Source organism: Cajanus cajan, chromosome 3 (genome assembly GCF_000230855.2).
Source record: "Cajanus cajan strain Asha chromosome 3, NIPB_CcT2T_4, whole genome shotgun sequence".
NCBI classification, from domain to species: domain Eukaryota; kingdom Viridiplantae; phylum Streptophyta; class Magnoliopsida; order Fabales; family Fabaceae; genus Cajanus; species Cajanus cajan.
In genome coordinates this window covers 54,788,316-54,860,404 of record NC_138519.1, presented here as the reverse complement: position 1 = coordinate 54,860,404, position 72,089 = coordinate 54,788,316, and the positions used below count along the sequence as shown (strand labels likewise).

General features: G+C 31.0%; 3 protein-coding genes and 1 long non-coding RNA gene across 12 annotated transcripts; all 4 read left to right on the top strand.

The window, feature by feature from the left end:
- The first annotated feature begins 14,321 nt into the window (after window positions 1-14,321).
- On the top strand, window positions 14,322-16,530 carry LOC145956569 (uncharacterized). Of its 2 annotated transcripts, XR_014432815.1 has the most exons (6): window positions 14,322-14,440; window positions 14,540-14,832; window positions 14,999-15,097; window positions 15,198-15,268; window positions 15,704-15,768; window positions 16,332-16,517. It is a non-coding gene; the product is annotated as an uncharacterized LOC145956569 (long non-coding RNA). The 2 variants fall into 2 exon arrangements; XR_014432814.1 differs by having other exon boundaries at window positions 14,540-15,097; window positions 16,332-16,530.
- A 3,057-nt stretch (window positions 16,531-19,587) lies between these two features.
- On the top strand, window positions 19,588-26,532 carry LOC109788154 (uncharacterized). Of its 3 annotated transcripts, XR_014432484.1 has the most exons (6): window positions 19,588-19,808; window positions 19,900-19,987; window positions 20,273-20,748; window positions 21,038-21,275; window positions 23,018-25,371; window positions 26,304-26,532. XR_014432484.1 is itself a non-coding variant. In XM_029269190.2 (5 exons), exons 1-5 carry the CDS (start codon window positions 19,791-19,793, stop codon window positions 21,425-21,427), a joined length of 840 nt encoding a protein of 279 aa, XP_029125023.1. In that variant the 5' UTR covers window positions 19,588-19,790; the 3' UTR covers window positions 21,428-21,957. The 3 variants fall into 3 exon arrangements, 2 of the variants coding, with proteins under 2 accessions (XP_029125023.1, XP_020202409.1); XM_029269190.2 differs by lacking the exons at window positions 23,018-25,371; window positions 26,304-26,532 and adding an exon at window positions 21,408-21,957; XM_020346820.3 differs by lacking the exon at window positions 23,018-25,371 and having other exon boundaries at window positions 19,589-19,808.
- A 2,153-nt stretch (window positions 26,533-28,685) lies between these two features.
- Window positions 28,686-40,077, top strand: LOC109788155 (vesicle-associated membrane protein 722). Of its 6 annotated transcripts, none has more exons than XM_083070969.1 (7): window positions 28,686-28,985; window positions 33,242-33,356; window positions 36,080-36,225; window positions 37,497-37,638; window positions 38,022-38,142; window positions 38,574-38,636; window positions 39,772-40,077. In XM_083070969.1, the coding sequence occupies exons 3-7, from the start codon at window positions 36,219-36,221 to the stop codon at window positions 39,919-39,921; spliced, it is 483 nt and encodes a 160-aa protein (XP_082927095.1). In that variant the 5' UTR covers window positions 28,686-28,985; window positions 33,242-33,356; window positions 36,080-36,218; the 3' UTR covers window positions 39,922-40,077. The 6 variants fall into 6 exon arrangements, with proteins under 6 accessions (XP_082927095.1, XP_082927093.1, XP_082927092.1 ...); XM_083070967.1 differs by having other exon boundaries at window positions 33,214-33,356; XM_083070966.1 differs by having other exon boundaries at window positions 32,522-33,356.
- Window positions 40,078-59,396: 19,319 nt separating this feature from the next.
- LOC109788160 (BSD domain-containing protein) lies at window positions 59,397-65,700 on the top strand. The gene is made up of 4 exons (XM_020346826.3): window positions 59,397-59,638; window positions 59,923-60,035; window positions 64,883-64,980; window positions 65,269-65,700. The coding sequence occupies exons 1-4, from the start codon at window positions 59,458-59,460 to the stop codon at window positions 65,411-65,413; spliced, it is 537 nt and encodes a 178-aa protein (XP_020202415.1). The 5' UTR covers window positions 59,397-59,457; the 3' UTR covers window positions 65,414-65,700.
- The last annotated feature ends 6,389 nt before the right edge of the window (window positions 65,701-72,089 follow it).

Below are 72,089 nucleotides of genomic sequence, written 5' to 3'. Positions count from 1 at the left end.
CATAAATTTTCGCTTTTGCTGAAGTGTATAGAGAGGGAGGTATGTACAATTATAAAGGTGTATCTATACATAGGCGCAGATGACCTTGTTGCTTAGTCTGACGCTGAGAGTGAGCGATATTGACTTATATGTACAGGAAGGAATTGAGTCTGAGAATTGAATAGCTCCACCTTTGGTAGAGGGGATGGAGGCTTATTTGGTCAGCTTGAGGATAATGGTTGTTGATGAAGAGGACGGATGAGTTGAGGAGTTCCTTGTGGTGGAGTCCAGGCAGATTTGGACTTAGTTACCCCTCCTGGGTAGATTTTCCTCTTAAAGGTAGGTGGAGGAAGGGCAGTTATGGTACCTGGTGGAAGAGCTAGATAGGCCTTAGACGGAGAGAAGGGTACGTCTAGGCAATAAGGTGTGCACTTGTACACCCCTTCATCATATTCATACACCAACACAAGTAGAACATGTTGGCCCAATGGAATGAAATTTTCAACTGTTTGACCGTGTGGGTCAGTGATAGTAAGTGCAAGGAAGTACTTCAACAGAGAGCACATAGATGGAGAATGTTTGGGCTGATCTTCTACTGGTTGAGAAGAGGACAAAGAGGATGGAGGAGATTCTTGTTTAAGTCCAAAAGCGGGTGGACGAACAAGAATGAAGAATGAAGTCGGAGGAGGAGGCTGCTCCAGGTAGTAGTACTTTGGTCCATATGTTGGCTTGTTGGGAACGATGGCTTCATACTTGTGAGTGTTTCCTCGCGAGTCGGGCAGAGGATTCCCTGAAGCGTCTAGTATGGTTGAGCCTTCCTCAAGCCAAGAGTACACTGGTTTGTAGTACCTTAGGGCGTGTGTGGAGGGCTTCTGCAAGACGTAGCGCCCAGGCCAGTTGATGGGATAGCGTCCACAAAGCACACTAAACGTCCAATCCTATTTCTTTTCCTAATGTCCTTATCAATGGTGAGATGGTCAGTTTTGAGCAATTCTGCTTTTTCATCAGGGTTAGCTGTTCTAGGGAAGATGATGGAGTATACGTTTGTCCCTGGATCCATTCCTTTTGGTATTAGCGAGGTTGTTGGTTCCTTGAGGGAAAATGATGGAAAAGAAGGAGGTCTTGGAGGTAAGATCATAAGATCAGCTTTGATTGTCATCTTTCTATTTCTTAATGCTACTGTATTTACAGTGACAACCTTTAGGGAGATTCAGGATCAGATAAGGATTACAAAAGATTGACAAGGAGAAAGGTATAAGAATGTCACTTACGAATGGCGAATATACAGTGACGGGAGGAGAGGGAACATTTGCAGGTATTTTCATCTGAGTTGAAGTAGTGAGAACTTCAGACGCAGGTTTAGCCACCATTTTTTATCCAAGCTTTATAATCCTTCTCTTTGTGGATTGAGGTGGTGCAGGAGGTGGTAACAAGGCTTTTCTTTTTACAATCTTCCCGATGGGTTGGTTGTCCTCATCATCAGACATGGATTCTTCCTCTAATTGAAGAACCATTTTTCGTCTAGTTGTTGGTGCTGTAGCAGCCAGAGGTTCTACCTTCATGGGAGATGTCAATGATTAACGCTTCCTTGTTGAATGCGTCGCACGCTTCCCTTCTCCAATTTCCTTCTTTATTTTTATTGCTTTGGTGAGATCAGGAATGGTGTAGTTCACATGCATTTTCTCCAGATTAGCCTTTCCGAAGATGATAGGCTGTAGTCGTTTGTTTGACCCCATATCCATGATCTTCTGCTTCTCTTCCTTGTTTTTAACCAAGTGGAACGTGTGATAGACGTTTTGATCCCAGAGGATTTTATTCAGAAGCATGGTATGAACTATGAAGTTCTTGTAGTCTTTCAAACACCTTTTCCAATGCTGAAATAGTGTTTGAGGTAGGTCAAAGGCAGATCCTGTCGTCATATGGTATAAACAGAATTTGTGCATATTTGATATGTTGTCTTTGCCACCTATCTTGTGGAGGATTGATTTGTTCATAATTTGTTGATAAATCTTGGCCTTGTCATCATGCTTGTTGTAAACTATTGGTCCTTTTTCACCTTCTTTGTGAAGGGCTTTAGTGATTTTTGTCAGCCCATCGACATCGGAAATCCACTTTTCCTAGTAGATGTTTCTAGATTTCTCGCATCCAATGGCTTGAGCGATGGTGGGGGAGCAGACCCTGACTTTTACCCCGAGCACCTCTCCTTCAAAGGATCCTTGATGGATTATTAGGGATTCGTAAAACATCTTTATCAGACCAGGGTAGACTACTTCCTTAATGTTGAAATACCCAAGAATTCAACAGTTGGCCAGATCCTCATAGATAGGTATACCCCATCCCTGCATTTTGTTAATGTCGAAGCGATGCTCTAAGTACATGAATGGCTTTTCTTCTATAGAGAAGGTATGAGCGCAGTCAATAGTTTCATGCGTTTCTGCGGGGATATCCATTTTGGCGATGTTTTTAGTTTGAGCGGCCATTTTAGTGGAAGAGAAGAGTTTCTGAGATGAGAGATTAGGGTTTAGAGTTCTTGTAATAGTGATGAAGAGTTTTAGGTTTCAAAGATATGAGGCGTGAGAAGTACGTTTTTCAAATATGAGGGAAGATATAAGATTTTGAAATAGAAGGATATTCTCTGTTTCTATTCCCTTATGATTCGCATGACGTGGCGCCCTTTAGCCTTCCTCGTGTAGAATCTCATATGACACGCATTAATATTAGGAAGGGAATTTTCCTTTTCAAGAGGTGATCCCAAACGATGGTTTTTTCATTTAATTACTTAATCGTTTTATTCTTTTAAAAAATGGAGGATGTTTGTTTTTGGCTGTTCTTAACAAGGTCCATATTTAATAATAAAGATCATTAAATAGGGGTATCTCAGACATAAAATTTTAGACGCAAGAGAGATTCCTTAGACGCAAGAGAGGTTATCCCATTGTGTTTTAGTCAAACTTGGATGACAAACATATATATGTATAACATCCTAGCCCATGAGATATGATCTATTCTTATAACATAAGGAACCTGTGTTAACGAGGTGTATGACTTGATACCAGGTTTTCATGTGCGGGTTGTTCGTATTCCTTGCTCTTCAGTTTCCATTTTTCCTTTGTTCTTCCATGGATCGTTGTGTTTCCCTACATTGTTAGACGCTCAACCCTAGGGGTCAAGCTTTGATACCAATATTGAAGTTAGCGAAAAAACACATAGAAGGAGGGGTTGAATATGTGTGTGTGAACTATTTGAAACTCCGTAGTTTACAGAGACGAATACATTAAGGTACATTTGACTCTATACGCTCTATCTCTTTTTCTTGCTTGAACCATTTCGGGCCAAACAGCCAACATTTTAAGGTTTGATGTTGAGACCTATATATAGTCTTGTGAAATCTTTCCATTGCAAGTGTCCATTGAAGCAGATATATTCGTTCACGACTAGTTTGATCTTCTCATTTAATGCTCAGATTCTTGCATTAAATGTTGCTTCTTATGATAGACCTTGCGTGAAGTATTCTTTGTCTTGGTAGTAGCAGTGTCTAAGTTTAGTAGAGACCTAGGAACCTTTTTGTCCTTTTTTGGTCTCATAGTTGTGGTATTTTGTCCTTGTCTGAAAAAATAATATACTTTTTTTGACACATGCATGCTTTTAGTTTTGCGCTTGATTTTCTCCTTTCTTATTTTCTTCTCACAATTCCAATGACTTCATGTGTTCTCTTGTGAGTGTGGACGATATTCAAATTGTCCTATGAAACTTGATTTCTCAGGTGGTTGCGTGACCATTTTTGTTTGCGTCTGGTAGTCTATGTGTAGCTCAAGCCTTGACCTTTGTCTGAGCTTTTATCATTAACGCATTGACTTTTCCTTTCGTCTGGTCAACTTGTATATGGTTAGACTTTCAAATTATCTATGACCACCTTTCGTCTGAGTCTTTATGTCTCACTTTAGGTTGTGCTTGACACATTTTCGTCTTGTTCTTGATTTGGCTTGTTGGATGATTGTGTTGGCCTTTCGTCTGTCTGCTTGTATCATTTGATGCATATGTTTGTTCTTCATTTTCCCTGTACTTATGTTCTTCTGAAACACTAACACACTTGCTAGAGATAATCACGTGCATTATATTTGTCATACTCAAAACCTTTTTGGGAAATGTTTTGTTTGGCTTAACAACTGAAAATGAGTCATGATGAGTCAAGATCAGTTTAATTTTACTCGGCTCGACTCGATAATAATTAGGTCAACTCACAGTTCACATCGAATTCAACAAAGACTTTTTTTTTTCAACTTGAAATCAACTCGCGTGGTTCATACTTGCTAGTAACTCAGTTCAACTCGTTAGTTCAAATCACATTAACCAGAAGTCAATATTTTTAATTTTAATTTTTTATATTTCAAAATTTCAATTTAATAATAGATTAGATAAAATTATTGTTTAATTGTGTTTAAGACAAAATATAACTTATTATATTATTTTTGAAAGGTTACAAGGTATGACTCAAAAGAAACATAATTACAATCAAAGTCTATATAAATAAAAACTATCCCACCTTACATAAAATAATAGAAAACTCAATACATAACCGTGAAATTCAAAAGTTTTCACTTTTATTATTATTACTATTATTATTATTATTATTATTATTATTATTATTATTATTATTATTATTATTATTATTATTAACTTATAACTAACTTTTGAATAATTTTTTTAAATTTTAATAAGGTAAAATTAAATACAAAATTAATTATATAAATTATATATTTATATGTCGAATTAATTCATATATCAATAGAATTGAATTATACGTAATTCAAGTTTCACTCATTTATTTTTGGAGCTCAATTTTTAGTTTAAGTTAAACTCATTTAATTCATGAACCAAAAACTAAATTTAATAAATTAATTATTAAATTAAATTTTAAATTTCTTTTAGTTGAGTTTGTTCAATTTCATAATGCAACTCACGATGAGATACTTTCGTGCTCCATAAAAAGAAGAAAAAAAATTAAACAGCACAAGTGCATCACATATGTAAAAGGGACTATCTTCATATTATATCCGAAGCAGGATCATGAGCGAAATATATTTCATTATAGGCTAAAAACCTATTTTGGTCCCTTATAATCTTTTTTTGTTTCAATGTAGTCAAGATTTTAATTGGGTAATTTTTTTATCCTTCAAGTATTACAATTATGCAGTTTTGATCTCAAGATTTTAATTGGGTAATTTTAATCCTTAAAGAACTGCAATTGCGCGATTTTGATCCTTCAGTTTTAAATTGAACAATTTTAGTCCCTCGAATATCATAATAGTATGATTTTAGTTTCTCCCATTAAAAATTAATAATTTTAATATATATATATATATATAGTTTTAAAATTAAATAATTATTTATGTATTCAAATTAAATAATTATTTATCTATTCAAATTAACTAATAATTTGATAAATATAACTTGTTATATATTAATATACTTTTACAAAAATATAAGTATATAAATTACAAATATATATCTGATCTTATATATTTATATTTTTGTAAAAGTATATTAAGTTATATTTATCAAATTATTAGTTTATTTATAAATATAGTAAAATTATTATTGAAACTAATTATTAGTTAATTAATTTGGGACTAAATTAAAACCAATTAATTAGTTTAGGACCAAATTGAAACCATTAATTAGTTTGGGATTAAATTGAGACCAAAAATAAAAGTGGGACTACATTGAAACAAAAAAAGATTATAAGGGACCAAAATAGGTTTTTAGCCTAAAAAATTCTCATCTACGTGGCATTCACGTATGCATTTACGTGACATCTACGTCCTCAAGAGTTAACACCGTTAAAGAAATTTGGACGGAAGTCCCACATTGAAACTAATTAATTAAATTATGACTAAATTGAAACCAATTAATTAGTTTGGGACTAAATTGAGACCAAAAATAAAAATGTGACTACATTGAAACAAAAAAAAGATTATAAGGGACCAAAATAGGTTTTTAGCCTTGATTATATTGTTTTGTTTTCTTCTTAAACAATAATGATATTAAAATGTCTACCAAAATTTACGGCACTAGGTTTTGAGAAGTATTGAACAAGATTTTGTTTGTATTTTCTTTTTTTGACGGAAAAATATTGTGTTTGTAGATCATTAATTGTTAGACATGATTGAGTAACGTCCTTCTTACTTTTCTTCTGCATTGTAGAGAAATGTCAATGCTTTAAACTCAAGTAACAGGGATCAACGCCTTATTAAGAGACAAAATAGCTAGTAGTTGATTCGTTTGGATTCGAACATTTGCTTAAATGATAAATATATGATCACGAGACTAGCTAGGAAAGAAGGCAATTGTCATATATATAAACAAAAGGTTTAATATATTTCCATATTTAATCTTGATTTATTTCTATTCTAACTATTATTTTCATATTTTTGAATGCATTACTAATTTACGACGTGTTAAGCCCAAATGATTGATTCCACCATTTTTATTATATATATATATAATTGATTCAACCTAGTGATTATTCACTTGCACGTTTACACTGTGTTTATGAGCGCAAATTAACGTGGATTTGAGAGGAGGGACAAGGAAGTAAGCTAATTTTAAAAAATAAAATAAAAAATGTGTAATTGATAGAGTAAATTTGCAGAGAATTGATTAGATTTTAAGATGAATCCCACGTGTAAATTCATACCCTTTCATATTTGCGAGCAAATTTGATACTTGAAAATTGAATGACCAATATAACCTCCTTATAAAGCACTATGTAGGACCCCAATGCATTATGCAACATGATATTTGTGTACAGAAGTTCATTATATTTGACTATGATTGACGAATAATCTATTGATTATCTTGTTACTAAACGAAGGTGAACCAAATAAAGATAACAAAATAAATTATGCAGTACAACTAATTTTTTTTAGTTAAAATATAATTTTAGTACTTATAGTTTAAATTATTTTATATTTTAGTTCATATAATTTAAAATAGATCTTTTTAATCTTTTATATTTATTTATTTTTAATTTTTTTAGTACTTACTGTATAAGATAGACTTTTTTTAGTCTTTATATTTATCTTTGAAAATCTTTTTTAATCTTTTCTTTTAATTTCTTTGTAAAGTCATTTATTTGTTTTGACATGATAGGTATTTTTAAATTTGTGTTTTTTATATCAAATTTATTTTTATTAAAATTATTCTAAAATAAGTCTCTTGATATATGTTTTGTACTTCTTTTTTATGCTCACCATAACTATTGAGGCACTTATTATCTGGTTTTTTCACTAACAACATTTTCATATTTTATTGACTAGTACTCATATTAATCAAACTCTAATAATGTTCTTCATAAAAAAAACTAGATAATGAGTATCTCAACATTGGAGGTCACAAGTGAATCTGAAAAGAGGCACTAAGCATAATGGAGAAAAAAAAATTAGGATAATTTTGATAAAACAAATTCAACATAAAAAAAATACAAAATTAAAAACTTATTATATAACATATCAACGCAAAAAAGACATTATACAAGAAAAATAAATGCAATGTCTAAAAAGGATTTAAAATATAAGGATAAGGACTAAAATTTATCTTAAACTATAAGAACTAAAATCGATTACAAAAAATAAATATAGAAACAAAAAATTTATTTTAAACTATATAGGGACTAAAAGGTAAAGTAAGTAAATTTATATGATTAAAATTATATTTTAGCCTATTTTGTTTTTATTACGTGGAACGAATAACATAACAAATTATGCAACTAAATTATATTAAAATAAATTAAAAATCAATTAGTTTAGGTTAACAGAGAGAAAAGGGTAAGTTAGTAATTAGTTAAAATATTCATTTTTACATAAAACTTTCACTATATAAAATATAATTTTAAAATATCAGTTTCTCTATTTATAATATATACCTATTTTTTTCAAATCATTTCTATCGTGTTCTCTCTTAGTCTCTTTAATTCCTTTTTCATAAGGATGATAATAAGTTATGTCTTAAATAGGGGATTTATGACCTAACCTGACCTAATTTATTTAGTAAAAATGTCATGTTTAGATTTTAAAAAAGTCTATTTATTTAAAAAAGGGTGTGCTTAAATTTATGAAAAAATCTGTTAGGTATGATAAATCAACCTATTTATCTATATAATATAATAATAATAAATAATATAATTATTACATTATTAATAATATAAATAAATAAATAAATGTAAAATAAAAAATCAAATTATTAATAACTTTGGTAGTTTTACTAACTTATTTAAATGTTTTTCATTCTTTGTTCATACGAAATCAAGAAATAGAAAATAGAAAATCTAACGGTTGCATCTTTGCTTACTTTTTTTTTTCATCATCATGATTTTTTATTTAGAATATATTTCAAATGGGATATATAAAATAGTTAGAAAGATTTTTTTTATATATAATATTATCTTCTTCCGTTACACATCTGCGTGAGTGTTTGTTAGTGTGTATGGTGTGCATGACTTATTCCTTGATAATTTTTTTGTTTTAATAAACTCTAGATTTTAATAATAATAAAATAAATTATTTCTTTATCTTGAAAACTAAAAAATACTCATACACTGAAAATAAATTTGTTGACTTATTTCAAATTAAATTTATTGATTTATTTAACACTGTTAACGTAAAATAGACTTTTAAATAAAATAGTAGGCCAAATTAGACTTTTAAGAAGGTTGGATCATACCTAAAAAAATTCTATAATTGAAACGGGCCGTTCTGGCCACTTCAGACTTCTATAAATAGAGGTTGTGCAGTTGAGGAGAAGGAGAGGTTTTTAGAGAGAAGTTTTAGAGAGAAGGACTCTGGACTAGGAAGCTTGCTTTGGGTGGATTGAAGTTTCAGGTTGAGCTTCGGAAAGGAAATTCTACTTCTTCTTAGTTCTTGGCTATTTTGAGTCAATCTTCAAGTAAGGGAATCTAGATTATATGTTATTTGGTTGTATGTGAGTTTAGGAACTCATATGGAATTGTATAATTACATTGAGATGTATGATGAGTAGAAAGTGAAATGAAGAGATGCATGTTGAGTGTATAGTATTGTAAACTAAACGAGTAGTTGTGCCAAATAGAAAATGCGTTGAATACATGGTATGTTGCTAAAGTTGCTATATTTATGTGTGGATTATTTATATGTTGTAAAATATGATGAAATGATAATGTTGTGAGTTGTGAGAAACATGATGTGAAATGTGTAGACGTGTTGAGATTTATACAAAATTTATTAGTAGACCATGTTGTTAAGTTGTTATAGAAGAGTTGTATGTTGCTATAAAGTTGTATGTTGTGCCATGTGTTGAAAAGATATTATTTTATGATGATTGAGTTGTAAATTATGAGTTGAGCTAATAAGCTGTTGAGTTGATTATGTTGTTTAAAGTTGAAATGAGATGTTGTGTTGTTAAAATGTGTTGTTAAACAACGTTGATGAGTTGCTGTGCTAATATACCATGTTGTTTAAGTTGAAAGTTGTTTGAGATGATGAGTTGAAAAGTTGTAGGTTGTTTAAGTTATTGAGTTGAGCTGTGTTGTTGAGTTGTAAGCTGATTAAGCTGTGATGATGAGTTGTTGATCACTAGGACTAGGGGAGATGTTTTCGAATTTGCTCATCCCATTGTGTGGATTGAGATAGTTGTGGTGCTCTGAGAGCCCAACTTGTTGAGAAACCCTCCTTAGAAAGTTGTCCCTTGGAGTGGACGTTGTGTTGTTCTCCTCTAGGACTTAGTTGATCATGTGTGGGGGCAAGGTCGAGGTACACGTGTACAAAGTGACCATAGTATAAGGGCAAGGTCGAGCTATACCTATTATAAAGCGACCACGGTATAGGGGCAAGGTCGAGCTATACCAATTACAAAGCGACCACGGTATAGGGGAAAGGTCGAGCTATACCGATTACAAAGCGACCACGGTATATAGGGGCCAGGTCGAGCTATACCGATTACAAAGCGACCACGGTATAGGGGCCAGGTCGAGCTATACCGATTACAAGCGGCCAATTTGAGTAAAGTACGAAGTCGGGAACTTAGTTCCTAACTGAGTACTATACTTTCTTGTTTAAGTGGAAAAGTCTGAGAAATCGTTATCGTGTTGTGAATTTCTATCCAAATTTGTTGTTTACCTAGCAAGCCCACAAAGGTTCTGTGTTGTCAGTTCGGTAGGACCTAGCCACTTAGACTACTCACCACGTTGTAGGAGATCTCCGAGTTGAAATGTGTGACGACGCATAAGTTGTTGATGAGTTGATTTGTTGTTGATATGAGTTGTACATATGTTGTTGTGTTGTTAAGTTGTGATTGTGTTGTATGTTGATCCTGTTGAGGATGATGATAGTGTTGTTATGTTGTAAGTTGCTTTTAAACATGTGTTGTTGAGAGATGTGTCATACATGTGTTGGTTGTTGTTATGATGAATATGGTAACTATTTCAAATGGTTTGTACAGTAGTTGTGTTGAAGTATTGATCAGCGTCGATATGTTGAATATAAGTTGAACTGATGTTAAGGTATATAGTCACTACAAGAAAAATGCTAAATAGCGACCGAAATTAGCGACCGAAATTTTTCGGTCTCTATTTTGCGACCGAATTAGCGACAGAAATTTTTCGGTCGCTATTTTGCGACCGAATTAGCGACTGATTAAAATAGCGATCGATTTAGCGACCGAAAATTTTCGGTCGCTATTTTGCGACTGAATTAGCGACGGATTTGGGTGGTAGCGAGAAAATCGGTTGCTAAATCGGTCGCTATTTAATTGTGTTTTATGAAAGCATGATCTGCGACGGAATTAGCGACCGATTTTGAATAAATATAAAAAAAAATTGCGACCGATTTTATTTCGGTCGCTAATCCTAAACTTTTGAATATTTTAGCGACCGAATTAAAATCAGTAGCTAAAACATTTTTTTTTTTTTATCATTCAAATGTCAATTGATGTGGCAATTTTTATTAAAATGTCAAAGTTAGGATTCGAACTATGGACATGGAGATTATGGGCCACGCATGGTACCGCTGTGCCACTTTAATTTCTTTGTAAAATATTAAAAGTAATATATATACATAATATAATATCTTTTCTAAACTTTGAAAAATCCTCAACATTATATTAGATATCTTTTAATTTAATATTAAATATCTCTTAATTATAAAATATAATAAATGAAATCTAAAATCTGTAATAATTTATTTGATACAAATATTTAATATGAAATTAGTTATTTTAAATTTAGTTATGATTTTTATAATCTTTTAATTTAATACTGGATTTCTTTTGATTATAATATTTTAATATATTTTATTTGAAATATCAATTAAAATATTTTATTACCTTTTCATTTTAATTTATTGTAAAAGAATAAGAATATTTAATTTAGCAGTAATAAAAAATAACTATTATAAGATTTAATTTGTTTCATTTTATTATTTATTATAATATTTTTAGTCGCTATATTGATAAAAAAAATATTTTTAATTAAAATATATTTTAAAATTTTAATTAATTTATTTCATTCACTCTCTTTATTAAAAAGTGATAAAATATAATTTATATTCAATTAATTTAATAAAATTAAAAATTAAAAATATGTATTTAAAATCTATAACAATTTCTTAAATACAAATATTTAAAATTTTAAAATAAATGTTTATTTATTTATTTATTTTAAATAAATTAAGCACAAATTAAATGTTGTGATTTTTTTTAGAGTATTCATCCTTAAAGTTGCAAGCTCAGTTACTTGCTGTAGAGAAGGAGAAACATAAATATTGAATAATTCATCTTTTGAGAACCATGAAGGATCTCAGATCAAAGTTAGAGCAAGTGAGTATAGCTGATTTGTTTTTAAATTTTTATTGAAATAAATGATCAAAATATATTACCTCTTTTAATGTGTTGCTTCAAGTCAAAATTAGCCAATCTGATTACAAAATAAATTAAAGGCAAAAAAATCACGTATCAATTCATATCATAATCAAATTTGATTATAAAAGAAAAATGAAAGATCATATCTGGTTCCGTGAAACATCAGTGTTTTAGCGACCGAAATAGCGACCGATTTTATTCGTAGCTACATCAGTGTTTTAGGAGTATTTTTTTTTCAACAGGGAAAAATTTATAAGAAATCTTTTAACTTCCTATTTAATTTGATTTCTACTTGTCATAATTATTTATGAACTAGATTTTAATATTTTAAAATAAATTATCATCAAATGAAAATAATTTTATACCAACTTGATTTCTTTGGGAAAGTAATATATATATATATATATATAAAATACAGAAGCTTATAATTTTTATTATCTTATAATTTAATATTGGATTTCTTTTGATTATAAAACATAGTAAATAAAATCTAAAATCTGTATTAGTTTCTTTGATAAAAATATTTAATTAATTTTAATATATAATAAATTTAATATCAAAATATTTATCTGGATTTGAGTTATAATTATTATAATCTTTTTGATTTAACATTAGATATCTTTTGATTATAAAATATAATAAATAAAATCTAAAATCTGTAGCAATATCTTTATACAAATATTTAATATCAAAATATTTATTATAATTTTAATTATGATTTTTATAATCTTTGGATTTAATACTGGATTTCTTTTGATTATAATATTTTAATGTGTTTTATTTGAAATACCAGTTAAAATATTTTATTATCTTTTTATTTTAATTTATTATAAAATAATTAGAATATTTAATTTAGTATTATTAAAAAATAATCATTATAAGATTTAATTTATTTAATTTCATTATTTATTATAATACTTTTAGTCATTGTATTGATAAAAAAATATTTTTAATTAAAATATATTTAAAAATTTTAGTTAATTTATTATCATTCACTTACTTTATTAAAAAATGATAAAATATAATTTATTTTCAATTAATTTAATAAAATAAAAACTTTAAAATATATATTTAAAATCTGTAACAATTTCTTAAATATAGATATTGAATTAATTTTAATATATACTAAATTTAATATTAGAAAATTTATTATGATTTTAGTTATATTTTTTTATTATCTTTTAATTTAATATTGAATTTCTTTTGATTATAAAATATAGTAAATAAAATATAAAATCTGTATCAGTTTCTTTGATAAAAATATTTAATTAATTTTAATATATAATAAATTTAATATCAAATTATTTATTATGATTTGAGTTATAATTATTATAATTTTTTGAATTAATATTAGATATCTTTTGATTATAAAACATAATAAATAAAATTTAAAATCTGTAATAATTTCTTTAATACAAATATTTAATATCAGAATATTTATTATAATTTTAGTTATGATTTTTATACTCTTTTGATTTAATACTAGATTTCTTTTAATTATAATATTTTAATGTATTTAATACTTTTGATTTCTTTTGATTTGAATTATAATTTTTATAATATTTTAATTTATTATAATTAATTAATTTCCATTTTGTTATTTTTTAGGTTAGTAGTAAGTAGTTTTGCCCGGAGAAAAGCAAAAAAGAAGGGGGAAAGAGTGAGTGAGTGAGCTAGTATTCCTTTTCCCTCCAATTCTAGGGTTTTTCTCACCGCTAGGGTTCCCAATTCTCTGGTCCCCCCTCCCCCATCCATGGCCACCGAAATCCTAGAAGACTCCAAGCTTCCGCTCCACGAAGCCAAATCGCCACCGGCCTCCAAGATTCCGGAGAAGGATGCTTCCGCGGAGGCCGCTAAATCCGAGGACAATCAAGCGCCCTGTTCCGCCGTCGCCCTGTTTCGCCGTCGCCCCCATCAAGCGCCGCTCCCCCTCTTCCTCCGCCCAGCCCAGCGCCAAGAAGCTCTTCTGCGACCACGAGGACCTCTCCCTCCACGGCTTCTCCGCCGTCCACGTCCCCCTCAACCTCCACTCCCTCCTCACCAAGGGCCGTTCCTCCCCTGTCCTCCGCCGCTGCGTCTCCGACCCCTGCTGCCCGCCCAGACCCTCCGCCCTCCCGCCCCTCCCGCCCACCTTCCGGAGGAGCGTGTCCGACCTCTCTCCCTTGCCTCTGCCTTGTATCAACTGCGAAGAAAATACTGCACCCGACTCCCTGGTATGGACGGTTCTTGAAAAAGTTTTGATCTTTCTTGGATTTGGAATCGTGGGTTTTGTTTCTTTTTTGATGGGTGTGTGTGTGCAGAGGCTGAGAAGGATGAAAGATTTGCTTATTGGTCAAAGGTTTGCTTATTATGAAAAGTGGTTCACTACTTCTACAGGGATACTGCTAAAGATCCTACTTATTGGTCAAAGGTTTGCTTGTATAATATGGCCAAATTGGCAAAGGAAGCTTCAACTGTGTGGCATGTCCTTGAACCACTTTTCATAATTTTGATATTGATAACCACTGGTCTTCTGAAAAGGGAGTTGCTTCTTGTGTTTTGATTTATTTGCAATCCCTTCTAGCAGAATCAGGTAGCCTTGTAAAAAATTCACTATTATAAATTTTCTTTAAGTATGCAGTTTTATCTAATTTTCTATATAATTAATTGATTATCACTTTTTGAACACCAGGAGATAACTCCCATCTTCTACTATCCATTTTGGTCAAGCACTTGGATCACAAGAATGTTGCCAAGCAGCCTATCCGTCAGATTGATATTATTAACACCACCACGCAGCTTGCACAAAATGTGAAGCAGCATACTTCAGTTGCAATCGTTGGTGCAATATCTGACCTCATTAAGCATTTAAGGAGATGCCTCCAAAATTTAACTGAAGCATCCAGCATTGGAAATGATGCAGATAGGTTGAATTCTGAACTTCAGTCTGCCTTAGAAATGTGTATATTACAACTTTAAAGCAAGGTATTTGTGCTAACATCATGTCTCACTTTTTTGTTTGGCTTTCAAACTTTATATTATGCGACACTTGATATCATTCTGAGGCCTCAGCTTTGATTTTTGAATAAAGTTTCTTGTATTCATCATAATTTATAGATCCAATTTGTTATCTATTATGTTTTTTTACCAGATGTTAGCTAGTGTTTATAATAATACTCAGGAAACCAATACACAACCATAGAGCATAACTACCAAAACAGAGGAAGGCAATGCAGACAAAATGCTTAAGGTACTTTTGCTTCAATTTTGATGAAAAATATGTACTTTTAAATTTGGTTCCTTTGACTGATCATATACTTTTTACTATACATCGGCAAATGTTGATAAAGTTCTGGAAACCAATATAAAACCGCAGTCCGTGGCTACTGTAAAGGAAGATGAAGCTGACAAAATGCAGAAGGTACTTTTGCTTCAATTTTGATTATAAATATGCACTTTTATGAATTTGGTTGCTTTGACTGATTATTATATATTATTTTACTAGGTGTCAGCAATTGTTGATGATAAAGTTTTGGAAACCAATATAAAGTTTTGCACTTAAAACCTTTTGTTTTAAATATAAATCGGATTTTCTTTTTATAGCTGAATCGTTAATTTCAATTTCTAAAATTAATGAGCTTGAAAAGGTAATCCACAAAACACACATTTGTCCTTTTTTATTCTTTTTTACCTTAGTTGTGAGCCTTTTTTTTGCCAATAATTAGTAAAGTATAGTATAACACTATAGCTTTTGTTTACTGGTTGTTTTGGTTTAAGTACTCCACAAGTAAAAACTTGTAAAAATGGTTAATTTTATTTTATATAATTAATTATTAATATAAACCTATCCTTGCAGGTGGTAGCCATCAGTTTGTAACCATTAAAAACTTTCCACGGAAAGAAAATAACTTACAAGAAAAGGTGAAATAACTTTTGTTTTCATTTTATTGTTAAGTCACCTTTATCCAACTCTTTTGTTTTTTAAAAAATTTCAGAAACACCTAAACCATAATATACAGCCATATCAATGAAATTATTTTTGACTACCTTTCTTCATTTTTCATTTAGTTAATAATCCATTAATAATAAATTAAAAATTTTGTTTAGCAATGTTTTTGTTGATGTGAACAGGTGGGTATAAATAAATTCCTTTTACTAATTATTTACCCTTGCACTGCCATCATGAACAGGTACAGAGCAACTTGTAAGAATGTCACATGAGTTCTCAAGTTAAGCAAAAAAACCAGCAGAGCATAGAATATGTGCCCTCTTGCATCTTGAATTTCACCCTTAATTTCATTGTTATGCTTTCTTGAGGATATAAATTGAAGAATATAATTCAATTCCTTGATTTCTTAGTTATAAGTGAGATTTATTTTTGTTGTTGTTTTTGTTAAATTCTTGGTCTAATTTTATGGACAAACATTGGTATGTGTTAAGAGTTGTGTGATTGATACCTTTACTACTATGTTTTTGGGTTACAGATAACACTTTATATGGAGGTGCATATTATGGCTCTCACGTGATGCAGTACGGTGATGTAGGGTTCCACAATGATATTTTTTTCCTATATATGGCTACATCTTATTTTGTATTGTTATTGAAACTTGAGAGGTTGCTAGTAAACCTTTTTTCCCCTTGAATGTTTGGCCCTGAATGTTAAAACTATAAGAAAATAAAGCTTGTAATTTGATGGCGCATTTTATTTTGATTGACAATATTTGTCCATTATATATACAAAAAAAAAATCCAAAAACAAGCATATTTTTTTTATAAAAAAAATGCAATCTACATCGGTTTTCCAGAACCGATGTAAAAATATATACACTTTTTACGTCGCTCTATTCTACATCAGTTTTAGAACCAATGTAAATGACTTTAAAGAACCGATGTAAAATATGCTTCTTGTAGTAGTGTCATATTCGTTAACAGGTATAAATTTATAATTAAAAAAGAATTTAAAAATATTGGTATATTTTAGTGACTGAATTAGCGACCGAAATTATTTGTAGCTAATTCAAGTTATTAGCGACGGAAATAGTGACCAAAATAATTGGTTTTCAAATTTTTAGCGACCGAAATAGCGACCGATTTTATTCGAATTTATTTTAGATTTTTAGCGACCGAAATAGCGACCGATTTTATTCGTATCTATTTTAGTTTTTTTAGCGACCGAAATAGCGACCGATTTTATTCGTACCTATTTTAGTTTTTTAGCGACCGATTTAGCGACTGATTTATAAAATGTTTTTATTAAATAAATATAAAAATTAGCGACGGAAATTGCTACCAAAAAATTCGGTCGCAAAATTGGTCTCAGAAGTTAGGAGACCAAAATTTTAGCGACGGATTTTTATTGGCTAGCGACTGATTTTTCGGTCGCTAAATTGCGACGGAAAAAAATAGCGACCAGGGTTTTAGCGACGGATTTTTTCGGTCGCTATTTCAGTCGCTGAATGAAATAGCGACTGAATTTACCTAAATAGCGACCGATTTTGGTGGTCGCTAAAACTTGATTTTTTTGTAGTGAGTATATGTGTTGTTTATCTTTTGTGTCGGATGTGAAGATGATTATATAGTTGTTGTGTTTCATATTTGATATTTATGAGTTATTTATTATCTCTAGCTTACCCTTGCATGTTTCCATGTGGTTTGGACTGCGATGATCATATGTTGTATGGAAGCAGGGCAGGGATAGGCTGGGAGATAGCTGCTAGAGGCCACAGGAGGTGCCTGGAGATGGATATTTTTTTTGTAGGCTACCTTATAGTAACATATTTTGTTATATATAACTAGTTGTTGTTGGTTGCTTGATTAGCAACATTGTGTTGTAAATATTTTATTATACTATTTTAGTATATATATTCCAGTAGTATGTAGGGTTGTTTCGTAGTGTGACGGCTACGGCGAGTCGTTACAATAATAAATAATAAGTTAGATTTAAATTTAAATTTTATAAAATTAGCCCAACCTATTTATTTAAAGTCTAGTTTGATATGACTTATTCTCATTCCTCACCTCCAAATAGAGCATTAGTCCCTATAGTATCTAATTCGTAATTTTAGTCTCCTAAATTTAATTTTCCAAATTGTATCTCTTAATTTTATAAAAAATAAATCTATAATTTTGATCTTCTTGTTGAATATCTATCTTTTAATTACTATACCTGTAGCATTGTTTAACATATCTTATGATAATTATTTAATAATATTTAGACTAAATTATACTTTTAATTTTAAATATTAATTATCATATCCGCTTAATATCAGATCATTAATTTCATTATAATTGATAAAGTGAATAACATTTAATCATAAAAAATAATTATAGATTTTATAAGGTTAAAGTAAAAATGCAAAATCAAAAATTAGGACAACTAAAATAATTGTGAATGATGAAACCAAAAATATAATTTAACTTAATCTTTCTATTTAATGGGTCCATTTTCAATTGTGTAATATGATTTTTATTTAGGAATTTGACTTTTTTAAAATTACACTTTAAAAGATTTATAAAGTATAATAATAACTATACATTGAAATATTAACAATTAATATGATAAATAAATAGGAACTAGATCGATGTTTCCTCAATTTATCAGCGGAGTCAAACCCTTTATCCGAAAATCAAAGCCTTTTTTTTTCACCTAAGTGGGTAGAGTTTGAGGAAAATAGAGAACTTAAATTTGATACATACCCATCTTTCTTAATAATAATCAACTATTAAGTATTACGTATATACATAACAAATCATAAAATATATTTTCTTTACTTAATTATAAAATATATTAGAATATTACACTACTAGAAAAGTGTCATTTTCCTGTGAATTTTCTTGCAAAAAAATATTCGCAGAAATTTTTTGCGAATTTATTTGCGAAAAATAATTTACAGATATTTCTTAATATTTTAAAAACACTTCAAGTCCCACATCGATTGAAAAAGAGTATATAAGTTGGGACAACACTTACCTTATAAGTTGATTTGTATGGTTGAATGTTAGGCTTATAATCTACAATCTTAGAATTTAAAAGATTATATATCGCATGTTGGAGGCATGGAAACAAATACTTTGAATGATTTATAGTAATTTCTTTAATTTTTTTCGTAAAAAATATTCCTACAGAATTTCTTGCGAAAAAATTTGTAGGAAACTTTCTTGCGAATTTACCGACGAATTTTATTTTGCAGGAAACTTTCCTGCAATTTTTTTTTATTTTGCAAGAAATTTCGCAGGAAAATTTCTTGCAAATTTTAAAATTGTCAAAAATATATTATCCACGAAGGTATTACCTGCAAATAAAATTTCATAGAAAAATTTGCAGGAACAACGTTTCCTACAAATTTTTCATAAAACTCGTAGAAAAATCGCATGTGATAAGAAAAATTCTAGTCACTAATTAATTTCCTTAGATCACGATTAGATTATTACTTTACCCTTAATATATTGAGGTACCAAATCTTAATGCCTACCTAATAAGAATAGCAAGACTATTCAAAATTATAAAATTATGTACCCTTGAAATAGATATAAATATAAATTTTAGGAAAAATACAAATATGATTTCCACGTCTTCAATTGACGGCCTATATTGTTTGTGGTTGTAATCACGTCACCTACATACAAGTGTATGCATAGCTATGAACCACGCGTCATAAGCAGGAACATCATAATTATTATATCAAGTACTCTTTGCATTAACCCACACCCCTCGATCGTGCTATATATATAAGCTCCATGTGTTACTCAAAATCATCAAGCAAACAATCCTCACTCACCTGCTTTGTCTCACCATATTCCTTAAAATCATAGCAATTTAACTTTTGTCTCATCCAAGGCTTCAAAGACTAGACAGGAACTTAGGCATTCTGACAAGATCTGCAAAACGAGTTTATCTCTCAACACCGTCATAGACAAGACCCTCACTCAAAAATTATAATATTATGCCCGTAGCAATGCAGGTATGCTTTGTTGTTTATTGATATATATATATATATATGATGGTGGAATGAATCTGAAGCATGCATGCATTATTTATATGTACTGTAACAGATACTTCAATGGGTCTCTAAAGGGTCAAATGATCATGAAATAGGGAGGAGCAACAATAGTTCTCCCACTAACCAGAACGCAATCAGAGGTCACAATTCTTACAACTCTTAATTATTCATGATTTAGCATCACATAGATCTTAACATGTATTTTTGCATCGATGCAAATTAGTATTTGATTAACAGGTTTTAACCACGTCCATAAAAGAAAGAAAAAAAATGTAACTTGTAAACATTATTTAATATACAAAATGAACAATTATCATTTGGTACTGATTTTATACGCTTGTATCACCCCTCATTTTCTATCACATGACTCACTACCCATTTATATGAGTGTAAACACTCATTATCCTTTTATGACGTTATTTCAGATGAAAAAGGTAAAGGAAAAGATCTAGTTACACTGAGGCATCATAGGGCGTATCGAAGAACAAAGAGAATCGAAGGGAGGAAGCTTGGCAGCAAGAACTTGAAGATGTTTATTTTTATATGTGGAAAAGACATTCCAAAGGCTTGTTTTTTCAGAACCCTCAACTTAAACAGAAAAGGATACTTGAATAGAAGAAGGCATTTTATTCACTCAGTGAATATGAAGAGAGAAGAATTATCCGGAGGAGTAGGAATTACTGAAAGGGCAGATTTTGCTGCCCATGTAGGAAAAAAGGTTTTCCCCATAACTGAAGCGTCATTTTCCAAAACAACTAAAATAAATAACCAACGTGTCACCGCTGAAACAAAGGATCGAACTAAAGGTGATAGAAAGAAGCCTATTTCAAGAATGAAAGAGCTGCTTAGAAGGGTTGCTGCAACAAAATCAGAGAAAAGAGAAAATTTCTATGAACAAAAGGTAAATCTTTTGAACCCCTTTAGTGACACGTAACTAAAAAAAAAGAATGATTTTAATGGTAATACAATGCTATTCTAAACATCTAATCATAATTCACATAAATTATAAATTTATTAATTTTTATAATAGTTAACTTAAAAGTTATACAGACTGTAATTTTTGTTGGAAGTGTTGTATCAGCTAAACGTTTGTGTCTTTTCTAACATGTAATCATCAGCTATGTAATTTCTCAGGTGAATTCACTCCAAAAAATCTTAATTAATTGTTGGCATCATCAAATTTCTTACAGGTTTTACAATTTAGAAGACAAGGAAACATAGAAGCAATTCCAGATGATGATCAACTTAGCAGTGAATCACCCAAGATCAGTTTCACGTGGGATGTGGAAACTTCTTCTGTCCACCCAGTAGCTACTTGGTCTGAAAATGTTGAAACCAATATTTCGCATTCACAGATTTACATCCCTTATAAAGAGAGTGGTTGCATCCCTTGTAGGAAAGAAAACTGGATCACCACAGATTCTGAATGTAAGCTTTCTTGTATTCCTTTCTCTCTCTCTTTATATTTTAGATACTTCTCTTCTTGTTGTCCTAGTACCTATGCCATCAACTAAATACTTGACTAACCCTTACTTTATCACATTTGCGTTGGATTTGCAGTTGTGGTGCTGGAACTATGAAGAGAAAGTATCTAAGTAAAATATTCTATGATTTTATGGATGGTAGAACTGTTCTTTAAGCAAATTAGCGGTCAACTTCAGAAGTCTTCTTTGTTTGGTGGAAATCAACTTCAGAAGTTAATGCTCTATGTACCTAATTTGATATTCCCAGAAATTTTACTTTGATATTCCCAGAAATTCTACTGCTATACTGAAAATAGCGAAGTTGATGCAAAAAATATTTGGTAGTTCCAATCGCCAAGTGTATCTCAACCTATGAAAAAATAATAACTACAGTTGATTATGTCATATAGAGACTAGTTAGGAACTATGTGATCTAGGATTATTTCCTACTAATTTGTAGATGAATAAAAAAAATCATCAACATTTAGAAGGCGTTTGGTAAGGAAGAAGTTTTTTCATACCCACTAATCTTGAATCTAAGGAATTACAAATGCTGAGATCCTATGAATAATTAAAATCTATTTGATTACTCATAAAAATTCTTAAGAATATTCATACAGGGTTCCAGAAATAAAAAAATTTCATATTTGATTCCGATTTTTGGGTATATAATATTTTTTACAAAAATATCCTTAATTAAAATAATTTCATTACTCAAATCTTATTACAAATATGACATTAAACTATTTTTAAAAGTTGAAAACTTATAGTTAAAATAATTTAAATACAAAATTCAACAAAAGAAATAAACAAAGAAAAATGTTACATAACAAATAAGAAAGATAAACATATATTATTTCATTTCATTTCAAATAAATAAATAAATAAAGTATTAACAAATACTATTAAACTATAGAAATAAAATAGACTTTAATAATATTATTAAAATTGACAAGGTTAAGAAATAATGAGATATAAGAAAGAGAGAGAAAGAGAAACAGAGATATGGGAGGGAGAAGGGAAGTGAGAGTGAGAGTGACAAAGAGAGGGGGAGAAAGAGAAATAGAAGGAGAGAGGAAGAGATAGAGAGAGAGGGAGAAAGAGAAATAGAAGGAGAGAGAGAGAGCGAGAGAGAGAGAGAGAGGAGAGGGAGGGAGAAAGAGAAAGGGGGAGAGGGAGGGGGAGAGAGAGAGAAAGAGAGACAGAGAGAGAGAGAGAGAGAGAAAGAGAGGGAGGGAGGGAGGGAGGGAGGGAGGGAGGGAGGGAGAGAGAGAGAGAGAGAAAAGAAGGGGGAGGGAGAGAGAAAGGTAGAGAAGGGGGATGAGAAGGAGAGAGACAGAGGGAAAGAGAGAAAGGGAGAAAGAGAGACCTTAAAAGAGATCGTACTATAATATTTTTATGTACATAAAACTTTTTCCCTAAGACCCTAACTCGAAAACATTGGATTCTCACCCTTATCATAAAATTATTTTTTATAGGAAAATGAGATAAAAATAATTTATGGAAAATAATATTCTTGGAAATCTTTTTTTTAAATAACTACCAAATATGAAAAATCAAAATTTTCAATTTAAGATTCTTAGAAAAATAAAAATATTATATGTATTAAACGCCCTTTTAGTAATTTGCACATAATAATGTTTCTCGAACTTAGTTTCCTTATGTTTATGTATGACTTCATTTTTTTTTTTTGGTTCGTTCCTGGAGTATCCACCGCCGATAGCAGTGACTAATCTCCTCGCTACGTTGGAGGCATCTCAAAGGGTGGGGGTGTATAAATAAATTACATTTTAATTGGCTTAATTAATACATATATAAAAAGAGTTTGTTGAATTTATTTATGTAGGCAATTACTGATAAAAATTAATCATGGCAGAAAAAATCACCACAACAAAATGGACTTTTAGTGACACTTAATATGATTTTTATTGGCAATAAAAATTGCTGCAAAATCTTTTACCAGCGTTTCCACATTAGTCATTATATGCAGTATTACTAAAACATTTACTGACAATTATTTTGCATGCTGGTAAAGACCCTTATAATGATCAGGAAAAGTGTATAAGTTTTTGTGGCATTTAAGATGAGGGTTGTCCTCTACTTATATATTCTTTAATTTTCTTATTTTTTTAAATGTCTTATCTCCTAATTAATTATTTTATCTATATATAGTCGATGTGAGATTTGGATTTTTCTCAATACACCCCCTCAAGTTTAGTAGTATTTAGTTTGGTAATGGTGACTAATCTAATACCAACTTAGAATAGTAAGTTATAGGTCTAACTCAACCCTACAAAACAAACTTGTAAAGTGAGAGTTATCATCCACTTATATACTTTTTAATTATCTTATTTCTAGTCGAGACGCAATGACTTTGTGTTAACCAAATTCTGCCTAACTGTCTGATATTCAAAAGTGCATTGGACGAAGTATATTATTATTGCGAAAATGATTTCAAAATTCCTTCGTACACACACACACATATTTAACCCCCTTCTATGTGTTTTTCATGTCTAACTTCACTCAACACTAAGTATTCTTTTGCACAAGCCTCTCCAAGCTTAACACTGAGTATTCTTTTACACAAGCCTCTCCAGGCTCAACCCTACAAATAAATTTGACAAGAGTTACAATTATATGAAGTTAGCGAAAAACACACAGAAGGGAGGTTGAATGTGTGTGAACGAAGGATTTTAAAAACGTTTTCGCAAAGGGACTTCTTTTCGTCTGAAAATCTATCGTCTACTCGAAAATAGTTTCTTAAGTCGAACAACTGCAATTTCGTTTGAATATCGTTTAGAAAATAAGTAGTGGACGAAAATTTTCAATGTGATATACCAATATAAATAAACTTTCGATTGTAAAATAAATAAATAACGCACAGAGTTTTATACTAGTTCACTTGTCCTGAGTTACTTCCAGTCTCCTTCCACTGAAGGGTTCCACTAATCACAAATAAGGATTATAAGTATTCTCAACCACTTCTGGTTTGTCAACTTCACTCCCTAACGCTAGTATTCTTAAACCATTTCTGGTTCCCCTAGTATTCTCAACCACTCCTAGTTCGTCAACTTCACTCACTGACGCTAGTATTCTTAAACCACTTCTAGTTCTCCAAGTATTCTTTCAAATAGCCTCTTCAGGCTTTATAGTAGATGAATGGTTTGAGTGTGTATAACTTTCACAGAGAGGATAGGATAGTTTTTACACTCACTAAAGTATTCAACCTTAGTTTTACAAGGGTGTCCATTCTGAGTGTGTGTGTTACTCTGATAGAGAGGATGGGGTAGTTTCTACACTCACTAAGATAAACTATCTTAGTTTTACACAGGTATTCAAATCTGAACAAGAAGAGATGTAAGTTTGTTTTGACTCTTGCTTTTGCTTATTGCTTGTTGCTTCTCTTCTCTCTTTTTGCTCTTTTCTGGTCTTGATATTTATAGCCTTGTGATAAATCTGGCCATTGTTTGAATTTGAATGTGTCTGTTGAAGCGGAGCTTCCCGTTGGTGCAGATATTCGTTTGTTCATGGCTACACAGATCTTTTTCATTTAATGCGTTTGATCTTGCATTAAATGTTTGCTTTCCAAATCTGTGTTACGTGAAGTCCTTTGCGTAATTTGTTTCTTTTTATTTCTAACTTCAATCATGACCTAGGTACATCTGTCCTTTTTCCGTCATTTTAGCTGCGAAGGCGTTGTCTTTTCCTGAAAAGTAGATGTACTTTGTAATATTCATTTTTTTAAAGGGGGTATTTTTGTAATTTCTATTAATGGCATTTTCGCAATTTTATTAAAGTTTGAGGGGTAAATGGGTAACTTGGAGGAATCCAGTAGAGGAGAGAGAAAGAGGAATCCAGTAGAGGAAAGAGGAGAGAGAAAGAGGAATCCAGTAGAGGAGGTTCTGCCAGGGGAGAGAAAAGAGGAGGGAGAGGAGGAGATTCTGCCCGAGTTTCGGTCCTTGTTTAAGGAGAGAGGTGGAGATTCTGCCCGAGTTTCAGTTCTTATCTAAGGAAAAAGAGAGGAGGAGGTTCTGCCCGAATTTCAGTTCAGGTTTATCCAAGTAAGGGTAGTGCTTATAAAATTAATCTAGTACATATGAACATGATAGGAATAGTATAATTTTAATATGCTACTTTATGTGGAGATTTTCATTTCACATAGTATAATTTGGATCAATTGATGGTTTTTTTAAATATTTAATTATTTATATTATTATTATATTGACAAATTGGCATGGTTATGGTTATGTTTAATTATGGAATATGCTATGTGTATGTGGTTTGGAAAAGTAAATAGGACTTAAAGGAGTAAGGTTATGGTATGGATTGGGAGATCTCTTGGTGAGATCAGGATATAATCTTTGGAAAAATATGGAATTTGGGAATCCCATGGTGAGGATTCCAATATGGAACTTTTCCAAATATTATATGATAAACCACTTTAGATGTTAGGTGGATTCTGAAGTACTCCTCTAAGTATTCTATTTGCTACCGGTATGGGTCTAGGCCGAGTCATACCGATGGTTGAGGTGGCCTCGCCAGGGTTACGTGACGACGTAATCCAACTGTATATTTTCCATGAGAGGTTAGGTGTGGGACATGGGTTGATGACATGTTTCACCGTATCAACACTTGGTTTGGATGGTGTTGAGGCCAACATTTGGTTTGGATGTGTTGGTTACATCATGGATTATACAGTGGTGTGACTTTGTTTTGGATGTGGAATATGTATACATATGGTATGGATTGTATACATTGGTTATGGATTATTTTATTATCATAAAATATGTATACATTGGCATGGACGTGTATACATTATATTTTGGGTTGGTCTATATTTAGCTTGAAAATGACTTGTTGGTCTGGATAAATACTGTAGATAAATATCTGTTTAATGATATTTTATTATGATGTACTATGGTTGGTTTTATATGTGCTAACCCTTATATTTTCATGATGTGGACTGTGATGATCTCACTATGTGGGGGAGCAGATCAGGTATGAGGCTTTGGGATAGCAAGGAGTCTTTTGGATAGCTGCTTTGAGAAGTGGCTAGGTTTAGAGCTTGACCAACACCTAGGGTGTCTTATTTTGATGTTTTCATGACGTTGTAATTATATTATCTTTTTGGATTACTGTATAACTTTACTGAGGATGATGACTCTGTTATAAAAGATTATGTTATATATTTTGGAAACAATTTATATGTTATTGTATATTTACACTCTAGCGTAGCTGGCTTTTTCTCTATTTTCTTTATTTTATATTATTTTATTTTGGTTGGTTATTGATGTGACGGCCTAGGGTGGGTCGTTACATACTTGTCCTGATATACGCAGCTTTGACTTTTGGATTCGCACTCTTCTACTTTTCTTCTTTCATATCACATTCTTGATGACTTCGTGTATACTTCTTGTAAATGTGGACGATATGTGATATTCCTCATTGTGAATAGTGGATCTTAAACGCTTTTCAACATTCCTAGTTTGTGTCTAGAATTTGAGTCTCCGTCTAAGAGTTAGACTTTGACTTTTCCTTTTGTCTGATCAATCGTGAAGATGGATGACTTTAATTTTGTCTGGAACATTTCTTCGTCTTGTGTTATCCATCGATTGATATTTGTTTTGTTGACCTTTGTGTAGTTGACCATTGAGCTTCATCTGATGTTTATTTGGTGCCAAGCCAACTTTTGTCTTGGTCTAGTTTTGCTCCTGTTTGATATTTGTTTAGGCCATGCGTCTGATTTCTTGTGTTGCGCTCTAGGTTGTTCTTGACATATCTTCGTCTGATGTTCGTTATCGTCTGGCGCACATTTCATGATCCTTCTATCATTTGGCTTGGTTTGATTGATCTTTGTTTTGTTCGACCATGCTTCATGCTTTGGTTTTGCCTGTTTTTATATTTATCTGAAACACTACCACACAGGTTAGTAATAACATTTGTATTATATTTGTCATATTCAAAACTCACTGGGAATTGCTTCGTCTGACTTAACATTATAGCTTCGTCTCTTCTAGACGTGATGCTATGAAAATATAGCACAAATAGACTACAAAGAATTGTATACAAAAATTACAATGAAGATCTTCTTTGTAGTGTTTCATCTTTGTTCTTTAGGGCGTTTGATCAATTTTGAGTTGCTTAATGGATATTGATCTTTTATGTATGACGTACGCTTTTTCTTTGTATCAATGTATTCTGAAAAATTATCACATCTCTCTATATTTTGTTTATAGTATGAAGACTTGATCTTTATATAGTAGCTTTGAAGGAGATGACCATTGCAATAACACTTAAATTTAAATGCTCATATTTCTTCATATGTTGCTTTGTCTATCTTCATGACTAATCTTGAAGAGTATTGTTGATGCATTTAATGTGAGCTTTAAATGCTTATCAAAGATGTGTCTCTCTTATCTAATCGAGACAACTATTTATCAACATTTCTTTCCATTTTGAGTGTAGTATAGAAGTGTCAGCGTAGAGCAGTTGGGGCTGGAGCAGAATAGTCCTTTATAGTCTTTTTTCTATGGTATTTGGGATTGTACATTTTGGCTTTTCACGAAGATTTTGCCTTTTTGCTCATTAATGTTCTTCGAGACTTTAAGAAGCTCTTTTCGTTTAATCTATTGAAGAATATCACATTAAATGAAATGTAATGTCAATAATATATAACAGTGTTCATTTAATGTCAATCAAATAGACTATGTGTTTCGTTTAAATTCTTTCAACTTAGAGATGATATGTATTATCTTCACCTTTCAGAAAATCTGTATTATCTTCGAAGAATGTTAATTTTTGTTTGCTTACGAAAAATCTTTTTGTTTGTCATCATTAAAAATTAAGAGATCATCTGTAGTCTTAAAATAAGATTTTTTGATTTAACATTAATGTATCATGGCTATTGATTTAGTCCCTTTATAAATTTAATTTTTTTAATATTATTTAAGATGTGTTACAGATGATTGATAGGCCTTGGGATGTCACTCTTGTTGGAATGCCTTGATTTTATAGTGATGCTTAACACTCCTAACTTTTTATTAAAAATATACACACAAAAATTTGTCAAATATGTCAATAAAATTTTTAATTTTGATAATTAGATTAGTTTTAAATTCAAAATTTATGTGATTAAAGTAATAATATTTATATACATTCAGGAAACACAATGACAGTAAATAATCAAATATAAAAACTTATTTAATATTTTATAAACTTTTTAAATAATTTTTTAATCTAAAATAACCTAATATCACATTATCCTCTAAACCTCTAAATTCAAGCACTAAAGAGAGTCTAATTACTCTAACACCCTCTCTAGAATTAGACAGCCTGTTATTTTATTACATCCTCATTGAGTCTCCAAGGTTGTCCTCTGATGTGTCCATTTAATATTTAAGCCCCCAAAGTTGACAACTTCGTCCCCTCTCTCTCTCTCTCTATCTCTTTTGTTGGTCAACTCAACGAATCTCTTGTTCTGTGTGGATGGGGCAGCAATCGTTGATCTACAGCTTCGTGGCGCGTGGGACGGTGATATTGGCAGAGCACAGTGACTTCAGCGGCAACTTCACCACCATAGCCCTCCAGTGCCTTCACAAGCTTCCTGCTTCCAACAACAACTTCACTTACAACTGCGACGCCCACACCTTCAACTACCTCCTCCATAATGGATTTAGTTCAGTATTCACTCTTCTCTTAACCTCCTTTTATTCCCTCTAATGAAAACTAAAAATTAATTTGTTACTTATAATAAATAAATAAAAAATCTAATTTGTTACTTATCAGTAAAATCAGTATAGTAGTAGATAGAGAATGATCATTGGAGTGGTTGACTTTATCCATAGTTGGCTTCTTATTGGATTTAAGTTTTTTCTTTCTTTCTTTATATTTTATTGAATAATCATGTATGAAGCATGGGCTAAATTTGTGTGAATATCTAATCTTTTCTATACACAGCCACTTTTTTTGGGGGTGGGGGAGGGGGTGACATATATAGAGAGGTTGTAGTCATTTTTATGTGGGAGAGCAAGTTAGAAAAATAAATATTTATCATTAGATTTGAATGTTATTGTGAATAGTTAAGATTAAAATACCAGTTTTTTCTTTATATAAAAAGGTCACTTCATTTTTTTAGAGCATCATGTACATTCAAATACAAGAAGGGATTGTGTATATTTAAATAAAAATAGTCTTATTTGACTGAAGTACAATTATAAAAGTTACATATAATCTATAAAAAAAAAATGTAACGTTTAATCTATATTATTCTTATATTATTATGACTCACCTTTACCTTGTATTTAGTTTTACATAGAGGAATACATGTGAATTATAGAGAATTATGCTTCCTCTATTTTTTATTATAAGAAAAAAGAAACATAATTTTTATTCTTGAATATAAATAAATTTTAACTATCTTTATCTTATTTAATGATATTTTTTCTGTAATATCTCTTCTTTAATGCATGATTTTTCAATTGCACTACTTATTTTAATATTTATAACAATGACGGTTTAAGAAGAATATTATAAAAGTAGTAAATTTTGATGTAGATAACTACTCTTTAGATTCAAATTACTATTGTCTCATCATTGTGTATCAAATGGTATCTCACCAATAAAAAATTAACATGTCATTTAAAATATCTACCTATATTTGTATCCCTCTTTACATTATTTTACTTATTCTTATTCTTATCTCAAATTAGGGGGAATAAAGGGATTCTGTTTATGTCTCGATTGGTGTCCCACCAATAAAAAATTGACATGTCATTTAAAATATTTACCTATATTTTATCCCTTTTTTACATTATTCTATTTATCTTTATTTTCATCTCAAATTAGGAGAAAAAAGGAATGTTAATAATTACATTTAAAATAATTACATTACTCTAACTCAGAATTTCACCAAAAAAGATGTCTCATCTTTTTGCATACAACTCCCCATTAATATCTTTTTTGACGAGATTTTGAATCTCAAATTATTTGTTTTTTGTTCTTTCAAATTAGATTGTGTGCTAATTATTTTCTATCTTTTCACTGCTATTACAAATATACCAACTACTTATTTGCATACAACTCTCCATTAACATTCACTAGTACAAAAGAGGTGTATTACGTTGGACATTTTCAGCTTTTTACGTCAGAAAACGTACCGACGTAGAAGCGGGAGACGTAAATTTTACGTCGGATCTTCAAAACCGACGTAAATTTACGTCGGACATTAAGACAACCGACGTAAAAAAGTAGGGAAAAAAATATATAAAAAAACATAAAAATGCCAGCAGAACGGCGGCCGTTCTGCTTGCAGAACAGGCCGTTCTACTTGTAGAACAAGCCATTCAGCTTCGTATAACAATCCAAAAGAAAACGCCCACTACCTACACAAATAGAACAACCAAAAAATCAAATAAAACAGATAGCGAGAGTAGCAATGCGAAGTAGAAAAGTGCTAACGAAACCTTGATTCATACCTAAGAAGCAACAACAATGTGCAAATGAGTAACAAAGAGTTCATTCCTCTGCAAAAGACAAAAAAACGATTCAGTAACAAAGGAGAGGGAGAGGGTTTAGAGAGAAAAAAATGAAAAGTGATGGAGTGAATGGGCGCGGTGTGCCTCGCGCTCTCTTATTCAAATTTGCGTTCTTTTTTACGTCGGACCTGGTAGGGTCCGACGTAAAAAGTTCGCAAAAATTACAAAAATGTCACCGCGTTTTTTTTACGTCGAATTTTCGTATTTCTGACGTAAAAGGGGTAACGTAATATGCTAATTTTCCACTAGTGATTTTTTTTATGAGATTCTGAATCTCAACTTATTTATTTTTTGTTCTTTCAAATCAGATTGTGTACTAGTTATTTTTTATCTTTTCACCACTATTACAAATATATACCAACTACTTAACCAACAACCATAATAGGTAGTACATGTGTTAATGAACAAAAACTCAGTGACACAAATAAAAGAGTGATTAACCACAATTTCATCTTGATAGACAAAAAAACGAAGTAATACATTCTATATGAACAATTAAAAAGAGAGCTAATTTTTTCTTGTTAATTGATTTGATCTACTTAAATTATTCTTGATAATATTTTCAGAAAGATCAACAGTGACTCAAAATCAAGTTGAAGAAAGTTTTCATGAAATTCATGCATTTTAGACGAAAAAGAAATTCTCCTAATCTAAGATAAAAAGAAGGATGAATAGAATAATGTGAAAAAAGATTAAAAAAAATTGTGATATAATATTTTAAATGACGTGTCAATTTTTTATTGGTGGAACACCAATTGAGACATAATGATGAGACAGATGATTGAAATCTCTAACTTTCCTAATATGCCTAAAATCAAATTTTTTTTTATAATAAAGAATAAAGGGAGTAAATGTTATACAAAACTTTGATATTATTACTTATCGGTAATAAAAATATTAGAAGATAAAACAACGATTTAACAAAACTATTTTGTTAACATTGTATTATTAATTTTAATTGTAATAAAATTTGTTTTTATTGATGCACAGCGACTAAACTGCTAGAATTAAGTTGTGTTCATACTTTAATTTTAGAGAGGACAACACTAATATTTAAATTTCAAGTTTGGTTTGATATTATTCTATTTATCTTTATTTTTATCTTAAATTAGGAGAAAAAAGAATGTTAATAATTACATTACTCTAGCTTGAAATCTCATCAAAAAAGATGTCCCATCTTTTTTTATAAAACTCTTCATTAGCATCTTTTTTTGACGAAATTCTGAATCTTAACTTATTTATTTTTTGTTCTTTCAAATTAAATTATGTGTTAGTTATTTTCTATCTTTTCACCGCTATTATAAATATACTAACTACTTAACCACAACCAATTCACAACCATAATAGGTAGTACATTGAATTTATATATATGATTTTAATGCATTCTCATCATTTACCACTACAAAAAATTATGTAGTTAGTGGGGTTTTTTTCTGGCGGTTTCTAAAAACCGCCACAAAATATTATATTTCTGGCAGTCATTTTAACCGCCGCAAAAGAACAATATTTTCAGCGGTTTGAAACCGCCACAATATTTAAATACCTATTCCACATGCAACTAACTTAATTACAATATTTATTATTATTATTTAAATAAATACAATCTAAACGGACGCTTCTCTTTACTCTCAAACTTAATTACAATATTTATTATTATTATTATTTGGCGTTGAAGCAGCAAAGTCGCCTCTCTCTCTTCTACCACCAACCCCTTCTTCCTCTTTCTCTAATCGGAAGCTGAATCACTTGAATCTCCAAACAACTTCCTCTTCTAACCATCGTGGTGTTCTCTATCACTACTTCGACTCGTGGTAATGTGATTAGGGTTAGGGTAACTCTTTGCGGCTGTTGATTGATCCTGTTGGTGTGTTCATGTCGGAAGCTTTTGCTCAATTGATAATTTAGGGTTTCGGTTATCGACATGTCCAATCCTTCGAGGGCTCGCGTTACCATTACTCTTGGGCGTAGCGGTCAGGTAGTTTGCAATTTCGTCTAATTCGAAATCTGTATCGTTCTTGTTTCGCCTAGATTGTTGTTAATGCTCTCTATACAAGGAGCTTCTTTGTGTGTGTTTTCGCTACTTCGATTATGATCACTATTTTTTGGATTTGACTTGTTTCTACTTGCTTCGTCAAATGGTTTTCTTGAAAGATATCAATGAAAATGATGTTTACCCTTTTTTGAAGTTTTTTGTTTGTTTTCCGATAAGTATGTTGATACAGAATGCTTTTGTTTGTTGTTGACATCTAGTTCTACATTCGGCATGACTTTGTGCTTATACTAAGTTTTTTTGTTGAATTTATTTATTTGGAATAAAGGAATGCAGTTCAATTTTCAATTTCCCATCTTCTATTTAACACTTGAGTTTAGGTTGTGAAGAGGGATATATCTACTGTAGATTCTTCTTTCTCTTCTCTTCCGTTGACTGGTACTAAGCGGTCTGTGAGAGACAAAATTGGAAACAATGTGGATAGTTCTGGGTGGCATGGAAATGGACATGGCAGCAATAAACGGTATATCTGTGGTTCCTTTGTTATCTATTTAACACTTGATTCTGTAATATCGTTTTGGATATACCACAAGTTTAATGGAAATTTAACTTATTGGCATGAGTGTTCCTATAGTCAGAAAGATAAATGAATACATAAATTGAAAATTCTTTCAGCATTCAATTTTATAGCAACAGCAATAACAGACAAATTATAATTTTCTTTGGGAGATTTAATACAATTACAAATTCATGATATTCCATTTTTGGATATGTTTTTGGGGGCTTGATATTTATAAATTCTGGGTGCTTATTGGTTAATCAGATCCTATATTTCAATACGTATGTGTGAACCATGGAAACTGCTTATTGTGGTAGGTTAGAAGCTCTCTTTTTGATGGTAATCCCAGTTTCTTATTAAAGACAAGTGCTTGAGTACCTGGTTTAGCTAGATTTGTAGATTTGGTGATGTTAGTTTGCTTGGTATAGTATGATAAATGTATAATTTGCACTGTCAATAATCAGAAAAACTCGAGTTTTTCCTGTGTTTGACTTAGAGTATAGTTCTACTATTGGGCTGTGGTGGAGACCTGCTATTGGGAACTTAACAAGGCTTGGGTAGTAGCCAAAATTGTGGCTGAAATGTAGAGGATATGGTTTCTATGCCAACTAGAAATAGAAAGTCCATATTGTTCCTGTCATTTCTTTGATAAGCCATTTTTTTAGCTTACATCTATGATTCCACATCATATTTCAGAACCATTTTATGATGAGAAATTCTTAATTGCCATCAACAACTTTCTTGTGTCACACTTCCAGCCAGCTGCACATTTTCTAGCATTTTCCAGCTAAGGTCAGCCCTTCAGTGAACAGCCTCTGTTCTGACCTTCCTTTGTTGGCCTCTATGTGCACTGTGAAGGCCAGTTTCCTCGCTCTACTGTCTTTCTGTCTTCCACCCCCTTGTTCACGTACATTGTGAGCTTGTGTGATAATTAGCATTGTTAGCTTAGGATTTTTTTTACAGAAGTATGAAATTTAAAATGATGATGACTCTTATTTTTCACAAACTTGTTAGTTATGCCTTAGACTAACAACACACACATACACATATAGTTTCTATTATATAACAATATAAGTACTTATTTAATTAAATAGTACTTTATATTCTTTTTACTTGTTATTATATTAAATTTTGATTATATATATGTTGTATGAATATGATATTATATATTTGTCACTATTAAATAATATATAATTATGTATTAAATTAATATGTTTCTACATTTTAAAAATCTTTTAAAAACAATTCGCCAGCACCCAGCACTCCCACTCTCATGCGCTGCAAATTCGTTCCTTTAATAACAAAGAAACTGTGCTTTGTGAAATTAGTTCAATTTCAAGCATGAGCACCATGACTCCAAAGAATATGGGGATTACTATAGGAATTATCCTTCCTTTAACCTTTCAAAAAATAATTGAAGTAAAAAGAGTAAATGATATTCTAATGAAATCTACCCATCCCATAAAAAGAATATCACAAACATGGAAACATCCTTACCTCAAAAAATCTTAAAACTATGTCAGAACATATTTGCTGGAACGTTCCCGTGTCTGTCAAGTTTCTCATGCTAAGAGAAATTACCATTGCTTTTATATGCTTTGTGCTGCACCAAAAGAGGTACATCATTCTTCTTTTTCAGATAATATATTTAGGCCTAAAAATAATCCAAGAAAGTAACGATTTTTTCCTCTTTCAAGAATCGTGGTATAATTACAAAAGTTCATGAACATTCTTACATGCATATTAGCTTCTAAAGTTGGGGTTTGAATTTATCTTGTTGGTTGATCTTCTTGAACTTATCCTGAGATAATGAGCCTTCGATGTGAATTTATTTTTATTTGAGCTTCTTCCATGTACAGGATGTTGGTAAGTACAAATTGGGAAATCCAAGAAAATTTCATTACCTTAATCAATCAAATTGTATTGAGTTGGATGGGGTGGATGATTCTAAAGAGTACATTGCTACTAAGAGAGCTATGGAGGTTGTTGGGATCAGCTCTGATGAGCAGATGCCCCTCAGTAACATCCCTGTTGGAGAGTGTTTTCTTTTTCTCTTTATTATTTTCATTAGAAAATTTTTCCATCCCTCTTCTCAGGATGCTATATTTCGAATAGTAGCAGCAGTGCTTCATTTAGGAAACATTGAGTTTGTGAGTACCCATTTTCCAAAGTCTTTCTCTTTCTCTCGCAAAGACTTGACGCACTAGTTTGAACTGGAAAAATGACCTATATTGTTTGTACTAGAATATAATTAAAGGGAATGTTTCTTCTTTTTTATTTATTTTTTATTTTTCACTTCAAACACAGGTATATGGAGAAAGAAATTCTGTTTTTCCAGAAGACCCGGTGAAATTCTGTTTCCAAAGCCCTTGTCCTGTTTTGTTAGAATTTATAGATTTTCCAATTAAATTTTCAGTTAATATCTTTTCACTAGTAATTATAAAAATATCACATTTTTTTGTTTCCTGTTTTCAAGATTTTGTGAAGGAAATGGTGAAACTGAAATCAACATAAGGAAAAGAGGAAACTAAATGAAAACGGGGTGACAACTTTAAATTATAAGTGAAAACATTTCACCTGAAAATGAAAATAGAAAATAAGCCAAAACACCTCTTATATATTAAGCCTGAAATAACATTGGTCACCTATCATTCTAATGTAACTCTTGGTTTATCATGATTTTGCAGTCCAAAACGACAAGATTCAAGGAACATTCCTTAAAAAGGATGACCTAAAGATAAACGCATTGATGCAACAAGCAGAGTTACTAAGTTCACTAGCTCTTAAAGTTGATGCAGAGAACGTGGACCAAAGTCTTGAAAATGCATGGAAGGTGAGGCTTGATAGTAAACTTGCTTTTGTTTTGATTTTTTGAACAGCTTACAGGCTTCTTTATAAATGAGCTCCAGTTGATGTCATCAAGCAAAGACCAATTTATAGATTAAATGTCATGAAGTTCAACATTAACAAAATTAAATCATTTTTTAACATGTCAAGCCTATTTACACAAAAGTCATGAAAGTTATTTTTCAGCCGGATAGTATACATTTATTATTGGAGAGATTACCTTGATTCTGCTAATGCTTGTATGGATTTGTATACTAGCTGATTTTTCATAGCCTAGTTCTTCAGCACCCTGGTTGTTGCTAATCACAAAGAATTAGGCATTATATAATAGTATAATTATAGGTAGAATTTACGAAAATAAATGGTCTTAGAATTCAATAAGTAAAATTATTATTTAAGAGTTACTTGAATTAAATAACAATATAATATAATCATTAATTTTATATAATTAATATAATTAGTGATAATTTTAAGCAATTATTTGATAAATACATAAAATATATAGATTATTATTTCTCAGTTTATAATATGAATGTGCTTTTAAAATAATTTTAAATCTATTTTTTAAAATAATAAAAATGCATTGATATAATGTAGAATGAAGTGCATTAGTTGATGATTTAAAACTATCAGAAAATGTGAGATTTGACGATTTAAAACTGCTAGAAAGTGTAAATAAGAAAAAAAAAGTAATTTTCTGGCGGTTTAAAACCGCGAGAAATGATGAATACACAAAAATTTAGATGAATTTTATGGCGCTTTTAAACCGCCAGAAACTGTAAAATAGGTAACATTGAAACCAATTTTGTGGCGGTCCTAAACCGCCACAAAGAGATTGAATTTTCTTGCGCTCAAAACCAGCGTTTACAACATATACGCTGCAAACGGTTTTTGGCGACCGTAGATCCGGCGGTTATTAACGACGCCGGTAATTCAATTGGTGGCGGTTTTTAACCGCCAGAAACTGCCAAAATAATCGCCACAAATCACACATTTTTTTGTAGTGTACTTTGATCAAGATTATATAATTGACATGAGTGACATAGTTTAATCAACTTGTTTAGAGTTTAAAATTTTAATATTAAATATGGAATAAATTATGTTCCACAAAAATATTTATATTTATATGAATATCCACAGTCCCTTAAAAAAGTAGATATTGCTTTCGATCATAAATATTTCGATGATTAAAATAAATTTTAGGTTTCCTTGTTGTTGATCTTAGTTAATTTCACTGACATGATCTATATTTTGCAGCTTACTGTGTTGTGGCAGTGGAGTCTGTTGGTAGACAGATTACAATGGCCTTTCTTGAACGTATCAAGGAGGATTTTACTAAAAGATATGGGGGAGGAAAGGCTACAATAGCAGTTGCTAAAAGTCTTAACAAAGAATTTGGGTACTCGTGCTTACCTTGTTATATAAAATAGGATTTAATGCTTACACTTATGGATAAATAGATTCGTGTGATTTAATAAAAAGACGAAAACAAATAGTGAAAAATCAGTTAAGGATATCTATTAAAAAATTGAATTTCAATTATTTATAGAAATATATCAGTTATTAGAACTTGATAAATGAAAAATCAATAAAAAAATTTGATTTGTATAATTTTTAAAATAAATATTATAAAAGTCAACAAACTTATTTATTTATTTTTTTGAATTATAATTAGATTAAGGTATATAATTGTTTTACATTACCAGTGAATTACCATTAACCATGAAACCCTATAAAATAAAGTTCCCCTTTACTAGTATGAAATTTCATTTTGTATATTAGACCAAAGCTGAAAGAGCATATGCAGTACTGTGTGGAACATCCAGAGGAGGTTAGCAAACTTGCAAAAGTGAAAGCTCAAGTTTCTGAAGTAAAAGAAGTTATGATGGAAAACATTGAGAAGGTATAGTACCACTATATTTATGGAAAAATGTTAACTTCTTTTTTACACAGTCTTCTCACATTGTTAATTACCTAGAAAAACGTACTAATTGGAATTAATTCATTGATAATATAAAATTAAGGAAATTTCCAGATACTGGATTCTTTTGTTTTAAATAATTGTGTGCGTGAGAAATGTGTGACAAAAAAGTTCTTGAGAAATAACACTACGTTTTCCATGAAGTTGTGGTTTTTTTAATAATTATCTCCTGCATTTTCTATTTTTCTTTTTAACGTCCGAGACTCCTCTGTCTTTAATTTTTGGGGGAAATTTGAGGGTGTCAAAGGAAAAGTTAATTGGTTTATCTCCCTCTTTCTTCACAAAACAATTGAATGAGGTTACTGAAATTTCATATGAATGTGGCCAATCACTGTATTATATCTTATGTGCAGGTTCTTGACAGGGGAGAGAAGATTGAGGTTTTAGTGGACAAAACAGAGAATCTTCGCTATCAGGTTAGATCATTTTTATTGTATTCACATAAATTGTTAGGGAAATTGAACTAGGAGAATGATGGAGCAGATGTTGCAGAGTATTTGGCTTATTAATATTAAATGAGAATCATTGTTGAAAAAAAAAACTTTTTTTATACATAGTGAAACGCATTAAAACAATACTATGATAGATCGAAAATAATCACATAATTTACTAAAGTAATTCGATTCTTCACGCTTACATCCACAAAGATCTTTATTATATATTTCAAAATGTATTACATATATCTTGAAGAAAAAAAATTTAAGTTTTGTGGGTTAAATTTTAAAATCTTTCCTCACAAGTTGTCTAGATGCAACTTGGAAACCATCAACATAAGTTTTGTGGGTGAAGTTTGGTAAACCCTCCTCATATGGTCTTTTCTTTCATTTAAGATAGTGACCTCCTTTATAGTTTATATAATTCTTCTCATCTCAAAAGTCTTTATTTATTGACTTAACATTTTAATCTTAAAAGGAGAAACAGATCTCTAAAATAAATACAACATATTTTAATTCTACAAAATATATTTTAAAATCTAAATATTATCTTAGAGATTTGAATTTGAAAATTTGAATTATCTTTCTAACAAAATGAGATGATGCTTAAATTTAGACTTATTATATTTCAGTAGTATTCTAAAATTGGGATATATATATATATATATAAGGAGAGATCCAGCTACTCAATAATTCATATTCAATATAAAATTTATTGATCCAATTATTAAATTAAAAATTCTCAATGCATAAATCAAGTTGACAAATTTTTAAAAAAAAATTTAAAAATCGTATGATACTTCATTATATAAATTCAAATCGAAGTAAAAAATATTTTTATAATTATCTATCAATTTGAATTAATAAAATAAAGTATTTAATAATTTTTAAAATTTTTTAAAAATTTATAAACTTAATCTATGTATTATAACTTGATTACATCAATTAATAATATAAGCAAACTAGTATATATGTGAAGACAACCTTCACCTCACAAAGTTAGGTTAAGCCCAAGTCTAAATCACCTTCCAAGTCTTTTTTGTCACTTATCAAGCATATTGATGTTGAAACTCCAATGAGGATTGTAATAAGATTTTTAGTTTGCATGGTTTTATAGGCACAAGATTTCAGGCAGCAAGGAACCCAGTTGAGGAGAAAGATGTGGTATCAGAACATGAAAATCAAGCTAATAGTTTTTGCTATCATAATTGCCTTGATTCTCATTATTGTTCTTTCTGTGTGTCACGGCTTCAATTGTGGTGGATGATTCTCCTTTATCAAGAACTGTAGCTTCATGGGATTGTTTTTCTTTTTGTTCTTTTTTTTTTTTTTTTTTGTAATTTAACACTGCGTTTGCATAAAACGAACATCAAATATTTGTTTATTCTCAAAGAAAAATGCAAGAATGGAAAATTGGTGCATACTACAGTACTTTAGCCATTTTTCATTTCTCTAGCATCTATATGGATTTTGGATAATTGTATAAATTTGGTAATTCTTTACTATAATAAATCAATTCAACCTAGAACAATGTCATAATTGGCAGTTTTATTTTTCCCTCCCTTTCGACATTTTTTTTCTACAAATGATAGTCATTTTCAATGATGTTTGTCCCGTTATAATTAGCATGTTGATTTTAATTATTTTTTTTATTTTGTTTCAAAATTAATTGGCACTCTCTCTCTAATATTAAAATAATTTTGTTGTGCATCGAGGGCTGGTTTATGATTCGGTATATTAACATCTAATAATTGTCTTATAAATCATGATAAAAAATCAATTCGAACAACCAAATGGATAAAACAAAATGCTCAGCTGATGTCTTTCAAAAGAAAATTGTTAAGGATGGCTTTTCAATGGGGATTAGTCTTTTAACATCCCAGTTTTTCTAAATTAAATAATATGCTATATAGTTTTAATTAAATAATTATAAAAATATGTGGGCTTTAAAACAAATGAATTTTCATAATTAAAGAGATTTTAGAAAATAAAAAGGGTTTAAGTAAAATATTGTTTTAAGAAGCTTGAGTTTTTTTCCTAGTAAACCAAGAAGCACTCTTTTTAAGAAACCTTTAGATTCTAAACCTAATTTAGTTGTTTTCTTTCTTGGTTCTGGAAACTTTTGTGTCATTAAAGTTGTTGCGTCGGAGAACAAAGAACTCTAAAAACATGGTTGCGTCTCTCCAAATCTCTTGTCAAGTTTTTCGTTTTTCAAGTAAAGAGAGAGTGAGATTGTTTCACTCACAAGTGTGACTTGGGTTTCAGCTATAGGTGATTACCTTAGACACCAATTGGTTTCTATCGCATGATTGAGTATGAGGGGAATGTGACGTTTCCCAAGTCCTTTATTTTGTATGATGGTTAATTTATTGATTGAATTGTATGTTAGCGTATTCCTTTGAAATTTGGTGTGTTGCGATGTTTCTTGTATGTTAGTGTATTCCTTTGAAAATTGGTATGTTAGATTATTGGATATTTTAGTGTTGTTGAATATGTCTTAGTGATGAAATAGGCATTGCCAAGGGTCCTACTACTACAGTTATGGCTAAGAGGATCTAGGTAGGGGTGTGCAAAAAATCCAAATTGATCCGAACCGATCCATAACCGAACCGATCCATATTGAAAAATCCGATCCATTTTGAAAAAAAATCCGAACGAACCACTTTATAAAACCGCTTCAGTTATCCGATCCATTTTTACAAAGTGGATCGGTTCGGTTCGGTTTGGTTTTCTAAAAAAACCGATCCATATGTGAGTAAAAAAGTGGATAACTGCACCGCACCGAACCGATCCAATTTCAAAAAAACCGATCCATATTTTAGAAAAACCAAACCGATCCACTTTATAAAAAATGGATCAGTTAACCGATCCACTTTTATAAAACGATTCGGTTCGGTTTGGATCGGTTTTTTCAAAAAACCGATCCATGAACACCCCTAGATCTAGGAGGATCGGTCTTGTGGTGAGGTTAAAAGGCCTAAGCTCATCTCAAGTTATAGGCTACTAGACATTTAAGTCCAATACCTCCCATTTAGTTGTAAATACTTGCTTTAGTTTGGGTCTTGTATTCTGAGCCATGTAGTATAGTTGTTTTGGGCCTTGTATTGTGGGTCAAGTAGTGTAGGAACCTTTTTTTTTTTTTCCTCTTGTATTTTCTTAGACCTAAAAGGTGCAATTTATATTTAGGCCTAGGAGTAACATTTGAATTGATTAGATCAATCCATGTGACCAACCATGTGGAGGGCACACATGGATATGTTTAAATCAAATTCAAATGCAACTCACATGACATGCAAATTAAGTCTTAACCTCCTTAGATCTAAAAGCAAATGGGTGCACATGGAGTGATTAGTGACATATTGTCTACCACACGACCTATCACAAGGGCAATGTCAAGAAGAATATAAAAGGAGTGGACTCAAGGTGAAGGTAGAAGGCCTAAGCTTCTGTTGAGATATAAGCTTATTTCATAGTTCATTCTTCTTTTTATGTATATTTTTCTTGTAAATATTGTCCTTTATTTTGACCTTGTATTTTGGTTCAAGTAGTGTAGGTAATTTTGTCTTTCTATTATTTTTACTCAAGGGTGTAATTAGTAAATTAGAAGAGGTGTAACTAGCTAAGTGTTGTTAGACTTATTTGAGCTTGGATAACCCAAACATCTTTTGATGCATTTGGATTGGACGTCTACTTGCTTATGCAAGTGGTTTGAACGTCAAAACCAAGCTAAGCTTGTCATCCAAGTTACAAATTAAGTTACATGGCTTTAATAGTGTCATCTCAATAACTTGTTAAATGTAATCATTAGTTTGATAGTTGTGATGATTAGGCAAGGTAGTTAGAGTTAACTGGTAGGTTATATTTTACTAGGATTAACTTAGCTTGCTCCATAAGCTTCTAAAAAATTAACTAGGGTTGGTTAGCTTAAGTAGAAGATAGCTAACCATAGTTACACTTAACCATTTTTATTCTACCTTGCACTATAAGCCAACTAAACTCGATATATTTGTATCCTTGTACCTTGGCCGAATCACTTTTGGATGTAAATGAGAATAAACCTTTGATTTTCTCTTCTAAAAATTTTAGTTCTCTTCCTTGGAGAAATCTTTCCTTAAGATTTTTTATCAAGAAATTCCTCCTTGTGGCAAGATTAACACTTCTTGCTTATCTTTCTCCATAGAAAGTGGCACACCATATTCTCCCTTTTTTCACCATTTTTGGTTTTTCCTAAAGCTTGTTCAGTCATGGAAGAAGACTGGACACAACATGGAGACTAGTGGAGGGACTCACCAACCATCTCTCCAATGGTTTTCATTAGTGATGAAACTAGTTTGGAGATGGTTGATGTGTCTCTTCAACTAGCTTTTAATTTGCTCTCAATCTTCTTCCATGGATCTTAAAACTCAAAAGAAATCTACAAATGGTGGAGAAGAGTAGAAGAGAGGCGCCTCACATCAAGGAAGATAAGCAAGAAATGTGAAGAACTTGCAACAAGGAAGAATTCCTTGATAAAAGTTCATAAGGAGGTAATTTTTCCCAAGAGAGAGAACTAGAATTTTGGAAAATAAAACTCAATGTTATTTCTCATAAAATGCTCAGAAATGGCATGTACATATGATAGAAAGGTATATATAGAGTTTGGTTGGCTTATGGTGCAAGCTAGACTCTAACCTTGGTTAAGTATAACCAATGTTAGTTAACTTGTACTTGTTGGTCTCAGTTTACTAGAATCTAGAATAGGGGGTTGAATAGATTCTATCCTAAGATGACTCACTTTTCGATAATTCTTGATAAAGACCTACCAAGATATCTAAAATTCAACCTTCACTCAATTTGAATTAACAAAGAACAATAGATTACAAGGTTTATTACCAACGTATCAGAATATCAAAGTTAATGCAGCGAAACAATCACTTGTAACCAAGGTTGATTTTAATATTACCTTCTTTTTAATCAATTTCAATTACAAGAATAATGATCAGAGTTAGTACTACAATTGAAATTTCATATCTCAGAAATCTTTAAAATCTTTAAAACCTTTAAACAAGAAATTAACAAGATTCTTTAAAGATAAGGGTAAAAAGATAAAGAACACAGAAATTTATACTGGTTCAGCCATCCACTTGGCCTACATCCAGTTTTCCCTGATTTAGCACCCCACTAAATCAAAAATAATTTACTATAATATTGTTTACAAACACCTTGCATACACAATATTACAAGAATTCAAACAAACATCAATCTTGACACCACAAGATTGAAAACAAACAAAATTTTTGTACCCCATAGAAATTACTTGAGAAACGCTACTCAAGATTTCAACATCTCTTGTTGAGACACCCTATCTCAAGAGATACACCAATCAAAACGAAAATACAAGTTTAAAGATCAAAAAGATATCACCTAATTTCGTGTAAATATTGACCTTTCACTCTTGAATACATTTCTTGAATTCCTTCTTTCAATAACTCATGTTCTATCTTTGCACTTCTTGAAATTTCAGAAAAATTCTTTGATAAGCCTTGAATCTTGTTTCTGAAAGAAATCTTTTTTCTCAAATGTTTTTCTTTCAAAAGATTTTCAAAAATTCTTAAAAAAGTTCTCTTTTTAATTTCAAAAGGATAGATTTTATAAAGTGAAAGATGTGATTCAGTTATAAAGAGTAATAACAGAGGTAATTTATTACCTGATATGGTAATCTATTACCATCTCTTTAAAATGAACCAGAAACACAAATATCTCTAGGGTAATCGATTACGGGATATGGTAATCGATTATCCCGAGCTTTCTAAGATCCAGGATTACCTTTCATTATGTGATAATCGATTATCTCTTGTGGTAATCGATTAATACGATGAAAATTTTGATTCTTCAGCCTTGTTTCAAGCAAGAGAATTTGTTTTAATCTATTACCAACTTTGGTAATCTGTTACCTTAGAGAGTACTTGAAAAACATTTTCTAGTAACAGACATGGTAATCTATTAACACAAAGGACATTTAAATATTCTTTTATAGTAACAGATTTGGTAATCTATTACCCTGAATGGTAATTGATTAACAAAATTACCTTGAAAACTCTTGTTTGAATCAAGTCATATTTCTATGTTTAAACACTTGGTAGTAAATTATCCTTTTCAAGATAATCTATTACTTTATGTTTACTCATGGAAATACTAAAAAAACAAATTCTTGGTTTTTTAAAAAACTTGATTAGTTCTTGAATTATGCATTCATTATCATCATCAATCATAAACAAACACACACAAGTATATATCTATTACAATCAATACAATATCCTTTTGCATAGGCTCAAACACCTTCTATACATAAACATCATCAAAACTAAAATTTCTTGAGGAGTCTTCAAGTCATCTAAATGATCTCCATCATCTCAACAATACTCAAGCTAACCAACTATAGTTACATGTTTGGAATGTCACTATCCTAAGACTAAAAGAACCAATGAGAGCTTGTCACATGTCAAGATATCAAAGGTGTAACTAGATAAGGTCATGTGATTTGTTAGAGTGTTGAATGAACCATGAGACATCTTGTTCCCCCCTCCCTTTGATGTTGACATCTAACCAATTGGTTTCCTCTCAAGTGCACGTCCACCACTTGTTCTTCACCAAGTGGATGTCAACTTTAAAGGCTATGCATCCAAGAAATGTTCTCATGGGTCAATCAAGCTCAATAAGTCCAAAATACCTTTTTCTAGTTACACCTCTCCCAAAATACTAATTGTACTCTAAAAATACTAATTATAAGGAAATAAATTCCCGCACTACTTAGCCTAAAATACAAGGTCAAAAATCAAGAAAATATAATAAAGAAGAGAAAGTTACTAAAAATAATCCAAAGTTCAATAAGAGCTTAAACCTTATTTCTTTTAAGCCTACCACACTTCTCTTGACTCCTTTAGGACTTGGCATGATGTCATCATGGAGTGAGTTTTAGGACCAGCCAAATTTGAATTTCAAATTCAAATTGGCACCGAGCTCACCCAAGGTTAAGCTACCTTGGTTAAGTCTTAACCTAGGTTAACTTAGCTTGCTCCGTAAGTTTCCAAGATCCATTTAAGGTCTTACTCCATTGTATTCTGCCACTTTTGATTGCAATGAGAATTGATTTTCTGAAATTCTCTCCCAAATATCTCTCAAAAGTCTCTTAGGAGAATTTCTCTCCTTAAGCACTTTCATCAAAAAAAAAAAAAACTTTCCTTATGGCAAGTGCATCAATCTTGCTCATCCTCCCTTGGAAGGTGGCATGCCTCCTTTCATAACTTCTCCATCATTTTCTAATTTCTTCAGGTGATTTGGATCTTTGGAAGGGAACCTAAGGAGCATGGAATGATCTTAAAGGAATTCAACCATGACTTCTCCAAGAGAATTCCATCACTTAGGAAGCCATAATTGACTAAAATTGTGGTCAAATGTTCTTAAGAAACTATAGGATTATTATGTATAAAGAATGGATATATAGGAACATTATTACGTAGAAAAACCTATTTCATAAAGATTTTTGTATCATCGACATTAAGTGTAGAGAACCTATGGTAAGAAAGAAAGCTTGAGTGAGATCTTGTGGGTTTTACAGTAAGCAAGAGTAAGTCCTTGCTAATAGTGATAACAAGATGGAGATATGAGAGATTGATGTTAAGCAAGGTTGAACTACTTGTAACATCCAATTTTTTTAAAATAAAGATAAAATAATTTTTTAATATTATTTACAATATAAGTTTAAATAATTAATTTGAGTTTATAATATAAATAAAGGATTTTTTCAATAAATAGAATAAAATAAAAATAAGCTGAGTTTGAGATGAGTCTTTGAGTTTGGACTCTTGAGCCCAACATAAGTCTTATTAGAAAGAGAGATAAAGATTAAGTTAAATTATGCATTAGTTTTCTAACAAGGTAAGAGTGCTTTTAGAAAAAAACCAAGAGAAGAACCCCAAGAACACATATAACAATAGCCTTAGAATGGCAGTAATCCTTCATACACATTGAAGATTGCCATCTAAGATAAGAGGAAAGTGAGATTACTTCATCATGTAGACGCATATGAGAGATATGGATAGTGAGACAACCTCTAAACTAAATTCGTTTGTTGGGTTGAAAAGTAAACATAAAAGACTATAGTTTAGATTAAAGAATCACATATAAGGACACATCATAGTGCCACATTAAAGCTATTATAGTCTCTTCACAGCCGAATGAGAACATATATTACTTTTAACAACTATTACTTCACAGCAAAATCAGCACATTAACTTTTATGTAACTGTTGGGTCGGAAATCGCTTTAAGTAACAGAATCTAGTTCGAAAAACTGTTTTGAAAAAATTGTCGGTCCAAGCCAAGAATAAGTGCATGTTCGGTACTGCATCTGTTCTCCACATTTTCTCGTCAGAATGCACCAAAAGCAACAATTAGTTGCTTGTCCGATCCACGTCTAAGTTGACGCAAAGTGAAAGTAAAGATGCACCAAATATGTCTCACGATTTTCAGGGACAACCTATTCAAAACCGTGTCCAACTGTCCATTGAGCATGGAAAAACCCACGGAAAGGTAGTGAAGGGTTTGGAATTCAGATGTTCATTCAAAACCCAATGCATTTACTATACCAACCAAAAGCAATAAGCCACCCAAATTAACCGATATATAATGCAAATGATAAAGTTGTCCTATATTAATAATAGCGCTAAGTACCAAAATCAAGTAAAATGCTCAAATAGGAATACGAAGATCCAACTCCATATATGTTCAAAATGGTAATCTACAAAAGTTGATAATAAATGGGGCTACGTACATTGATTGTATTTTTTAATCAGTATTGCTCAGGAAAAAAAAAAGTCTTTGACTGCATATAATCCAGAAGAAACATTGTCTCCCCAAGACAACCAAAATGTGAAATTTTCAAGAAAATCTCTAGTCATCTTCTTTATTACAAAACATTAAAGGACACTCACATTGCTAACTTGCATCAACAAGCAATCCATATCCCTGTTCCATTAGAAAAATTAAACTATTAGAACACAACGTTAATTCAAATTCTTTTGTACATCAGAAAGTGTAAATGCCCAAATTCACTTTAATAATATAGTAGGATCACATACATGAGTTACTCGATGATGCTATGAATACTGACTTACTGTGAAAAAAATTTAAAGGCACTTGTTTCCAATAAAATACTGTGCATGCTGTTAAGAGTAAATCATTATAATTAATGCCAACAATCAACGCACACATTTGGGCGTCATATAACTAGATCTGCAACTAAGAAAGACATGGTCCTTAGTTCGGATAACTGTGATTACAAGGTCTCCCCAGCAGTCACTGTTACCAAAGTATGCATGCTAACAACAAATACATGTAGAGAAACAAAAGAATCATGCATTATGCATGATTCTATGCAAGACTTCCTTGAACTCTTCCAAGGGATCCATAAGTTACTAAGAGGAACTAATAAAGCATTTCATAGCATTAGGTATGTGCAAGTTAAGTACTAAGATTATACGTATGTTACTAAAGTTTTATAAAGGGGAAGAGAAAATTAAGGTAAATTTCCAGATTTGTAGGTCATAGCATCATAGTTGTTTGGGCCATTAATTCTACCAAGGATTGTATAATGCTAGTTTATGGCCTTAGACAATTGGAGGACTGATAGATTTAATGTCCAGTCTTAGTAGTTTGTTGATTAAAATTCTCCTGTCAACTACAATCCTTACTCTTGTTTCTTTCTTATAACAAAATAAAAGTAAATGGCTGTTAGAGATGTAAAACAAAAAATCTTTCATGTATCTTCACCTACAACTTAAGCTTTGGGGAGTGACGATGCACAACTTGGTATCCAAGCATTTTTTATCAAATGGTTTAGAGTTCAATCCTTACCTTCCCTTGTTCTTTTAATCAAAAAATTGAATTTTAGAACAAGGTAGGCTGGTCTATACAATATCAACTTTCAAGCCCAAATGGCTCTTGCACGAGAAGGCTTGTTAGAGATGTAATAAAATCACACACCAAAAAAAAAAAAGATGTAACATAAAACCATTCCTGTGATTTCACCTAACAACTTTAGCTTTTGGGATCATTGGTTCATGATATAGGTTCATTGTGCAGTCACCATAAAAATTAAATGAAGTATGTTTTTATATTAATTTATTTCAGCAAAAGAGTACAAGTCCCTTAAAGATCCTTTTGCAAATTGACACGATAAATTTTAAAATCTCTCCAAGTAGTCCACAAGTATAATCAAGGTAGTCAACATCGAGATTCTAATTGGACTCGGGAAAGGGTCACAGAATCGTAACTGGTGGAATCATCACATGATACATAAGAGTCTACAAAATTTATAAAATCCAAATATATGCATATAAATTTTTTATATATGCATCTAACATATCATGAATAAGAGGGAAAAAACCATTTTAAGCTTCAATTCATAATTATAGATTTATAAGCAAAATAAAGTCAATAACTAAACTTCATACAAAACTGAAATGACCAACCAAACAACTTAAAATACTCCATTCGAGTAGCAAAACATAGCTTAAAACACCTTGTTTAGACCTCTAACTCTAAGACTAAAATAGATCATCCAAATTAAAATCATAGAAAACAGAAACTAAGAAAGATAACCAATGACTTGTGATTGTGAGAAAATCAAATTCACGGAGTAAAGGGAAAAACAGTCAGAGGAGACTATGAGAATGACAACTGCAGGAAGGAGCACAATAAATTCTAAGTCACCTGATTATCCCCTTGATATCTTTAAAAAATCATAAATAAGGTTCTCTCTTAAGAACTTATAAGAGGAATTGAGTGGTAAAAGGCAAGTGTCCACATTATAGAAAAAGCCTTAGAAGAGAGAAACACGAATAAACTTTGAGTGAAACACTAAGTTGAGTGATGAGGTCCCTATTTATATTATTTGTGCTAGCCATTTTCTTATAGATATGTACTATTCATCTTGTCATAGAAGTGATGGAGGGCATGAGAAAGTTGAAGCAGATAGGAGGCTTAGGAGACATGGAAGAGAAGGATATTACAAAATGGTACCAGAGGGAGATTTGTTTATGGTAAGAAAGATGTTGGGAAGGCATGCAAGATACATGGATGAGAGCCCAAAGGAGAACATTTTCCACACTAGAGTCTCATCTAAGGGAAGGTGACTATTGATGGAAGGAATTGTACCAATGTTGTATGGCTACAATGGTGTCTAAATTGGGACCAAAGACAAAACCACACCCGTAACCATACAAGCTTCAATGGCATAGTGAAATGGTAAAATGTCTGTCATGTGGAGGTGGAATTTTCCATAGGGAAGTATGATGATACAGTTATATGTGATGTGGTTCCCATGGAGGCTTGTCATTTGCTTCTTGAGAAGCCTTGGCAATATGATAGGAGAGTTATACATGATGGCTACACAAATAAGATCTCTTTTGTACATGAGGACATAGATCAAACTTGCACCACTTTTACCTAAAGAATCAAGTGAGGATCAAATTAAGTTGAGAAAAAAAAAATTAGAGAGAAAAGAGGTGAAGGAAAAAGAAATAATAGAGAAAAAAAAATGAGAAGAATTGAGGGAAAAAGAAAATGAGTTAAAAGAATAAGAGTTGAGAGAAAAGAAAATAATTGAAAAAGAGAGTGAAAAAGATAGAGCAAAAAATAAAGAGGACTATGCTTGTTCTTGTTATAATTTTAACCCTTTATTTGTTTATGATGATTTTTGCTCAAGGAATTTGACTAAGAGCTTCCAAAGAATGACTACAAAGCTTTATATTCTTATCCCATGTTTCAAAGTGACAACTCTCTTGTGAAAAAAAAAAAATAGAAGAGTCCTTAAAGTAGGAGTACAAGACTCTAAATTCTTCTCATAAATTCGATTTTGGATTTAATTCTTGTAAGTTTGATTGTGCATCAAACCATATAATTTCTTTTGATTTTAATGCCCAAGGAAGAATTGAACATATAGATTCAATGGGCAAAGCAATTTGATGAGGTAGGGATCCATATGCAAAACAAGATGATGAACTAGATTCGAGTACGAATCTCTTCAACGAGGAAGGGAATGATAAGAATCTATCAAGGACGAATAATTTCAATTTTCAAATGATCTTTTCAATGGATGGAAGGCTTGTGGACTAGAGCAACAACTAGAAGAGTTGTACAAGCTTTACAAAGCTTTGTCATCAAATTGCAAGATAAAAAAGGTTCGGCTTAACAAGAACCCAACCAATCCAAGAATTATCACATTTGTTATTTTCAGCCAACTTAAGGATAATAATTTGGAGAGTCCAATGAGCCCAACAATCAATACTAAATATGCATCTGTTGGTTTGACTTTATTTGGGTGGATTACTTTTTGGGATGAATTATTTAAGCCCATTTTTCTTATTTTTGTGAGAGGCTCCCATATCAGTGACAACCCTCACTATTGGTCAACAACATGGCCCCATCTTTGAAGGGAGCATGGTGAAATCTGTCCAGCCATGCTTAGATAGTCTAACTATAATTGGGGGCCCTTTTCCCCAAGTCTTCAACAACATCATGCCTCACTGGGTTCCCCAATACCTCGTGTTCCTCCTCTATGATCATAAACCTAATATTCTTGTTTTTACACACATGCTCAAGTGTAAATCATTCCTCACAAAACAAACACAACCCTTTCAATCGCTTCTCTCGGTATTTCTCATGATAATTGTTTCAAGCCCCTACCTCTGCTTCCTAAACCCACACATCTAACCTCCTCTTATTGGAAAAGGGCACCCCACTAGACCTACTGAGACCAACAGGAACCCTTCTACTCGTCATAATCTTACCAAACACAAAATCCAAATTATATCTATTTATTGGTTTATTGGGACATTTTTGTAATATAAAATTACGACTTCTACTCATTTAACAAGATCCATAAATTCATCAAAACTATGAAAGGATAGGAGTTTTAATTCAACCTTTACCTTATCTCTAAGACCATTGATAAATAGGCCAAAGAGGTCACAACATTCACTAACCTTGAGAAGGTTGGGATACATCTCAAACTTCTTATAGTCCCTCACCTTACCCTCTTGGCACATGGCCAACAACAGCTCCAACCTTTGTCACAGATCCACAATTTAGCGGCATCGTGTACCCCTAGGATGAGTCATCTCTCATCACCACTACTAAATCCCACCTGTCGTAGCTCACTATTGTTTTCTTAGCAGTTGTCGCCGATGACAATCAACGATGAGCCCTCTAATCATCCCTCACGACGAACTGGCTCACAATTTGCCACTAAATCATCCAAACACCCTTCCAATCGCCACAAGGTTTCCTTAAGATCAACAATTGTAGAGATGAACAAAAGATCACTCCCCCTTTTTGTCATGCTCATTCTACAGCTAAGAAATCACTAATTCCAGAACATCAAGTTTCTTCTCCATGCGAGACTTGACCATGGGAAAAATATTTTCCAAGATTAGCAAAGGCTTTAGGTACCAAATTGTTAGGCACCAAATAGGAAGAATATAGGAAGTATTACTGAATTGGAACCCATAGCAATGTGCTAAAAACCCTAGAATTTGGGGAAGAAGTTATAACAGAGGAACTCTTCCATATGAAGGAATATAGAGCCCTTGGCTCTCCTGAATTATCCAAATGATTAAGACTCGCAAAAAATTTCCATGCTACCAATACCTTCACACTTCCAAATGTCAAGAGTAGAATTAGGTTGAGAATGTTGGGTAGTTAAGTGCCAGCAAAAGCAAACATATATTTTAAAAGGAAATCAGAATGCTGACATGGATGGGTGGACATATGAGAAAACAAAGGTAGTTTGGTCACAATAGAAGATCAATTGGAAAGCTCCAATTTGAAAGAAGGAATGAACGGAAGGCAATATGATTAGAAAGGTATCTTGATGACCAAAGGGAGATCAATCTTGCTTTGCAGAATTTTGTTAAATAAAAAAAAATTATGGTTTTCCATCAAGACTGATGTTGATTGACTCATGTATCTAAACCCTCCTATTAGGTCAAGGATTGGTTGTAATTGTTGTATAGATCCTATATAACTAATGGAATCATCGGGAGGAAGCCCTGTCTTTCTTAAAAATTTCTTAAAACACTGAACAAAAACATAATTCTAACTATAAAAGGCATCCCAGCACAATCCTAGTAGGCCCTTGCACAACAACGTCATTCACGAATTATGACCAGAGTTGATCTGTTTGAAAATGCTTTAATTTTCTTCCTCAGTCAATAATTCCCAACATTTCCTCACACATTATTACACATTTACTACTGATAACATGCACTACATGATCAAATATTAAGAACCTTAGACCAAACAAGCACATACCCATATCAATTTAGATGTACATTTAATATTAAACATATTCAAAAAAATTTATTATATTACTAACAACACAAGAAAACTCGGTTCTGAGTAGTAATCCATAAAAGTAGCACTTAATTGCCACTGAGTAGTAACACTAACAGGAGATAAATAAAATACCAACACCCCAGAAATGATTTCTTATATCCTAGGGCGAGAAGAAAACATAAAGAATGCAGCAACAACATTGTGATAGCCAGATTAAGGGTCTGTGAGACAAACCTACTTACTCAAACAACCACTATGCAATGAACAAAAAAAATTTACAGACCAGATCCAACATAATAATAATTCCACACCTCATCAAATCAAAAATCAAATTTCCAGTGACTTAAGATCTCTCTATTTCCACTCCACTTCTCATGAGAAAACAATGATAAACCCAATTAAATAAACTATTGTGAGCCACAACACAATAACATGAATTAACAACTCACAAAAAGTGAAATCTAGCATGCAAAAAAACAAAATCAGAAAATGCATAGGGATTGAAGTGGCGAACCGAATAGAATGTGTTGACTAATTGGAAGTGGCAGGAGCATGCTTGTTGGAAGAAGAGGAGTAATTAGGGGGAGAGTAGAGGAGAGCAAACACCATGGTTCCTGGGAGCGCCCCATACTTGGCCAACGCTGCCACTTTCGTAATCACAGCCTTTCCCTTCATAATTGCCATTGCTTTCACTCCTCACAACGCGCCCTATTCCACAAGCAAAATTAATTTTAACAAATCGAAGAAATAAAGAAGAGAAAATTTGTGGATGAAGGGAGAAAGATTGGAACCTGGGTCACGTGATTTTCGCCTCTGAAGTGATCTACACTGCAAAACCTGAGACAGATCGGGTGCTGCGTTATGGTGCAGTAACGCCGTCGATATGGCATATATAATTATTGGGCTTAAAGTTGTATTCAATACAAAATCTGCATAGGCCCATGTCATTTTATGTATCAAAAATTAATAATCAATAATTATATACAAAATTAGGTAAAAAGAAAATCTATATCAATAATTATATACAAACTTAGGTATAAAAAAAAATTAAATCATGCGAAAATCTACAAGAGATGCATGCAGCATGCACCCTAAACTACCCAAAAAATATAAGTTGAATTTAAATAATAAAATTTCTATTTCATTAAAATTACTTATGATATTTTAAAGAATAAGTTTTAATTTTAAAATTTTTAAATTAAAATATAATTTTAACTGTGTAATACAGAATTAATTATAATATTTTTTCTTAAAAATTAAAAAATTATTATTAAATATTTTTATAAATATTATTTAAATAATAATTCTTTATCTTAATATTTTAATTAATAATATACTTAAATTTATGTGTCATTCAAAATTATTATAAGTATACATGAGATAAAATATTGAATGCAAATTTTATAATATATTATATACATTGTAATATATATAATACAATATTATATATATTACTATATAAACTAATCTTATATATATTGCTATATATTTGAAGAAAAAAAATATAAGAAAGTATAATTCAGAAGACAACTAATCCACTCAACACATTTAAATTCGCTTAGCAGATTAAAACAAGAATTTTTAAAATTACAAAATTAAAAAGATTAATTTTAAATTTGAGAGATTAAAAATATATTTAAGCACACACATACATGTGCACAAACACATACACACACACACACACACATATATATATATATATATATATATATATATATTCTATTAATTCAAATTGGAAAATTTTATTTTTATAGCAATTAAAAAATTTAATTAGAGAACTCATATCATAAATTTGTCTTTCCAATTTAAGACCACAACACAAAAGTATTAAATTACATATTACTAGTCTTACTATCAATTAAAATCACTACTAATAATTTTTTTGACAACACAAAATTATAATAATCCTTAATAATCATAACACAAATACTAATAGCCATTGAATAATAAGACTATAACACAACACAAAATATACAAAGTAAGCATAAACATTGTTGGAGAGAAAGATAAATACTAGAAGGGGGATTTGAATAATATATATCAAAAACCCACGCATTTTACAGTGAGTGAGTGAAGAATACAAACAAATGAAGTACTGAAGAGTAATCAAATGAAGTAATGAAGCAAACGAAATGGCACAAGTACTTTTATACTGATTGGTCTCTAATCTAGAGACTACGTCCAGTTCTCAATTTAACCAGATTGAGCTCCACTATCTTATGCAAGATACATTTATTCTTTACAAACCACTTTTGGCTAAAACCCAAATATTCTTTCAATAAGCCTCTCTAGACTTAAACCCAAGTATTCTTTAGCACAAGCCTCTTCAAGCTCAACCACTACGTATTTTTTTGCACAAGTCTCTCCAGGCTTAACTCTTACAAATAAGTTTGATAAGAGTTACAAGTATAGTTTCGTCTTTTCTAGACATGATGCTATCAAAATACAACACAAAAGACTACATATATCTAAATACATAATTTGCAAATGTGATCTTTTTTGCAGTGCTTCAGCTTAATATTTCAATGACTTTTTCATAATGAACTGCTCAAGGAATGTTGATATATTATTCAATAGCTTTTTTCCTTGTGTATGTATATATAGTATGCGTTCTCCTTTTCTTGCCTTTTTTTGTAGTTCGAGGGCTTGATCTTTATATAGTAGTTTTGGAGAACATGACCGTTGTAGCAATGTTCAAATTTTTTTACCAGTTGCTTCATCTGTCTTCCTAGCTGATCGTAGAGAGTACTATTGATGTATTTAATATGAGCATTAAATGCTTATCAGGATGCGTGTGCCTCTTATCTGATTCAAGCAACTACTTATCATCATTTCCTTATACTTTTGAGTGTAGTAGAGAGTGTCAATGTAAAGCAGTTGAGGCTGGTGTAGAGAAATCCTTTTCAATCTTTTTTCCGTGATATATGGGATTCCACTTTTGGCTTCTCATAGAGATTTTGTATTTTTCCTCATTAATTATCTTTGAGACTTTCAAAGTTCCTTTTTGTTTGGTCTATCGAGGAATAACACATTAAAGCAAATGTAATGTCAGTCTTATTCATTTAATGCAAGTCAGACATATTGTATGCTTCATTTGATTTCTTTCATCTTACATATGATATATATTATCTTCACATTTCGTCTGATCTGTTATATTTTCGAAGAATGTTGACTTTTGCTTAAAGAAAAATTCTTTTGTTTGGCAATATTAAAACTTAAGGGATCATCTATTATCTTAAAGATAAGATTTTTGATTTAACAAACATAATTATAAAATCATAATTAAGTTACAAAACAAATTAAAAAATATTTAAAAATTAAACAAGGTGACCTAACTCACCTAACCATTTGGCTTGGCGAGCAAGGTGGAGCGGACTAAATAGGTTGAAATGTCTACTCCTCTCTACTAATTTTTGGTAAGCTGATCGGCAACCCATCTTGTCACCCTTGTGTGTAGTAAGTTTAGTGTCCCTAAACCCTAAATTTTAAACTATCTTCATTGATTTGTTACAACATTTGAATATCTTTGCAATTAATGAAAGATAGTGTTTTTTATTTTATTTTTTATGTATAGGTACAATCTTTGACAAAAACAATGTGACCAACGTGGCAAGTACAAATAAAAAGATCAAAAGTAGAATGTTCATAAGAAGTAGTGTCACCTTTAGAAGTTTCTAATATCTTTTTGATGAAGAACAATAACTTATCCATACCGTTATCCTCAAGTTGAAAATCTTGTTTCATTGGCAAAACATGATAGCCTTCCTAAGCCTTTAATGAAAAGTTGGAATGAGAAAAACACGTTTTAAGCATCCTTAATGGATCATTTAAAAGACAATACTATAAATATAGGTCTTAAGATTAATTTGAAAAGAGAGTAAACAATTTCAAGTGAAAAAATAACTTTGTTAAAATAGGTTTTCATTCTCTTCCAAGACTTACTTGTATTAAAACATACAAGAGGTAGTTGAATATTCATCAAAGTTCAACTAAGATGTATCCATATTTGGAGACAACTTTTTAGTGGTCGAAAATAAAAAAAAGAAAATACTTAGTTTGTTAAAAGGTTAAAGTGGAGCATTAAAAACTTTTGAATGGGAAGAATAATACTGTTTTGCTTGATAAGAATTATACTTTTGTTATATATATATATATATATATAAACTCAAATTGGTACATCTTGGACCAAAGCACTTTGTTGTGAATGTACTAATTTGTGTGATTAACATTCTTTTACTAGTAGTGTGTGTATGTGTCTTCTTTTTCATAACTTGAGCATAATGTATATTTTGTAAAAGGATGAAAAACTAAGAGGATAAAAAAATTGTTGAGAAAAAATATAATTTTAAAAAAACTGCATGATTGAGACTAGTTGACGATGCAACAACTTCTGATTTATATACGTGATTGATTGTCAACTAATCACCAAACAATAAAATTTGAGGGGAAAAGTATTATTAACTAAACAAATATAAGAATCATAAGACCAATCAAATTTTCATTCAAGACTAAAAATGAAATTCCAAGAATAATATATATATATATATATATATATATATAAATATATATATATATGGGTTATAATAATATCGGTGTAATTTTTACTAAGTATTACACCACTCAATAACTTTACACCAAATGTGAATTTTGTAAATCTAACCGTTATATTGAAAGTTCATATCACTTTATATGTTTATATCAAATTTTGTTAAAATTGAACAACAACTTGAGAGTAATTAAAGTGTTCATATTATAATATATTTTGAAATGAATATATTACGCCAATTTTGTTTTAAAAAATGAAGTATCAAATCATTTTGGATTAATATAAAATTTTGTATATATGATATAAGAGTAAAAACTTTAAATCTAACAGTTGGATTTATAAAATTCACATTTAATATAAAGTTATTGAGTAGTGTAATACTTAGTAAAAGTTACATCAGTGCTATTATAACTCTCTTTCTATATATATATATATATATATAAGAGGAATCTGTTTACTCTTGGAATAAGTCTGGGTAGGCTTACTCTGTTTAGTAATTCATATTCTACATCAAATTTCAAAAATCCAACTGTTGAATTTAAAGTTTTAATACATAGATCAAATTAGCAAATTTTTTAAAAATTTGAAATCATTTGATACTTCATTTCATTAATTTAAATCAATATATGAGGAGGGATCTATTTACTCCAAGAATAAGTCTACCTAAACTTACTCTGTTTAATAATTCATATTCTACAAGGATAATATATATATAAGGGATCTGTTTATTCCAAGAGTAAGTCTAAGACTTACTCCGTTCAATAATTCATATTTTACATCAAATTTCAATAATCCAACCGATGAATTTAAATTTCTTAATGCACAGATCAACTGCAAATTTTTAAAAAATTTGAAAATTATTTGATACTTCATTTCATTAATTCAAAATTGACGGATAATTATAAAATTATTTTATACATTAACGAATAATTATTTTATACATTGATTTGAATTAATGAAACAAAATATCAAATGGTTTTCAAATTTTTTAAAAATTTGCAGATTTGATCTTTGCATTAAGAAATTTAAATTCAACGATTAGATTGTTAAAATTTGATGTAGAATATGAATTATTGAACAAAGTAAGCCTAAGTAAACTTATTCCAGGAGTAAACGGATCCCTCCTATATAAATATTAAGAACTTTAAATTCAACCGTTGGATCGTTAAAATTTGATGTAGAATATGCATTAGACTTATTTCAACGATCCAATCGTTGAATTTTAAATTCTTAATGCACATATCAAATATGTAAATTTTTATAAAATTTGAAAATCATTTGATACTTCATTTCATTAATTCAAAGCAATGTATGAGGAGGAATCCACTTACTCCATTAATAATTCATATTCTATATCAAATTTCAACGATCTAACCGATAAATTTAAAGTTCTTAATGCATATATAAATTAAATTTACAAATTTTTAAAAAATTTCAAAAATACTTGATACTTCATTTCATTAATTCAAATTAACGTATAAATAGTTTTATGATTATTTATCAATTTGAAATACTAAAATGAAGTATTAAATGGTTATCAAATTTTTTAAATTTTTTTAGACTTAATCTATGCATTAAGAATTTAAAATTCAACAATTAAATTATTAAAATTTAATATAAAATATAAATTATTAAATAAAATAAATCTATATAATCTTATTCTTGAAATAAATAAATTGTTTATATAATATATATATAATCAAATTATTGATATGAAGTATGTATTAATTTTAATAATAACTGATTTCAGCCAATAACTTGATCAATGGGGTAAAAAGTAAATATAACATAATTAATCATGAAGGGTACTTCGATCACAACCTATATGCAAAGCAGGGCAGGTTCTTTCAACGCAACAACACAACATTGCTACTCTCTTTAAATGGATTGGCTTAGACGCAGCCTTTCTAGGAGTTCCGGGAATAGCAAAACCCCAGATACCCAAACACAGAGCAACTCCAAAGTACAGCAAGAAGAAGACAACATATACGGGATTACCGTGGAACTCATCAACCACGTTAAGTGCTTCACCCTTGACACCTTTAAGAATTTCCCTCTCCAAGGTTTTCCCTTTAATATGTTCCCCTAAGTGCGATTTATGGTTCCCACTTTTTAATTTCCATTTTTCGCAATTTTGGTAGTTTGTGTTTTCCCACTAACCTCAGATGATATAATTTTCTTTAATTCCCATATAAGTAATCTTGGGTTGCTTGGAATTGGAAGCTGTGGTTTCGGAGTCTCCGTGGGGGAACCCAATTTTGATGCCGTGTTATTTTTCATTTATCAATTTTTTGTAACAATTTTTTTATTTAAATTTTATTTTAACTGCGTTTTTTTTTTGGTGCAGATGAAGATGAAGTCACTAATGGGGAACAAACTCAATCCTCTTCAACCAAAGAACGAAAGGATCTCTCTCAGTGGCAAGAGAGACATGCAATCCTCATACTCTCAAGAGTCAAGGTTTGTCTTCAATTATTAAAGAGTAAAACTACTTGTGCTCTTTTTTTTTGAAATGGAGGACTTTACCTTCGTGTGTATTTTAAGTATTGCAAGGTTGATGACACTCCTTAATCTAATCTATGAAATCATGTTTGCTATTCTAGTCTGTTTGCATTACATTTCTGAGAGCCCATCCCGTTGAATAGCTAGCAGTCTTTCTTTCTTTCATTTTTTTAATTTTATTTTTTTTTATTTTTTTGTGTTAGAGACCTAGTAAAACCCAAGTTCCACATTGATTAGAGATATGGTAAACAAAGAGTATATAACTGGGAGACCATCTTCACTTTACAAACTAGTTTTGTAGAGATGAGTTAGACCATAAACCCACTTTCTAAGATGATGTTAAATCCACTATAAAAAGGTTACCTACCAATGATACACGCATCAAGTCTAATATTGCTCAATAGTGTTGGATGTGAGGAAGATTGAGAAAAATCTAACTCGTGTCTATTTTAAATCATTAAAAAGGGTCACCCACTATTCCTGTACCAAGTTCAATAGTATTGGATGTGAAGCGGTATATTGGAAAAAAATTTAAGTCCCACATCGACTAGAGATATGGCAAACAAAGAGTACATAAGTGGGAAACAATCCTCACTTTACTAGCCAGATTTTAGGGTTAAGTTAGGCGATAACCCACTTTCTAAGAAACCACATTGAGTCTCAACTAATCCAAGTCAAGTCAAGGGGACCCTTTTAGAGGAGTAAAGCTCTCCTCCATCCTATTTTTTCCTTTTAAGAGGCTTAAACCTGAGATTTTGCTTAAAGGGCAGCAGTCTTTGTACAAATAGGTAGTGCTTTTAAATTGCCTATGTGGTCTTTAAATGATTATAGTAGCCTTTGATTCTAAATAAGTATCTTGTCACAATTTAGTCAATGATAGCTAATGACTAATTTATAATATATCTCTTGCTTACCCATGTGTGGCCAACTAACTTTGTGGTGCTAAGTAATTTTATCTGGGTTCATCTCTCCAGAGGTTTGTGTTTATCTGATGTGAAGAGGGACTGGAAAGCTCCTTTTAACATTGTTGTATTTTTTTCACTTTTTGCTTTCCTTTTTCCTCTGTTTTCCATTACCTTCAATTTTTTTCTTTTCTTTCTGTACCAATTTTTATCTCTTACAAAATTCTTATTTCCTTTTACACCTGTACTTTGTGAAAGTCATCCCTCTGAATTCTGATACTATTTATTTCCAAATGCCAACTTGATTGAATACTTAAGCTGATAAATAAGTGTTAAACTATCTATATCACACTTTGCTTACAGAAATAATTAATCCTGCTAATGGGTAATTTTTGTTAATTATTATGAATGATCCAGTTTTTTTTATTAGAGAAACAGCAATCATCACAGTGAGAGAGAGAGAGAGAGTCCAAGAGAGACTAAAGAGAATGATTCATTGATTATAGAGAGACTAAAGAGAATGATTCATTGATAAGCATCTGGATTAGCAATCAGATCTTGGACAATCTCCCTTGATCTGTCATCTGCACAAATTTTCCCATCCAATTCGTCCCACTCATGGAATCTCACTGTTGATAGCACTGCAATTTGCAATTTTCTAGAGAGCATCAATTGCTCTGTTTTCAATTCCCAACTTTTACTTAATCTCAAAATCAAACCCCAATAACATTGAAACCTCTTTTGTTATTCCTCCCCCATAATTCTCTTATAAGCCAAGAACTTGAACCGCTTTTGGTCAGTGTGCACCACAAGATCCCTTCCTAACAGATTGCTTCTTTGACACACCCCTTGTACATACTGCTGAATTTTCTGCTTCATCCCTTTCGAAAAATATAATCCCAAAATCCTCTTATGTAAGTTCTAAAACCACCCCTAAATGTTCTCCAATGGATGAATCATAAGGAATTTCGATGAAGTTGTGAGAATTACTAGGCTCTCTTTGTTATATAATCTTCCTTTGACAAGTTTGAACTGTTGATGAGCATCTGGATTAGCTATCAGATCTTGCACAATCTTCCTTGATCTGTCATCTGCACAAATTTTCTCATCCAATTCGACCCATTCATGGAATCTCACTGTTGATAGCACTGCAATTTGCAATTTTCTAGAGAGGGCATCAACTGCTCTGTTTTCAATTCCAGACTTTTACTTATCTCAAAATCAAATCCCAATAACATTGAAACCTATTTTTGTTATTCCTCCCCCATAATTCTCTTATCAGCCAAGAACTTGAAGCGCTGTTGGTCAGTGTGCACCACAAAATCCCTTCCTAATAGATAATGTCTCCATTTTTGCATTGCTAGGACTACATCCATCAATTCTTTCCCTTAAATCGATTTATTTAGGCTCTGATTCAATAAAATTTTTCTCATATAGGCCACTGGCATTCCTTCTTGCATAAGTACAAAACCTATCCCCTTGCCTAAGGCATCTGTCTCAATCACATGTTTTTTTTGAAGTTTGGAATTGCCAATGAGTGTAGTCATTGCTACCTTGAGCTGGTCAAATGCTGTTTGTGCTTCTTCCTCAATTCGATTTTTTACTCCTTAAACTGTTGAGTGAGGGGCCTAGATAGCTTACCTTAATTTCTCACAAACTTCCTACAGTACCATGTTAATCCAAGAAATCCCCTCAATCCTCTCACATCTACAAGAGTTGGCCAATGTAGTATATCCTGTATTTTTTTTTTGGATATGCCAAGACCCCACGTTTAGAGATGATATGGCCTAAATACTACAACTTCTTCTAGCCAAAGGTACACTTATTTCTATTGACAAACAATTGTAAATGAGTAGTGTCAAAAAATAAGAAAGAGAATTTCCTCAAATAAGGTTTAAGGATTTGATTCACGAGGGCATATGCAAAGAAATAGAACTAAGTTGCTCGGTTTAGTACAAAATTTGAGTAATGAGCTTTGGCACAGTGCATATGTGAAAGACTATAGATGAAGATTATGTAAATCCCAAGGCTCACAAAGGCAAGGGGGGGGGGGGGGGGGGGACGGGGGTTGAATTGGTGTTTAAAAACTTTCAAGAATTTAAAACTTTAGCATGGGAAAATTATACCCCTTTATTTATGATTTCAAAAATTACCTTTGAAAACAAGTTCTTGAAAACTTAGATTCTTAATCTTTATAAATCTTTATTACCAATCAAGCACAAAGATCAATTACCCACGTATTTTCACATACATTGCAAAATTCAAGAACACATGCAAGAATTGATATTCAAACAATACAATGAGCAAAGAGAGAGAGAGAGATTTGCACAAAGATTTATGTTGATTCACTTTCCACAGAAAGTTACATCCAGTCTTCTATGATCAACCATAGATCATAGGATTTCCACTATAAGCAAAATGTGATTACATTGAGGATAACTGATTAAAACTAGACCCTAGGGCACTCCCATAACTCCTACATGAATCCTTTGCTAATCCCTTAACTAGAGACCTTTTCTCTAGCTTGTACACTCAAGAAACACTATCTTGAGAGTTGAGACACAATTCCCTATTAGAAAGATTACTGAAACAACAAAAACAAGTTTGGAATGAATAAACCTTATGAGCACAAGATTTCTCCCACCATCTTGATTACTTCTTTATCCTCTTCTTGATTGGGAAAACTTTGAAATGATTCTTGAAGAATTCTCTCTTTTTCACAAACTATTTGCTCACATGTGGTTTCTCTCTTTTCTTTCTTAAAAACTCTTGTTTTTCTCTTCTAGAAACTCACTTTTGAATTTTGAACTCTTCTAATCTCTCTTAAAAAATGAGATGTGTTGAGTTTGTATATAAAATTCCCGTGTTGATGTAATCTCTTACTTTGATCATTTAATCCATGACATTGATCTTCTTGCTACTCAAAAACAACTATAACTCATGTAATTGGTTACATCGTCATGTAATCAATTAAAACATAACTTTTGTTTCCAAGCTATACTCTTGTTGCTCATGTAATCGGTTACATTAGTAACATGGTCAGCTTTTAGAAAATTTAATGCACCATTTTAAAGAATTTGATTGAGCATGATTTTGTATCTCAACAACAAATTTTCATCATCTCTCTTGTAATTGATTACCCTGCAATGTATGAGTTACATCAAAGTATTTTGGTTTTTCTAGAAACTCGTGTAATCAATTACTTTGTTCTATAATCGGTTATATTAGAACATTTTAAACTTAGTGAAAAACCAAATGTTCTCTATAATCGGTCACACTGCCCAGTAATCAATTACATTTGAGTAAATTGATTTTCAACTATAAAGCATGATAACTTACTTATTTACGACTTGGTTGATTTTAAGTTTTTTAAAAAATCTTAAACCATTTATAGTCATCTTAAAGATTTGGGAGAATAACTTGGCTCATCCTAAAACTATCCCTAACATCTAAACCAAGACTTACATAAAAATGATTAAATCCTATACTATTACAACATGACACAACTTGATCCTTTGACTTCATTTCTTCATCATGTGTGAAGCGAAAACAAAAGCATGTTCTCTAGCATTATCCTCTTCTTTTGATATCAAAAAACAAAAGCATGCTTTTGATAAACTTCTCACTGTTATCAGATATATTTTCTGATAGGGTATTTATATGCATTTGGAATTATGTAAAACTGGGTAAAATAGCTTTTTTGTTGAGTGGTGCCAATGTCACTGATGTATGCTGGCCCATTTACACGTGCATTTGATGTTTTTAGTATATCTTGTTATAACTTTGTGGTTTGACTTCATTCTAAACAATATTAATACATATATTCTTTTAGCGTGTGGAGAGAGGAAAAACAAAGCTATACAATTAGTACCATAAATAATTCTGGTTTTGGTTATATTTCAGGAAATATCTCAACTGAGATATGTACTGTGTCCTCGCCATTTGAAGGAAAATCAATTCTGGAAAATTTACTTTAAGCTTGCTAGGAGCCATGTTCTCGAGTAAGTTTTATAAATTCAGTTCTTGCCAATTATGTATGATTATTTACCAACGAGTAAAACTGATTTTTTTTTTTGAAGTTTTTGCTAATTATTTTGTTAGATTGTAACTGCTTTGAGAATTTGGCTTTTTTTTTTGTTCCTCCCCTCCCCATATTTTTGGCATGCACACAATCACAATGCTTATACTGATCCATATGCATGGACACCAAATCAACAAAAAGAGGGAGGGGGGAAAATATCCAACGCGTGCTTTGATGAAATATGACTCCCTTCATTGCTGCTAATCAGATATGAGCTTCGCGACATACAGCGGGAGAAACTGAAGCGGATGGCAATGGAAGATGAGAAATCTTCAGATAACAACCCCTATGAAGTTGAAATGGCAGAAGCAAAGCATGGCAACTTTACTGAGCCTCTACCACCCTCAGAATGAAAGCACCAACATTGGTTGGTGGCACGAATAGAATAGGTATTAAACTGTTGATTTCTTTAACATTGAAGGGACTATAGCGTTGCAAATCTGAAAACGCTCTCCTTCAGTTGATATCATCATATTGTTCGGAAGCTAGTCTCAAGTATTTGCTGTCAATCTGTACTAGTTGACATTGTTCCTTGATTCTTTCCATGTTGTTTCTTGGTTATAGAGGCAAGCTATTCAACTTAAAATCATGAATCCAAAAAATTTACAAATGAATCACCGATGCTGTTAAATTAGACTAATTTATGTGGTATTGTCCCTCCTAATCATTCGTATCATGGTCGACCAGACACAAATGATAAATGTACAAAATCTGTTTGGTTAGATGCTGTTGGACTTGCAACGATTTTGGATATGACTGATGTTTATTAATTACCATAAATGTTGAGAGTTGTCCTTTTACAAGGTTAATATAAAATTGCTTCACTTCATTTTTGGCATGCTAAGTGTATGTTTAGTTTCACATCTATGATCCACATTTATATAGAAATCACATCAAAATTGATGTAAAAATAATTAATTGTTGTTTCACTGATCCAAATCCAACCAAAGTTATGTAAATTCAAACATGCTCTAAGGGTGCGATCTGATTCAATTCCAACCAAAATTTATGTGAAAACATGCTCTCAGGTGCGATGAGTTGACCTATTTTTGAAAAGAGTACATTTATCGATTATTCATATTAATAAATTATGCATGGTGTGGATATCTTTAACTATTGTTTCAAACATTGGAAGTGCAAGTAACATTAATAAGTGACAGCATAATTCCCGAGTTTCTTTTAACCAATAGGCTATAGGCATACATCGAACTCATCGAGGGACTTAATTAGGAGTCCTCCTCTGGACCTAAGAGAAGAGAAGGTTCACAATCCTTCATAGATTCAAAATCAATATAGATCGAATAATGGTCCTTTTTGTAAAAATAGGGTAAGCTTGAAGGTTTCGTTTATGGATCAAGTCATTGACTATGTGATCTTTACACATTGGTAAACCAGATAAAATATCAATGAAGGCTAAGAAAAGGAAAAAGGCAAGTTTGTAGCTCATGACAAATTTAAAATTTTAGTTGTGGGAATAATACGTGAGGTTTAGAATCACAAACGATTGAAGGGATAGATATTTGGCCCTAGGACCTCATTAATTTTCTATTTGGAACTTGATATATATTTGATGTTGTGATCTTTATATGTTAATGAAAATATGTGTTTGTTTTATGATTATTCTAAAGGATTTTATTTTGTTACTAGATCATGATTATGATGAATAGATTAAAGTCAAAATAAACACGTATGATGCTATTATAATTATTCATGAATGAAAAAAAATGTCAGACTCAAATATGTTAGTCTTCAAAGACACTATGAGATGTTCATCCAAAAAAAAACTAAAACTATTGATGAAATGCTTTAGAGTTTTCAGACTATCATTAATGGTCTTAAACCTCTTAGTATTGAGTTATCTAAAAACAATTGCAAAATCTTGGATAGTCTAAAGGTTTGTAGGCAGACTTTTCAAGTGTAATACTAAGAAGCCAATGAAGGAGGGTACTTTAGACAAAACAAAAGGAACTTAAGAGGACAAACAAGAAAATCTAATTTAGAAAGGAATTGCAAGGAAGACAAAGGAAGAAGGATTCACCACTTTTATGGATTCCTTTAAGGCAATGAAATTAATATTTTTAAATTGCAAAGGGCAATCTTTTTTTATTTTTTTATTCTCCATACAAAGATATTTCTTTCATGTTATTTTCTGTTATTTTTTTAATTATTTTTTTCACACACTTTTTTAATTCTTCAAAATAGTTTTTTTTTACACTAATTCTTTTTTTATTTTTTTATTTAAGGACATGGTTCATGTTGTGTCCCAAAGCGGACAACCAAATATTAATATGTGCTCATGAGACTATTTAATTCACTTGATGTATTTTTTTTTTCATTGACAAAATAATTCTTGAAATTTAATTTCACAAATAATTATATCCAATTTTCTATATTGGGATTTCTTTTCAAATTTACGTGCTATTTAAAATATAACGATAAAAGATATAAAATTGCAAGAATAAAGGATGTCATTGTGCAAAATAAAGATAATTATGATGTAATTACGAGGAATGCTACATAATTATGTCAATAAATGATGTAGTTATGATAATTAGTGATACAATTAATGATAATTATAACAATTAATTATGAAACAATTGTAACAATTATATAAATCAATAACATAGAATACATGAATACTACAAAATTCTAGGATTTAGGCTCAAGATATTACGTGATATGATCTTAATTAGGAGTCGTATTGTTTGTATGGATCGTTCTTGATTTAATTATCTTGAGTCATGAATTATATAGATATAAAAGTGAAAGAAAAAGGGTTAGAAGAAGATTAAATTTATGCAAACTTGAGAATTTTAATATAAATGGCATACTCGTGAGAGTAATAAGTGGAAAAGATAAGAGAATGTAAGAAGGAGCCATACTCGTGAGAGTAATAAGTCAAGCGAGGAATCCTTACAGGTGTGGTAACATTTGATAAGATTCAAAAGGATTCTAATTCAAAAACTAAAAAGAGGAGTAAATGCTATTCACACTCACAATGGAGTCAAAACTTCAATATTATCCCAAAACCTTTAAACGAGAGAGATTATATCTATAATTTTAGGGTTTATTTTAAGAAGTTAATCTTTAGTAGTGTAAATAAATACGAGTAACTTGTAAACCTAAATTAATCCAAACTGACTCAATCAGTTAGGATCAAATTTTTGTGTTGACAACATTGTAACAATACAACATATTCATTTTAAATTTTATTTTATATTAATTAATGTTGATTGTTTGAGTTGATAATAATGTAATAAATCAAGAAATTTATTTTAGAATTTAATTTGTATCATTGTTTACTTTATACGTTGATAAGATTGTATTTGTAACAAAATATCAAATGATTTACATTTATTTTAAAATATTTATTTTTTTTAAAAATAAATAAATGTAATTATATGTTGATTTGATTGACCCAACCTAATATAACTTGCTTGTAATCAAGTTTGGTTAGGTTGAATTTTTTTTTTTTTTATAAAAAAATTACACAAACTCGATTCAATTCATTAAATTTTGATCATATCAAATAACAAATTCATCCAAATTCAATCTAACTTAACCCGTTTATACCCCTACTAATCCTATTTCTAAATTGTCATGAGCATAAGGACTAAGAAAGTTTAAGGATGAAATTACATCTTAAAAAATAAACATAATCAAAGATCGAAACCTGGGCCTCTAATTAGCATCCAATCAGCTCATTTATTACAACAACAAAAAACTTAAAATGAAATAAAAAAAAACCAAAATGTATATCAATAGTTGGTGCATTATTAGTCTCGTAATTTGGGCTTTCTGATTTAAATGCACCATTTTCGGCCCATCTCTCACCACATTGGGCCTGAGCTTGTAGTATGTTGATCACCTCTCTAAATGCTTTTTAGATAGGCTCATGATATATATACTTTTTTTTTTAATTTATAAGATATTGTAGTTTTTTTTTATTTTTAATTTTCACATGCTATCAAAATAGGTATGATGAAAGAAAGGTAAGTGAGTGCACGTAAAAATTTAAAAAAGGAGGAAAGATGTGTGAAAAAAAGTACTAAAATAAATATTATAGATGTAAAATTAAAAATTAAAAACAAAAGAATTAAAAAAAAATTAAGAATATTTTAGAAATTTAATTATTTTTTTTTTTAAAAAGAAGGTGTATATATCATGAACCTTTTAGATATCGTTACTCCTTCCCAATCATAGGCTTCTCCCTTCATAAGTATTCCTAACCCAATCATGGGCTTCTCCCTTTTAGTTTTTTCATTAGGTTTTTTGGCCCAATTAAGAGAACCTTCATCTTAGATCCTTCTTCTCTTCTTGGAGGTCTTTCTAGATCTTCATAACTATGCACCATTGATATTACGGGATAGGGTATTTGACCACCTAAATACCTTATACCCCCAATATGACAAGAACAAACTAAGAGTAAAAGTACACATCTCTTACTTCCCTAAAGATTGCACCCTTAAGGTGTATCCCATCTCATCAGAGGCCAAATACTTTAACATATACTTGACGAGGCATGTGAAAATGTCAACAAGCTAATCGTTTCGTAAATGAAACGTTTGAATAGAAAAAAAATTACAGGAACAAAAGATAAAAAAAAAATGCTATATTACTGGGATGAAAATCATATTTAAGTTTATTTAATTATATATATATATATTTCAGGATTTAATCTTGTAAAATTATATATTATACAATTGAAATTAACTATTTTTAATTCTTAATCATTTTTTTGGATAAAAACTTGATGTTATTTTTTTAACTTTGTCTGAAGTATAATAAATATAATATTAGATATATTTATTTTTATGGATTCCAATATTTTATATTATAGATATATAAGTGACTAGCGTTTTCTTTTTTGGACAAGATAATTGACTACCGTTAGACATCCATAATAAAGAAGAAGAAAAAAATGATGATTCCTTATCCTTGTAATAATGAGTCCCCCTGCTATTTGTTTAGTGGATAGTGCGCCGAACTGAAGTGCGCGTGCTGTGATCACTTTGAGAACTTGCATGCTACGGTTTAGAAAGTAGTGGTCGAAATTTTGTCATTTTAATATATCATTTTCTTCATTTATGTGAAAAGTAAAAAAAAATAAATGGCTCAATAAAAGTCATAATTACTTAAGTTTTGATATTCTTCTTTATCATAAAAAATTATAAAAAGAAAATCCTTTAAATCATAAAAATAAAGTTTTGATATATCTTACAAGATATTTTTCGGCATTGTGAATTTAAACTTCCTTATATATTTCCATCCCTAGACCATAGTTTTTCTGTGTAGATCAATATGTTCAGTATCATTTAATTAGCTTAATTCTTTTCTACCTTTTGCATAAATAAAAGAGGCAGGGCTTTAAAATACTAAATGATAAGTAGTTTATATTGAAGTATTTTTACACAAAAAGTATTTAAATTTATGTATAAAGTAATAATATATTATGGTAACAAAGAATCCAGGCTACACCACTGCTTCATGTAGTCTATTATACATCATAAATAGTATAACCTTCAGATTAATTTAGTTTCCATTTATTATAATGTATTCTCCCATATCATAATAATACTATTTAGCCACGTCATCCATCTTTCCTTCCTCCTCCTCCCACTCTTCTTCCCTCTCCACAATGGCAACAACGACAAGAGATTAAGATGAGATAAAACAAGGTTGTGTTAAAAATGAAATACTATTATCTAGAAATCACCTTCGACATTAGGGCATGATGGTTGAAGTTGAGAGTTATTGGAAGGGAAGTGACAATATTATCATGTGAGAAGGTGCATTATAATAATAATAAATTAAAACTATATTAATATAAGAGTAATTATTTGTGGTGCATCGTGAACCACATGAGAATCTTACACCCTAGAATTCATATATGTTAACATATCTGAAAATAAATAACATGCATATGCATGCATGTAAGTAAACACTAAAGAACATTAAAAGTTTGTAAAGACCCCTAAAATTGTCTTATCGGCCGCATCGAAGTGATGAGTTTTCTTTTATGAAAAAATTGTTACAAAAGTAACTACAAATGCTCATGTTCATGACTTTAGGGATCCTGCCCACCAATGCATATAGTGATGTGAATCACCATATATGTCTCACATGGCTCTTGAACACTTTGACTTGGACCCAAAACTTTTTTGTTTCCATCTACACGAAAGGAATGGAACCGGTATATAGTGGAAGATATGATATCATATCAGATCAATACCATTATTTGAGCCAGAACCATGAGGCCCTACTTCATTAACTCTACTAGTGTCCCACAAAGCAGGGGTGGCAATAATAAATAATAAAATTATCAATGTTGCCAAACCCATGTCTATCCAAACTTTGACCTTTATTTGTTGCTTTCTTTCACGTGGAAAGGGAAATGATTTGCAACGAATTAGCTTTTCTTACATTCCTTTAGAACAGTTACTACTCGATTTCCCCTTTTGTAAGTCCGAAGCAACACATATTTGAAATCTTTCCCCCTCGATCCGCACAAGAATTTTCCTTGCTTTTCCTAGCATTAGTTATATTGTATTTAATTGAGATCATGTATGCTTCATTTTTATTTTACGCAAAAAGTCTACAATAATTTGTAACTATTTTTTATAATTAGATCTCAATGATATATATATATATATATGTAGATAGATAGATAGATAGATAGATAGATAGATAGATAGATAGATAGATAGATAGATAGAGAGAGAGAGAGAGAGAGAGAGAGAGAGAGAGAGAGCACATAATTTCGGTTGATGGAATTAGAATCGGAATTCAAAATTTTAGTTTGGTTTCATTGTTATCGATGTTTAAATTTATAATGTATAATTTAAGATATATAACATCAGTTCTGGACCGGTTAATTTATTTTCTCTGGAATATATAACATTGGTAAAAACCTTTTAATATTTAAGAAATACATTTTTTTTAACAAAGTTGATATTGATTGTTTTTACCGGAGATCTGCTGTACAGATGATCCGCCGAGTAAGATTGGTGAGCCTCCTTCGCCGGTACT

Excerpts from the sequence above, each read along its gene's own strand:
- LOC109788154 (XM_029269190.2), top strand. Across the intron at positions 19,988-20,272 it reads TAACCAGAACGCAATCAGAG|ATGAAAAAGGTAAAGGAAAA; the intron begins GTCACAATTCTT and ends ACGTTATTTCAG. Across the intron at positions 20,749-21,037 it reads AAAATTTCTATGAACAAAAG|GTTTTACAATTTAGAAGACA; the intron begins GTAAATCTTTTG and ends AATTTCTTACAG.
- LOC109788155 (XM_083070970.1), top strand. Across the intron at positions 38,143-38,573 it reads TGATGGAAAACATTGAGAAG|GTTCTTGACAGGGGAGAGAA; the intron begins GTATAGTACCAC and ends TCTTATGTGCAG. Across the intron at positions 38,637-39,771 it reads CAGAGAATCTTCGCTATCAG|GCACAAGATTTCAGGCAGCA; the intron begins GTTAGATCATTT and ends ATGGTTTTATAG.
- LOC109788160 (XM_020346826.3), top strand. The coding sequence starts at position 59,458 with ATGGATTGGCTTAGACGCAGCCTTTCTAGGAGTTCCGGGAATAGCAAA. Across the intron at positions 60,036-64,882 it reads TCATACTCTCAAGAGTCAAG|GAAATATCTCAACTGAGATA; the intron begins GTTTGTCTTCAA and ends GTTATATTTCAG. Across the intron at positions 64,981-65,268 it reads GCTAGGAGCCATGTTCTCGA|ATATGAGCTTCGCGACATAC; the intron begins GTAAGTTTTATA and ends GCTGCTAATCAG.